This window comes from Sapajus apella, unplaced genomic scaffold, assembly GCF_009761245.1.
Source record: "Sapajus apella isolate SASKATOON/1434 unplaced genomic scaffold, GSC_monkey_1.0 scaffold32, whole genome shotgun sequence".
NCBI lineage: Eukaryota > Metazoa > Chordata > Mammalia > Primates > Cebidae > Sapajus > Sapajus apella.
The window spans coordinates 18538175-18610263 of NW_022436972.1; positions in this window are offsets into that span (position 1 = coordinate 18538175).

The following is a 72089-nucleotide window of genomic DNA, read 5'->3' on the forward strand; positions in this document are numbered from 1 at the left end:
TCACATAAACCCATATTTCTTGGAGGCTTTGTTCATTTCTTTTCACACTTCTTTCTCTAATCTTGCCTTCTCTCTTTATTTCATAGAGTTGATCTTCAATCGCTGATATGCTTATTTTTTGCTTGGTCAATTCAGCTATTGAAACTTGTGTATGTTTCGCAAAGTTCAAGTGCTGTGTTTTTCAGCTCCATCAATTTATTTATATTCCTCTATAAGCTGCTTATTCTCATTAGCATTTCGTCAAACATTTTTTCAAGGTTCTTAATTTCTTTGCATTGGGTTAGAACATGATCTTGTAGCTCAGAGAAATTTGTTATTACCCACCTTCTGAAGCCTGTTTCTGTTAATTTATCAGACTCATTCTCCATCCAGCCATGTTCCCTTGCTGGTGAGGAGCTGTGATCCCTTGGAGGAGGAGAGGTGTTCTGGTTTGGGGTATTTTCATCCTTTTTGTGCTGGTTTCTTCCCATCTTTGTGGATTTATCTACCTGTGGTCTTTTGTGGTTGGTGACTTTCAGATGGGGTCTCTGAGTGGATGTCCTTTTTGTTGCTGATGAAGATATTTCTGTTTCTTAGTTTCCCTTCTAAGTCAGACCCCCCCTGCTATAGGACTGCTGGAGGTTCACTCCAGACCCTGCTTGCCTGGGGATCACCTGTAGCGGCTACAGAAGAGTAAGAGTTGCTGCCAGTTTCTTCTTCTGTTATCTTTGTTCCAGAAGGATACCTGCCAGATATCAGCGTAAGCATTCCTTTATGAGGAGTCTCTTTGGTTATATGGGGGTTGGGGAGCTGCTTGAGGAGACAGTCTGTCCCTTATAGGATCTCAGGTGTTGACCTGTTAGCTCCCTTGTTCTGTTGAGAGCTGCTGGGCAGGTACGTTCAAGTCTGCTGCAGCGGAACTCATAACTGCCTTTTTTTCTCCAGGTACTCTGTCCTGGGAAGGTGGATCTTTATTAGTTCCTGTCATTCTGCCTTTTTTCAGAGATATTCTGCCCATTGGGGAGGTGGCCTAGTCACAGTCTGCCAGCAGAGGTGTTGTCGAGCTGCTGTGGGCTCTGCTCAGCTGCTGTGTGAACTTTCTTGCAGTTTTGTTTATAGGGGTATAGTTAGAACTGCCTTGGTGGTGGTGGACTGCCTCAGTGGTGCCCGACTGCCTCGGTGGTGTCAGACGCCCTTACTCCCACAGAGCTGGACTGTCCCTCGTCCAGCTGTGCTTGCTGTGAAACTCTCAAGCCAGAGTGTTTAAGATTGCTGGTCTTTGTTGGGGTGGGACCAGCCAAGCCAGATCACCTGGCTCCCTGTTTCAGTTCCCTGTTTTTCAGCTGAACAGGTGACTCTGTCTCCCAGGCGTTCCAGTCGCCAGTTGAAACGGTGCCCGAATTTGTGTGAGTTTTTGTGTGGAGACCCACTGCGCCGGCTGAAACAGCTGTGCTGGAAACTTCTGGTGCTTTTCTGCCTGGGAATCTCCTGGTGTGTGGGCAGTAAAAATTGACTTGGAAATGCAGTGATCACTCACCCTCTATGTTTTCACTGGGAACTGCAATACAGAGCTCTTCCTATTCAGCCATCTTGGATCCTCTCCGAAACTTTTTTTTATAAAGGGAGGGGATATAATTTTTTTAAGAATTATAAACTTGACACAGTATTTAAAAAGTCACCGACTTCAATTATAATCAAATAACTGGCAATTTTTTTCCTTTTTTTTTTTTTCAAAAATAGTATGCTAAACAATATTTAAATTGATCATCATTCTTGGATCTTTATGAAATTCCGGATCAATGTATTGACAACACTGGCCTAACTTTTGCCCCTTATGGGTACACTTCTTCAAAACAGATGCATATATTTTATTAAAATTCTGTTAAGCTTCAAACGATGAGTTTCTTAAAATACAGAAATTCTGATGACTGCTTTGTTGTAGGCCAGATTTATTTAATTTTATTTTTTTTTTTGCTTTATAAAATCTGATCCTTCCTTCTAGTCTTTGACTGGGGAATGTGTATGAATATTGAAGATACCTTGAACAGAGTGTGGTCCTTAACAGCAGCCAGTCTCCACCTACAGGGTTGACCCCCCACTCCCAGTGGCCTAGGAGTAGAGCTAATCAAGTGGCATGGCAGCCAAGGCATCCCCAGCTTCTCCACATGACAGATGCTGCTTACCAGAGAACTGTATTGCTCCACCCACACCAGTCCTCTTTGTGATCCTCAGGGAAGCAGTTTGGTTGTTGGGTGACCCTAGGACTGCTGCTTGAGTCAACTCCAGTGCCATCTACCAACTTCCAGACTTGCTCCAATCTTTGTGTCCTCTGCTGTATTCAGTCATGACCTAAGTAAGGGCAAAGCTTGCTCTCTGACCCTGGTGGGGAATCTCGCGTTGTGTCACTGTCTGGATGGGCTCCTGCTGAGAAAAGTCTCTGTCATACTCCCTATGGTCTCCCTGGACAAACTGCAGAGGCTGGCTCAGGGGGAGAGAGAGAGATGACAGATCACTGGATAGATTGATCAATAGGTAGGCAGGCAGCTAGACAGACAGTACATAAGTAGATAGATCAACAGAAGATAGGTGGACAGATAGACAGGTAGAGGTAGATAGATACTATATCGGTGCAAAAGCAATTGTGGTTTTTGCTATTACCTTCAATCCATGTGTGATCCCCAACCTCAAAACCTCATTACCTTCAGTGGCAAAAACTACAGTTGCTTTCACACCAACCTGTTAGTGGAATAGTTGATAAATATATAGGTAGGTAGGTAGAAAATTAGGAGAAGAAAGCTGCTAAGTGATGGACTTCTTACCACAATAAGAATAAGGTGAGCCAGGACCCAGTGAGCAGCACACTGAAGAGTGTGAGCAGAGTAAATGCTGCAGTTGCAGTGGCACCACTCCCTGGGCCCATATCACAGGGAAATGGCATTAGAATGAGAAAAACCACAGGCAGATGGAGGAGGCAGTCATCTAGGGCAGAGCATCATAACATGTTGCTGGCTCCATTTTGGCAAAGTCTTGAGGAGGGTTTATGCTACAGTAAAGGAGGTAGCATCAGTCAGGATGGCCTGGATGACATAGCCCCAGCTTCCACATCTCTGTGGTTAAAAACAGTAAAGATGTATTTCTTGTTTATGCTCCATGTCCTTTGCACACATACAGTAAGTTCTAATCTTACTTGTTTCTCAGCCACTGTCGTGGAAATTGCTGTCCACTGAGGCATGGGGAAGAGAGCCATGGAGGGCCTCTTGTTGCTGATTAAGAGCTCTGGCCAGGAGGTGTCACCCAGCATTTCCTCTCACAACTTTATCTGTCAGGGCCAGTCATGCAGCCCTATCCAACCACAGAGAGGCAGAGAATGCAACTCTACCAAGTGTCTAGATGAGGAAGAAACAGAAATCTTTGATGAATATTAGTGATGACAACCACTGCCTGCCCCTTTTGTTCAACAATATTCCATTTACCTTTCATCCCACACACAAAATAGGCTCATCCCTACTCTGTGTGAGACAACCAAACTTTGATCTTGCTGTCCAGCTTCAAGTCTAGAAAGCTGAGAATCCATGTGTGACACCCAGCCCCAAAACCTCAGTGCCTGGCCCCATGCTTCACTGCTGCTGACTCCCCAGCTCAGAAGGAAGAGGAGCCTGAGCACTTTTTCTTCTCCCAAAGTATTTGCAGAGACTATAGCTCCCAGTACACCCTGGCTCTTCTGCTTTGACTTGCCTGGGTCTGCTGCTTTTAGCCCTTGTGGCTGAATAACCTGTTGAAGACCCCACCTCCTAATACCACTGCCTCCTAATACCACCACAGTGGTAACACCTAAAGTTTGGAGGGTTCACATTCAAAGCACAGACGAAATTGAACATCAGCTTCAAAATCAAGTATATATCTAACCTCACCTTAACATTGGTGAATAGTAACATGTAATTTTTTTGGGGGGAGGGTAAATATTTTGTATTTGAAGCTCTCTACACATTGTATAAAGATAGTTTTGAACCACTGTAATTATGGATCCTGAAAATGCTATTATGTTGGTGCAAAAGTGATGGTGGTTTTGCCATTACTTTCAATGCCAAAGACTGGAGTTACTTTTGCACCAACCTATATAAAATTGAGGTCACTGGTGGCCGAGTGATCTTTCTGATCCAGCCCTTTTGAAGATTCTTTCTGATTCAAAAGGGTTGGATCTGAGGAGAGTTCTGGCTTCAAGTGCAACTTTATATGTATGTGCTTGGGGTGAAGAGGAGTGAGGGTGAGGAAACTGGCCAGAATGTGGTGATGCTGCCCAGAAAATGGGCTGTTGAGAGGCAGTTAGAAGCTGCATGTCATCTTCACAGCGTTTCCAGCTAGACATTAGGGCTATGAAGGTGAATGGAACAGTTTTTGCTTTAAGGAGATCAGTTTTGGAAAAAGAAAGAGACACACATAATCATAATACAGAGTAAATGTTAACAAAACATAAAAAGAAAAAATGTTGCATTAAATAATGACTCGATCCTTGTAGCTGTATAGATTCAGTAGCAAAATGTTTTTTATTTTGGCTTTCCTGTCTTCTTTATGGAGGAAGAGAGAGAGTGAGAGAGAGAGAGAGAGAGAGAGAGAGAGAGAGAGAGAGAGAGTGAGAGTGTGTGTGTGTGTGTGTGTGTGTGTGTGTGTGTTTAGCATCAGGCACTCAACCTGATCAAAGACTCTTACTAGACCTTCTACTTTATTTTTTGTTAATTATCTTTTCACCCTAAGTCCATTAGAAACAGCGTTTTCAAAACATGAAAGAAAAAAGATGTTTATCTCTCACAAATCTGATTCATTGTTACCGAATCATCTTGTTTAGATGTATAAACAATCATCTTGTTTAGATCTTATATTATTGTGCCATATTTAATGACTACTGTCTGTTCCTTGAAAAAAAGGAAACTAAAGGCATATGAAATAAATCCAAATCTACAAATAAATGTTCTTAATAACCTATCTCTAGCACAAACATAATATGGAAGAAGTTTTTATTGAATATGGAATTGATACTTCTTATTTTAAAAATAATTAAATGATAATATCTGTCTATAATGCCATGACCCAGGCTATTCTAATTTTTTTCATGGATATGTATACATGATTATTTTAGAAAATTGGGATTATACCATAAATTTCTATATCCTGTTTATATATTAAGACCATTTCCATGGTATTGATATTTTGAAGGTGTACAGCAGCTATCTTCATATGTGTGTATATATAAATATGTACTTTGAACAAAGAAGCTCCTTAAAATTGATTATCAAATGAACAGGAGAGAAGTAAACTGGTTTGCTTATCAACAACAGACACACATTTCTCCCAGTTCTGGAGGCTGGAAGTCTGAGATCGGGGAGTCAGCACAGTCGGATTCTGAGGAAGCCCATTTCTGGGTTGCATATTGTGAACTTGTGGTTGTATTCTCACATGGCAGAAAGACACCTCACTAGTTCTCTCGTCTCTTAGAAGGGCACAACTTCATTCGTGAGGGCCTCACGCTCATGACCTAATTATCTCCCAAAGACCTCACCACCAAATATCATATTGAGATTAGTGTTTCAACATGTGAATTCTGAGGGGACACAATGCTCAGCCAATAGCACCTCCTCACTCCTGGAACTTTGGCATTGGTGTCTGCAGATCAACTTGTGGGATGTTGAGATTTGGGGTAGTTAGGCCCTCTCTGCTTCTCCACTTCTAAAGCTTTCCTTAGTGAACCTTATTCTGTAACTGTGGTGTATGTGCTAGTGGGTCAGATTCACAACTCTTGCAGGACAATTTCATATTTTGACATAAGGAAACCTGTTATATATAAATCATTTTTGGTCACTGTAAGTTGACTGGAGTTGTGTTTCTGTTATTAGTAAGTTAAATGGTGATAACTATACATAACCATGGCTTATTTGAAAAATAGTTTCAACAATACTAAGATAAATGTAAAACTTTTGTTACACAAAACATATTCACTAAATTAAGCTAAATTCTTGAGGAATCAATATAAAAATACATGAATGAAACACTTTGGAAACAAACTACTTTCTACTGCTATGCATTTAGATTTAGTAACTGGACAGTTTTAGTGTTCTATATCAATTTACAAAATTTCACTCTTTGTTTTTAATTTTGTTATATGTGATCTTTTTTTATTATTTATCTTCATTTGTTTTCATTCTTAACTGATTTCTTATTGTCTATTGCTGTATCTTTGTGATACCTAACAAAGAAAAAATTCATTTTACTAACCCTCACAGTTCCTTATTTTCCTTCTAATTTTACAGGCTTTTATACAGGTAGGATGTTTTTGGCAGCAAGTAACAACCACCCCCTCCACTCCCCACCAGCCACTCAGTGGCTAAAACAACACACAAATCTATTTTGTATAAAATGAAGTCTGTAGGTACGACGAGGCTATTGCTGATTAAGTTAGAATCCAAACAAGATGCCAGGGACCCAAATTCTTTCCACCTTTCTATCTGCATTAGCCTGTTGACTTTCTGCTGAAGCTGTGGCCTCTTATGATGTGGGTGGCTGCCAGCTGTTCCAGTGTCCGTGTTATGAGAGCATCCAGTGAAAAAGTAAGCCTTCCCTCCATTTGTGTCTTTCTATAATTTGTGTCTAGAAGCCCCCAGAGACTTAACGTTTCAGTAGCAAGAATTGCATGACATAACAAATCTCAAACCAACCGTTAGCAAGGGGAATAGGATTCATGTCACTGGCTTCAGAAATGAAGCTCATTCTGTATGTGAAGGAAAAGCAACCTGTCCATGCTGGGACTCCTTTGGCAATGCAGCAGATGAGACAGGCATGAAAGGAAGCACAAAAGCTTAATCATCTGCAAGCGGGGATGTTGCCCCATACAAGGCAACACATGCTCACAACCCTCAGTTTTGCTCCTCATGTTCTTACACGATTGTGTGAGTCTTTTGGCTTAGTTTTACATCCCAGTTCTGCCAATTATTGCTTTGTGATATGGCCAATTAAGTCAATTTTCTTATCTGGAAATAGGGATAATAGCACATAATTCATAGGGCTGTTTTGAATTTTAATAAAAGCATTTAGGATGGTGCCTGGCATGTAGGAAGTAGTGAATTTTTTGCACACTCACACACATTTATTCATATTTATATAAATGGAACTCAAAAGGAATCAAGATGTTGTCAAAATATGATACATTCATATTGAATTCTCATTTCTGTCTCCTTTTGTGTTAGGTCAAGTTACTAGAATACACACTGAGATTTGCTTGCAGGTGGTTTACTTGGAAAGTGCTCTCAGAAGTGAGCCCTGTCACGGTCATGGGAGTGAAGAGTTGGGCTATAATGCAGTTGCCTTAGAGGCTCATCCGACCACATGAAGAGCTCTACAGCTGGGACAGCTATTCTGAGTTGTCCCTGATTGAGGCCAGGGGACTGAGCCTTTATATGCCTGACATTGTGTAACCATTCATGCAGACTGCAGAAAGTGGGTGCGATTTTGGGTAAGGCAGCCTGCTTTGGTGAGGGCAGTTCCTGGAGAAGCCTGCAGCTGTGAATCCTAGGCCCTGGGCATTCAAAGAGCATGTCAGTTTTGAGGGGTCAGGGATCTGGGTAGCTCTCCACAGCATCTACTCTGGTTTCTCTGCTGTCAACTCTGGAAAATAATTGCTATCACTCTATGTGGTTAGAATGAAAACCCACAATACAAAGCTAATGGCATAGGGTGAATTGCCCATGGCTTCTAATGCTAAGATTTCCAGCTGCAGTGAAAAATCAGCCGCAGGTCAGTGCAGTCTTCATTGAGGATGAGACCAGAAACAGCTGATCTGATATCTTGCTGGGGAGACTATAAGATGCCACCTGCCTGTTACACATGGCCCAGGATAAGAAATCTTAGCTGGGTATGGTGGCTCATACCTGTAATTCCAGCACTTTGGGAGGCCGAGGTGGGTGGATCACCTGAGGTCAGGAGTTCAAGGCCAGCCTGACCAATATGGTGAAACCCTGTCTCTACTAAAAATACAAAAATCAGCTGGGTGTGGTGACAGGTGCCTGTAGTCCCAGCTATTCCGGAGGCTGAGACAGGAGAATTGCTTGAACCTGGAAGGCAAAGGTTGCAGTGGGCGAAGATTACACCACTGCACTTTAGCCTGGGTGACAGAGTAAGACTTCCTCTCAAAAAAAAAAATCTTGACAGAATGCTTTGGTCTGGAGGAAAGAAAGCCTTAATATTCTCAGAAAGCTTTAGAACCACAAGAGACTGTGAATGAACAGATATCAGAACATAATCTTCAAAATTCAAAATTCGAATAATTACATTGTGGCTAATTTTTGAGATTCAGTCTTGCATTGTACCTTGAATGTTAGTGTCCAGTCCACGCCTCAAATACCCTTCTCAATTCAAATTCCTGCCTCCTTCTTAGCTCTCTAAGAACCTAGATTTTGTGCATGATAAAAGCATTATGTGTGCAAGAATAATTGAAATCACAAGGGCCTATTTTGAGTTGATTAATATACGAAATTTAGTGCTTGTGCAACAGATGGCCTTCATTAAGTGGGTAATATTTTTCTATATTGACGTGGTTGGAAAGCAGTAACTTTCTGCTTCTTGTGTCACATAGCTGATAACAGAGTTATTTAGAAAATAGCTCTAACACATAAAACATAAGCAAAAGTCAAGGCTGGTATTGTGCTTGAAATTTCCATTCATGTTCTATGACTTTCTATTTTTAAGTTTTGAAAAATACCGAGTGGAGTAGTCGAAGAGAATTAATCTTATTGAAGTAAAATTAATGAGTTGAAAGAACAAAATATTGATTATCAGAGAGGTGGAACAAAGAAGGCAAGGCGATAGATGCTCACACTTTTCTTAGAACTCGACACACATTTGGAGAAGGGGCGCAGGCAGAAAGAATGCCATACATGGATAGAAGACTTGGATCCTGAATGAGTTCTTTCACTTACCAGCTGTGTATACTTGGGTAAATCATGGCATCATTCGAAACCACCGATTTGTCAGCCGACAAATTGAAGTGACTAGGGTAAGGTAGGATGTGTGGTCACAAAGATTCTTTCCTGTTCACATTTACATGTGCACATTTTTTACACTTTCTAAAGTTCTAGTGAGAACATCAAATAGTCCTCTCCTATTAGCTCAATTATCCCATAGAACTGAACCTTGAGAAACTTACATTTGTGGTAGTTGAGTTCCTTTCTCAGGAAGCCTACCACCAGGCCTCCAGGGAACTGTGGCTTTTGAGATCGCTTCACCCACAGTGAGATGCACCTGCTGCCTGTGACTAACTCCTTCTGCCTGTCCTGTTTTTCTTCCCTGCTATGTAAACGCCTAACTTTAATCTGTTAAAGAAAGGTGGACTTAGGCTGACACCACCTGCAGTAAAGCTTTTTTTCCTGGGCAATACTGAGTGACTAGCTTTCTGGGTGGCAAGCTGCTAGACTTGGGCCAGACCTCTGGTGTTTGGAACCAGATTTCCAATTCGAGTCAAAGTTGAATCCATTGATGGAGGTAAATATGTTTGAGTCTCCTTGAATACTGAAAGGTAGTGTGGGTTTTCTAAGGAAATATTTTTGCATAAGAGATCAAGTTGCTTCCTGTGAGGGATCTGAAAATTTGTGAAAGAGAAGCAGTCATGGTCAGGTTTGTCCAGTAACTGAAAAGTTAGAAGGATGGAGATTTTCTGAATACAGACTCTGCAATTTAAGTCACTGAGATTTCACAGTGTGTCTGGTATGACAGCCGCAGTGACATACCTAACTATAATACCAACTGTTTGTGGATATTTCTTTCTTTCCTTCTTTATTTATATTTTATATGTATGTAATTGTTTTTAGTTTTAGGGAGTGCCCCAAAATGAAACTTTTAAGATTATAAGATAGTGACTGATAGCTTGGATTAGGCCACAGACATTTGTGTTGTTGTTCATGTTTAGGCTGTGCAGTAATTAAGTATTGTTTGGATTCATGGTCAACACACATGACACAAACACATACACACCTGGCTTCTCTGGAAAAAAAAAGAATATTTCCTAACACCTGATATGTATCTGAACAAAAGCTCAGGTGTAAGGTCCTCAAAGGGATTGAAAAGAAATGCAGCAGGAAAGCTCCCCTGTGAACATTCTAGAGAGACTAAAAGCCCTCTAAGAGGGGACCAGGGCTGAGGCTTCATGAGTTTAAGGTGTCAGGAGGAGTGCCTATACTGTGCCCAGGAGTACAGGCAATGCTTGGCTTGGCTGAGCAGAGGCTGTGCTTGTTGGTGGAGGAAGTCTGTGTTCTCCAGTTGCCTTCGAATCTACCTCTCTGAATTGTCATGGCCAGCCCACCTGTCTTATTTATATTCTCCACCATGCCTCTGGAGCCCTAAGGACTTGTTAGCCATTTACTTCAGTAAACAGTGCTTATGCTTTCCAAGAGGTATTTGCTGTTACTTTGTTTCTCCCAGTGAAGCTTCAAATGCCATTCTGAGCTCTAGAGGGCAGGATGGCTTACTCCTTTTGATTATTTTTTAGCATCTGCTGTACTCCTGGGCACAGTAGAGGCACTCTGCCTGACCCCTTAAACCTGTGAAGCCTCTGCCCTGGTGTTCTGCTTGGAGGGCTTTTAGTTTCTCGAGAATGTCCAAAATGGAGCTTTCCTGCGGCATTTCTTTTGAATCCATTTGAAACCCTCATACCTGAGGTCTTGTTTAGTTACAGTGCACGGGGGTGGTGTGCGTCAAAATAATGGCGCCGCCAAGAATGGCAACCCATCCCTCACCTGGGGATGTGAAACTCTCAATTATTGCAGATCCCCCACCCCCATCCTCACCCCCGACTAACAGGAAACTGCCATAATGAAGCCTCCAGGAGAAACTGAAGGGAAAAACACCCTATCCTTAGCTCTTCACACAGACAGAGAAGAGTGGGAAGTGCAAACTGAAGCGTGGATAAAGCTTTTCTTTAAGGATAACTAGGGTGGTGAAAAGCGTTTTTTAAACGTCTTTTGGGGAAAGTAAAGCTTGTCTTAAAAAGAAGCAGTTGAAATGCTTAAATTTGGGGTTACATAAGTCATATGTCTAAGGCAACAACTCATGGAACAGCGTAATATCCTTTATGGCCTAAGAAATCTGAGAAAATGGTTTTAATTCTTATTATTTTTGTTGACTTTTCATTGTTTATCGCTTTTGTTTGACTTTAGAGACGTTTTGTCATGGCTTTCTCTTCTTGACCTTACTCAAATCTGTTTCTTCTGAGTCTCAATGAATAAATCCAGCCTATGTTAAGTTAGGATCAGTGAAAGAAATGGGCACTATTTAATGAAAGTAATTTCAACTTCGAGCAAACTTCTGCTTTAGTTTTTCCCTTTTCCATCTAGCATGCTACTCCCCATGTCGCTTCTGAGGCAGCCTCTGCCCTTATGACCACGCTTCTCCCTCTCAGGGTAAGGGGTTGTGCCCTCAACCATGTTTTCGGACTGGATCTCTCCTCTGTCACCCTCCTGGCTTACGTACTTTTCTATGAGCAAATCATGGTTCACATTTCTTTTTCTTTCAGACTAGCTGTGAAATTCAAGTTTGATTTTCCATTTTTGGATATATAAAGGCAAGCCTACAGATCGATTTCAGCTATTCGGTCTTAGGTGAGGCCAATTTTTGAGCAGGCTATTTGCAGACTGGTTCCCGGAGCTCCAGCCTGCTCTACCAGCCGGGCTCTACTTTGCAGGTGGAATTTGTTCAGGCAAAGTGATTCTTAGAGCATACAACAGATATCAGGGGGTCAGTGTCGGTGACTTGAGATTGTTTTCAGTATCAACTGGGCACTGATAGGAACTTCTAATGAGTCTCTAAAGTTTCCAATTTGGTAAATCTCAAATATTAAACCATTTCCAACACATTCCAATCTTCACTTTCTAATTATGTGTAGAAATAGATGTGCTTATTCCACAAGCCCTGTAAAGTGAACAGGAAGAGATTAGATGACTCTCAGTACCGGAACTACGTGATACTTTTTCTATTGCTAGACGTAATAAGTAACAGGATAAAGAAAAAGAAAGCAACTCTGACTATGTTTCTTGTTTTTGGTAATATGAAAATGTGAGATTTGGATACAAGCAAATATATTTATATTGGCGCACATGTTTCTTTCTGTGCATGTTATGTAGAATCTGCCTCTTATTTTGTCCTCACAGCTAATATACATAACCATGGCACAGAGTCTTCTACAATGGATTGATAGCAAGTGAAATCCTGCATATCACAAATGAAGCTGATGTTCCATCCATTGTTTGCCTATGGTCACCTACAGAACCCTGTCTGTGAAATTTGAATTGTGTATATTTTGTTCTAAGTTTGGTAAAAAAAAAAAAAAAACCAAAAAATATATATATAATACATTATAGGTAAAAATATATAATATATCAATATATATTATATAATACATTTAATATATATTAAATATAATATACAGTATATATTATTTATAATAAATACTATCTATAATATATAATATAAAACATATATATTATAATATATAAATAATAATGCATAATATATAATACATACTATAATATATATAATGTATGCTGTATATAATACATATTATATATAATGTTATATATGGTATATATGGTGTATATTGTATATATTATATATTATGTTTATTATATATACTGTATATTTCCTCATTTTAAGCATGTTTCTTCAAAGTTATCTTTCTTCATCTGCATTCCTGATAACTAGTTGAAATTGAGGTACTTGAAAATAATTTCTAGAATGTTTGTAATTCTTATAAGGAAGGATAGAAAGTATCTAGGAAACAAGTTTCTGAGTAATATGATAATTAAGGAAAATCCACCGCATTCTGGCTTCTATAAATGATATAAACATCAGTGGTCATATAAACAGCCAGGGAGTTGAAACCACAGTTGCAAAGAGGTTTTACTCCTCTTCATTGGAACCCAGATAGATTTAGTAGCGGCTGTGGTCCCCTCCAAATTCATATGTTGAAATCTAATCACTAATGAGGTGGCATTAGGAAGTGTGGGGTCTTTGGGAGGTAATTTAATCTTTAGGGAGGAGCCCTCATGAATGAAATTAGTACCCGTTTAAAGGAGGACCCAGTGGATGCAGCAAAAAGCCTCTATCTAAAATCAGGAAATGAGACCTCACCAGTTACTGAACTTGCCAATGCCTTAATCTGGAACTTTCCAGCCTTGAGAACTGTGAGAAATAAATTTCTGCTGTTTGTAAGTCACCAAATTTATGGTAGTTTGTTACAGTAGCCCCAACAAACTAAGACAATAACTATATTTTTAAAAGTAATAGGATCATAAAACATGTTGATTCGAATATTCCATAAGGATCTTAGTAGAAAAATATGTCATGTTTATAGTACAGAAATTTAAAATCAGATCTCAGAAAAATTAAGTTGTATTCTTATTTTGAATTTCACTCAGGTACCACTCTAGACTACTTGAGAGACATGAAAGTACAGTCTCATTAATAACTTAATTTTAGTAATGAAAGAGCTCTGATGGGCACCTTCATGTCCTAGGTAAAATGTTCTTTTGTTTGTTTTGCATTACTCTTCTAGACTTAGTTTCTTTATTTTCACTGTTTTTCCAGAGAAAGAATAATGGTAAGAACTTTAAGCCTGTTAGGAGAGAAGGCTTTATACCAGGGATGAATAGAAAACCATATTAGAGAAAGGAGGCTTCAAGAACTCACAAGCATACTTCCTGCTTAGGTTGGTAAGGAATTAAAACACCCAATTAAAGTCATTGGGTGGTCATTCTTCAGCTACTGATGCATCTAAAAATGGCTCCTGTTCCTGGTATATGCACTCCACCTGACACCTTAAACTCATGAAGCCTCTGCTCTACTCTTCTGCTTGAGGGGCTTTAGTCTCTTTAGAATGTCCACAGGGGAACTATCCTGCTGTGTTTCTTTCGAATCCGTTTGAAACCCTTAAACCTGAGCTCTTGTTCAGATACAGAGCATGAGGGTGGTGTACATCAAAATGATGGAACCACCCAGAATTGTGACCCATCACTTACCTGGAGATATGAAGCTATCAGTTACTGCAGGCTCCAGTGTCTAGTGGGAAGCAGCCATAATGAAGCCCTGAGGAGAAACTGAAGGAAAAAACACCCATCATTAGCTCTTCACCCATACACGTAAAGGTGGGAAGGACAAACTGGAGGTGGATAAAGCAATACATGGTATTTATAAAAAGCATTTTTCAGCGAAGGCTAACTAATAATTATAACAGTAATAGTAAATACCACTTATTAAATGCTAACCATGTGCCAGACACTGCTAATTACTCCCTCTGGACTGTCTCATTTAGTCCTTACAACATCCATGCAAGGTAGCTACTCTTTTCCTATTTTACAAGGAAACAGAACTTTAGAGAGGTTATTCTATTGTTTGATTATTATTATTTTTTGAGACAGAGTTTCTGTCACCCAGGCTGGAGTGCAGTGGCGCAATCTTGGCTCACTGCAATTTCCTCCTTCTGGGTTCAAGGAATTCTGCTGCCTCAGCCTCCCGAGTAGCTGGATTACAGGCAGGTACCAGCACACCTGGCTAATTTTTGTATTTTTAGTAGTCAGGCTAGTCTCAAACTCCTGACCTCGTGATCCACCCAGCTTAGCCTCCCAAATTGTTGGGATTACAGGCATGAGCCACTGCTCCCAGCCTATTGTTTGACTTTTTTTTTTTTTTTAAGGCAGACTCTTTTAAAAATATTTTAATAGGTATCACACTGCATCTGAAAAATGACGTAGCCTTACATTTACTCCAGCCAGCTAGAGTCACTTCTGTTCAGGCAGAAACATTAAGAGGGGCCGGACAGCCTGCAGAATGTGTACCAAGGATTTAGAAGAAAATCCCAGGGGCAGTGGTAAGGCTTTAATCCTCAACAGGCAAATGGGTGTGAGGATGGTGAGAGATATGGTATATTAGAGTTTTTAGCATCATTTTCAAATTTAGAATTAAAAGTTGGCTAACTCCACATAACTGTAAAGTCAGCACATCTGGCTTGAGATTTCCTTATAAAACACGGCACTACTCTTGCTCTGGATGGACACTGACAAGATGTAGAAAAACTAGATGTCCAGTGATTCAGAAGAGTCAAACTGTGTGTGTGAACAAGTTTTAGAAACATATTAATTTCCTTCACACTTATTTTCCTTTTAGCATACACAAGTGACCTATCATAAAAACCCATGGCTAATAACATAGACTCTTTCTAAAATAAAATGTTCAACAGATAAAAGGCATTATGTCGTAATCTGTAATCACTAGTGTTTTCAATATAATCAGTGATGTCTTCAATTTATTAGGTAAATGCTTAGTATCAGATAGAGATAAATGTTTGTCTGCCTCTAGAGACCAAGTTGTGAATGTTAAGCCATTGTGTGTTCACTAACCCAAACACTGTGTTAAAAATTCCTTTGCTGCAGACTAGCATGGCAAGACCACTACCTCTCCTTCGCTACTACATCTGACACAGAAAAGTAATAATAAAAATGTCATGTTAAATTTTTGTTGCACTTCAGTTTGCACAGATTTTATTAACTTGTTGACTCTTTTCAACCATGCTTTGAGTTGGAAATTGTTGTTATCCCCCATTACATGTCAAAATGGAATGCTAGATGAGTCCTCACCCATGTTGGCTGAGTTATGGTATATTTCCTAGGAAAAGTTCTTGCACAAACATTTCCAGCTTACAGAAGTTTCTTGGTGAATGATCTCAGGAACAACACCCTTTGGGGCTAGATGAGAATAGAATTGGACAGAGGATCGAGTCGAAGGCAATGCAGTTACCACAGAGTCCTCTGGTGATCCCATGGAGAGCTCTGAGTTGGGATGGTCATTCAGACTTGCCTTCAATTGAGGGCAAGCGTTGTTCTTCTGTACCAACTAGCCATGAGATGTGGACTTGCCCCAGAAAGGGTTTAATCTTTTTTTTTTTTTTTTTTTTTTTTTGAGATGGAGTCTTGCTCCGTCACCCAGGCTGGAGTACAGTGGCGTGATCTCAGTTCACTGCAATCTCCGCTTCCTGGGTTCAAGTGATTTCTGCCTCAGCCTCCCGAGTAGCCGGGACTACAGGCGTGTGCCACCATGCCTGGCTAATTCTTTGTGTTTTTAGTAGAGACAGGGTTTAACCATGTTGGCCAGGATAGGGTCGATCTCCTGACCTCGTGATCTGCCTGCCTCGGCCTCCCAAAGTGCTGGGATTACATGCATGAGCCACTCTGCCCCATCAGGTTTAATCTTAAGTGAGGCAACTCCCTTCACTTGATAGCAATTCTTGAGGAGTGGCTCAGCTGTCAACACTTAGGACAGCTGACAATCTGAGCATTGGTTCTGAAGGGGGTATCTGGGTGACATATCACAGCATCTCCTGAAGCTTTCTTCTTGTGCTGGTTGGACCCACTTGCTTTATATAAGGTCATCCCATCTGGGAATGGCTTCCTTATGATTCTTGTTGTTTTTTTTTCCTGGGAAAACTGAGGAGGCAAGTCAGATGAACCCAACGCCCTATTTCTGCAGTGAGTTTCTGGCAGCACCAGTATTCTTCACCTCTTATGCCTCCTACCCAAACCCCTCAACCTTGGCTAGGACCTCTTCTGGTCCGGTTGTTTACCTTTATTCCTGAGCTCCTGAGCTCCTGGGCTCCTGGGCATCATGCCTGTCTCTGGTCATTGTTGCTGTACTTGTCCGTTCACTATCAATGCTGGGCAAAAAAGTACTAGGTTATACCCCAATGGGTCACTTGGGTGTCAAACACCTGCCCCCAGCGTGTAGTAGCAGTTCTACCTCCTTTTGATGATCATGGTGAAGGAAAGTGACTCCTCCAGGTTGGTGACTTCTTTCTGTGCCTGCTGCTTTCTTGGCTAGAGGTGTACAAAGTGACTGGCTGGTAGACACAACTAAGACTTTAATGGGACCCTTACTGTGTCCCTTGGTGGGAGTATGCCTCTTCTAGCAGCCAGCATGTAAACCCAAAGGCTCCAGAAGTTTGGAGCTGGCCAACAAAAATTGTCCAAATGAAATACTGAGAGTGATAGAAAGCAAGAACAGTCTTGATTTCATCCCCCTACCTTTTTTTTCCCCTGTAACAGAATCTCCTATCATCCACCCTAGTATGTAGAGGACAGCATCTCAGCTTCTCAGTGATGCTGGTACACCTAGTACCAAGATTTCATATTCTTGCCAGGTGGGACTCAGTGGCTGCTGTAGAACTGAATGATGAGCTCTAAAATCTCTCTAAGTGCGGAATTCATGAAAAATTTCTTTATATAGAAGGGGTGGAGGTGTTTTGACAGCTCCAAATATTGGGAAATTTTTAATATATAAATTACTTTTTTGGTGTTACTTTTTACAAGTTTAAATTACTTTATTTAGTTCAAGGGTCTGGAAACTATGTGCTGCAGACCAAATCCAGCCCATTATCTGTTTGTGAAAATTAAGTTACACTGGAACTGAGGTACGCCCATTTGTTTACATAAGTCCATGGCTGCTTTCATGTTGTAACAGCAGAATTGAGTAAAGTAGAGACAGAATGGCCCACAAAGCCTAAAATATTTACTCTTTGGCCCTTTTCAGGAGGAGTTCCCTCCCCCTTGGTTTATCTAGCTAAATTGTGATTAACAATTTGTTTTAGTAGAAGTAACAAGTTTGGTATATTTAGAAAGGAAGTTATAAATAAGAGCTTTTATTTGAATAGCACATACATAAGCTTTTCAGAAAAAAATTCTTCCAAATATTTTGTGACAGGCTTCTAGTTTTCTTTTGGATTTCTGGGATTTTCCTCACTTTCTTATTTCTTTCCAGTGGCTTGTGTGGTTTCGGTGTTTCTTCTGTAGCTTAAGCTCATGTCACACTTCCTCTAGTCAGGGTTTACTGAACTTTGAGACTTCTGAATTCTTGTAGCTTTTTGACTTATTTTGGTTTGTAATCTTTTCCTTTTAAACATAGTCAGCAGCTTACTCCCCATGTTCTATGTCTATAACACTTGAATGCAGGGCTCTGGGGGGACTTGGTTTTCTCATTTGCTAGGAACATTTCACAACAACAATATGAATATAAAAATTGCATCTGGCTTCATGCCAGGGTTATTTTTCTCCTACAGGTGCCAGTGAGGTTGTGGGGCCATGTTTGATGACTTTCTGCTGTTGCCTGGTGAGGAACTTCCAGAAATAAACCCTGTGGTTGGAGCCACTGCTCTTGTCTGCTGCCCCAGCTAAGTTAAGCAAAGACACAAATGTCCAAATAGCACTTGAGAGCTTTACTGTGCTTTCAGGAGAACTCCCTGTTGAGAAAACTAACATCAGAACAGCCCCATTCTCCTTCCAAGTGAGAATTCAACAACACAGTCATTGTGTCATTCCTCATAATGAGTATGCTATGGTTGGTTTTCATATTAGAGATGAATTTGGATTCTTTTTCTAATCGTGGGGGAGGTTAGAAAAGGTCAGAAGAGGGAGGATGGGGAGAAAAGTACTGTCTGTTCTTGCATTACATAAGTGTCTATTTGAAGAAGGGATTTCTTGGGCTCTCCCTGAACTCACCTAGTTATAAGTGAGTGTGAGATCCTTTTACATTGCTTTTCATCAGTGCCCTTTGGGGTAGGGAGGTTGAACTTCTGGGTTGGGGAAGAAGGGTTTGGGTGTTGGAATTAGAACAGGGAGTGAAAAAGCAAAGTGCTTGTAGATCCTACCTTAGTCACCTCCAGTTCCTCTGGGCTATCAAAATCCCACATTTCTGCTGAAAGCCGCCTCTAGAGCCAAGAGACACTGTAGCAGCATCCCCACAGCAAGTCTGGTGTTGGGCTACAGCTGAGCAATGCGTCTCTGTTGCCAAAGCCTCTAACTGAAGGAAACCACTCTAGAAAACAAGTCTTGCTCAAGGGCAACTTATCACCAGTGGCAATCCAATTTTACTTTGAATAGACTTTTCTGTCACATGCTTGGCAACTAAAAATTATAAAGAATCCAACTTTTAAAAATTCTATTCAGGATAAGAAATTCTAACATCCAGATGTAGTAGGCACTTCATAAGTGTCTACTTAATTGTGCCAAGGTTTCCTACCCATATCCTGAGGAGATTGTACATTATGCCATTATTTTTTCTTTATACTTTGCTGAAGGTTGGCCAATGACCACATCATTACAAAGATTCTGAAAGTTGGAAAGTCGAAGAATGCTTAACATTTCTGCAGAGAGAAGAGTGTGCTCAGGGATTGTTAAATTCCCCCCGCCCTTGGCTCGAGTTGGGGGGAACAAGTCCAAAATCCTCTATCCCCATCTTTTGCCAGAGAGATGAAAGGCATAAATCAATTGAGCAAATTGAATGGTAGAGCAATAAGATAATTGATAGAAAAAGGAAATTTTTGCAGATACTCAAGCAGGTGTGGAAAAACACAAAGAGGCTTCTGGGCAGCCTGGACAAGCAAGGATGGTGTTCTGAGTAGGGATGGGGCACATTTGGGAGGTAGGAAGTCTCCTAGGACTTGCATCAGGCAGCCATGCTTATTTGAGAGGACAAATATTTCCTGAACTCCTATCATCTATGTGCCAATCTGTAGAGAGACAGACAGTGTATGAGACCAAGTCCTTGGCCTCAGGAGTTTATAACCTAGAGAAGAATCCTTCAAACTGAATCATATATATTGTGGCTCTTTATGGGATTAAATAAGATGAAATTGGTTTTGCAAAATTTTGGATTTATGTGCTGAATGATACATAGGATTTGTAAGCATTCATCCTAGGTCAGATATATGGGAAGTCTATTTTGTAATGCTGGGACAGATCATAGCAGACAAGTTGAGAAAGCTAATCGTACTCCCTGGTGCCTAAAGACACAGCTCCAGTCCTGGGGACCAGCCCTGGGGACATGTAGCTCTGCTTCTGACTGCACAGTGCTAATTCCAAGGCCTGCCATTCCCCGTTGAGATCTCTCTGCTTCTTAGTGAGTACATATGTGTCTTTGGAACACTGAGCATGAATTTAGAACACCTCTCCTGGGATGGAAATTCTGAATTACAGATGAGAGAAATATCACTTACTAGGAAAATGTTTCTGTTCCAAAATTGGAGACTGAAGTATCTAGGCATTAAGCACTGCCAGATCTTTGTTTGAGCACACATATTTGTTAGAAAATTTAAAAAGATGGATGTATGAAAATAAGTTCTCATAAAAGTTGTGTAAAATGCTTCTTGATGTCATATATCAACTGAACCTGACATTTGATGCCATTAGAATTGACATTTTATACCATTATTATAAAAATCTTTATTCTAAAAGGAAGGGTGACATAAAGAATATTTGCACTTGATATCTGTTCTCATCAGGATTGAGGTGAAATTTTGTGGTCTGTTTGCTGGACAAACTGGAAAAGGACAGTAAAAAAGTCATACGAACTTAAGTATGGCTTATGAAAACTGTAATAGTCCCTGAAAGCTTTAGCAGTTGTAAAATACATTTTCCTTTCATTTAAGCTAATGATTTAAAGTCTAAATAAAAAATCCCTGAAGGTCATTTAAGAAGAATACATGTAGTCTGGTGCAAGGTATGATGGCAAAGGTTCCTGAAGATCAGGGCAGTTCACTCTATAATGTCCAGGGCTGTTTGGGATGGTGGCAGCTATGACAGAGGCAAAGGTAAACAGTTGTGCAGAAGCCCAGCCACAAAAGGGCAAGTGGTGTTCCATTGCAAGTTATAGGGAGCATTTCCCAAGTGACCTCATTTTGCTTTCCAGGAGGTTTGGCCACTGTGGCAATTATTCTCGTGTACAGTGTTTGTCTTCCTATCTAAAATACTCACCAATTATGTGTACTATAAATTCCCTATTTTTTTCTGCTTAAGAAGACAGAAGACCTTGAAAAAGTTAGCTTCTTAGAGAGGACAAAAAATTTCCTAGACAGGATGTAAGACATTATTTAAGAAGGAAACTGAGAAGAGAGAATTGGTACTGTGATGGAAAGAAGAACATTACTTTTATACATGAGAGAATACTACAAAGGCAAGAATATTGTCCAGAAGTGAAAGAAAGAAATTCTGATAGTATAAGGAGTATATAAGCTGTCCAAATTTGAGGACTCTCGGTCTTCACCACGGGAAGAGTTGCTGCTGAGTGTGGCTCTCACTTGGTGATGCATGGGGTGGGCTGTTTTTCTGGACTGAGTACCTGAGATGTGCTTGGTGTCCTTGGACTGTTTATGCTGCTTATAACTGCTAACTCATTGCTGTTCTTTTTTTTTAATTTATTTTATTGCATTTTAGGTTTTGAGGTACATATGAAGGACATGCAAGATTGTTGCATAGGTACACATGTGGCAGTGTGATTTGCTGCCTTCCTCTCCATCACCCACATCTGGCATTTCTCCCCATGCTCTCTCTCCCCAACTCCCCGCCCCCCATTGACCCTCCCCTATTTCACCCCAGCAGACCCAAGTGTGTAGTGTTCCCCTTCCTGTGTCCATGTGTTCTCATTGTTCAACACCCACCTATGAGTGAGAACATGCGGTGTTTGATCTTCTGCTCTTGTGTCATTCCTAATTCATGTGAGCAAATGGTGCCAACAGAGGAACTCCAGAATGAATCATTGTGTTGTGGATTGATGGATTTAAGGAAATTTATAGTATTTTACCTCTTCAAGTTAAAAGTTGGATCTTTAGAAAATGACAGAAAGCTTAGGAAATTAATTGGTGGCTTCATGGGTGGACTATGGCTTTTTTTAAATACACACATACATTTATTGATAAGTAGTCAATTCACCAACATTCATGGAGCATCTACCTTATACTGGGTGTGAAAAATATAAAACTAAATAAGAAATAGTTCTTTTCAAAAAAATGGATCTTTGTCTAATAGGAAACATAGAAAATATAATAACACAGAGTGATAAAGGATACAATAGTACTATGCCCAGGGAACTTTGAGGACATAGAGGAATCATTAATTCAAATTGGGGGCTCAAAGTTTTCCCAAAAAAATGTGTCTTGAGCTGAGTTGCTGTGATGTGGGGAAGGACACTCAAGCCTGAGTGAATACTTGATATAAAGCACAACAATTATTGTATTCCTGGAACATCAAATATTTTGCCATGGGTGGAGCCCTGAGAGTGTTTGGAGACTGGAAGGAAAGGAGGTGGCAGACGGATGGGGGCGAATCCATCTTGGGGGTTAAGCCATAGATTTGAACTTTAAAAGCCTGTGGAGAATTACTAAGTATTTTTAAGTAGGGGAATAATTTGCACTACATTTATGTTTCTGAAAAGTCACTCTGGGATGTGTAGAGAATGATTGGGAGTTTGTTCCCATCAGAGCCCAGTGGATGTGAACACTAGACTCTCAAAAGGAAGGGAGTTCTGAGGAGTCTTAGAATAAATATTAGGTTCAGTTAGAGGCTTTTTGATCAAGAATGCTATAAAGTTTGAGAGGCAGAAAAACACTCTGGTAGACCTAGAAAGCAGAATACAATGGAGTACAACAAATGTATTATGAGAAGAAGAATTACAGGGGAGATCCTCAGATAAAAAGTAAGAGCAGCAATTCACCTATTTTTTTGGACAACCAAACTAGGGGTTCTTTTTCATTCTGCATTCCCCCACTCCTCACATATATACATCAGCAAGTTCTATTAGCTACTCTGCAAAAACATGTCCAGAATCTGTCAATTTCTACATATTTTCACTGTTTTTCCCTCAAGTCCAAAACACCATCACCTTTTATTTACACATACAAAGAGTTTTCAGTCTTGCCCACCTGCAATCCATCTTCCACATAGGGTTCATTTTATGATATAAATCAAATTCTATCACCTCTATTCTTAAAATCCTCATTGCCATCCCATTCTACTTCAAACAATCCAAACTTCTTACACGGCTGATGGGACCCTAGATGATTGACTGCCCCATCCCCTTCCAGCCTCCTGCTCAGCCAAACTGATTTTTCTTCAAACAGGTCAAATTCCTATGCCTTTTAACTTGGTCATCTTTGTGCCTGGAAGTCTCCTCTTGTAGACCTTCCAGGTTATGGTGCTGTTTTTCTCTTGTCAGGTCAGGAGTCAGCCCAGATGTTTCCCCTTAGCCCTTCCTGATGCAGTTTGAATCCTCCTCACTGCCTGCCATTCTTCATTTCATAACACAGTATGTTTCCTTCAAAACAGTTTCCATAGTCTGAAGTTTTCTTACCTGTTTTCTTGCTTGCTATCTGTCTTCCTCACTAGACAGAAAGCTCCAGGAGAGCAGGGGCCTTTCTTGATTGATTGCTGCTCTGTTAAATTACCAATATCTAAAATAGTGACTGGTCCATAGCAAGTAACAGTGGAGTTATGAGTGAACCGTTCCCAGTGTCTGGATCTATTTATTTCCAATAGCTAGGGCTCCTCCGTCTCTTCCCGTAGCTTCAGTCCTACCCAAGTCTCTGAAACCCAGGAGGGATTTGTGGCCATTAGCTTGGATTCACCTTTGTTTCACATCCAACTCTGACTGCAAGCCCCAGTCCTGACAAGATGCCTTTGCTTCACATTTGAGATCTTATTCCATTTTGTTTGACTGTTCTGGTAACTGGCTTTTTTTTTCTGCGTCTTTTTCAAATGTTAGGTGCATCTTTATAATGTATTGTCTTAGCAAATTACAGTTATAAGCCACTGAAACTTAAGTAACTCTTAAAAAATAAAGCCTTATTTGTTTCATAGATTGGTGAGACATGAGAAAATTTGATTTATGGTTAGAAATAAAGCCAAAATATTTTAATTATATGAAACCTTAAAGATTTTGTTTTAGTACACATCAATAAAGGATGTATGCCATGCCTCTGAATTGTATGAAATAGCCAGAAGAATAAAGAAATAAACTATATCTTGACCAACTCTTGAAAGAATAGAACTTGCCTGATACCCCCTAATAAAAGGTTCGTGGTCACAGAGGCCTTATTTTTGCAGTACTTACCAGTTTTGTAGTACTAATAGGAGAGTATGTCTCAGGACTAATAAGGAGTGAGAACTGTAAAAAAGTTAATTAGGGGAGAGGGTGATGGTGGAGTGAATCAGTGAGCCGGAACTGAATCAGTGAACTGGAACTGGTGTGTCTTTCTAAGGACTGATAATAGTGGCCCTTTGGGAGTTCCACAAAACAAGAACATGTGGCTATCTTTAGCTTGTTATCTGTGTATACCTGATGGAACACCGACCTGACAAGGAGCTGGCCTTCAAGTCTGGCTACATTATAGTGCTGTGAGGGGTTTTACATCCTTGAACATAATGTTTATGGTAACAGAGCCAAGGTCACCCTGTACTGGAACATGAGACATGAAGAGGCCTTCCTCCTCAGAGGCCTCCTGTGGACTTCCGCAGTTCGTTGTTCCTTGTTTATATGTTACTCATAACCAATTTATGTAGACACTCTGTAAGTCCTTTTTCTTTTGCTGCTTTTCCCTACAATTTTTCCACAATTGTAGTATCATACACAGTATTTTCACTGCCCTAAAAATACTCTGTGGCTGCAAATTTATACCCTGCTCACTGCCAAACCACTGACAACTATTGATCATTTTACTGTCTCCATGATTTTGCCTTTCCCATAATCTAATAGTTGGAATCATATAACCATTTCAGATTGCCTTCTTACATTCGGTAATGTACATTTAAGGCTCCTCTGTATCTTTTCAGGTTTGATAGCTGATTTCTTTTCAGCCCTGAATAATATTCCATTGTCTGAATGTACCATAGTTTATGCCTAATGAAGGACATCTTAGTTGCTTCCAAGTTTTGGCAGTTATTAATTAACCTATTTATACCAGAGGTTGTAGTTTTTTGAATTGCAGACATTTGTGAAAAATCAGACCTTGGTGATGACCTTGAGCAGTGGGATATAAATAACGCCCACATGCTTACCATTCCAATAATGAAACACTAGGCATAAATGTGTTAAGCTGCTATAAATATCCACATGCAGGTTTTTGTGTGAACTTAAGTTTTCAACTTATTTGGGTAAATACCAAGAAGCATGCTTACTAGATTATGTAGTAAAAGTATGTATAGTTTTATAAGAAACCAGACTTTCTTCTAAAATATTTCAACTGGCAATGAATGAGAGTTATTGTTGCTCTCATTGAATGAGAATGTAGAACACTGCTCAATAAATTCTCACCAGTATTTGGATTTTTTGCCATTCTAATAGGTGTATAGTAATATTTCATTGCTTTTTAAATTTGCCTTTCCCTGATGACATGATATGGAGAATTTTTTTTCATACACTGATTTGCCATCTGTATGTCTTCTATGATGAGATCTCTATTAAGGTCTTTGAATCATTTTTCAATCTTTTTTTTGTCTTTTTATTACCAAGTTTTAAGAGTTCATTGTGTATCTTGGACACTACAAGTTCTTTATCAGATGCTTTTTACTAATATTTTTTCCCTGCCTATGGCTTGTCTTAACATTGTCTTGACATTGTCTTTTGCAGAGCAGAAGTTTTCAATTTTAATGAAGTCCAGCTTATCAATTATTTTTTTCCATGGATCATGGATTTGTTGCTGTAGCTAAGAATTGGCACGTTGTACCCAAGGCCATTTAGGTCTTCTTGTATGTTATCTTCTATGACTTTTAGAGTTTTGCATTTTACACTTAGGTCAATGATGCATTTTGAGCTAATTTTTGTGAGGGGTTTAAGGTCTGTGTCTAGATTCATTTTTTGGCATTATCCAAATACTATATATAATCAAAGCTATAAATTCTCTAAGCACTGCTTTCACTACATCCCACAAATTTTGATAAATTATGTTTTCATTTTTATTTAGTTCAAATTATTTTTAAATTTAGGAATTTAAAAATATTCAGTTCAAAGTATTTTTAAATCCAGGAATTGGGAATTTCCCAGCTGTCTTTCTGTAATTGGTGTCTAGTTTAATTTCGTTGTGGTTTGAGAGCAGACATTGTATAATTTCTGTTCTTTTAAATTTATTAACATTGGTTTTATGGCCCAGAATGTGGCCTATCCTGGTGAATGTTCCATGTAAACTTGAGAAGAATGGATATTCTGCTATTGTTGATGAAGTAGTCTACAGATTGCCACTTATATCCAGTTGGTGGTGGTATTGTTGAGTTCAACTTCATCCTTAGTGATGCCTTCTATATCTGTCCATTTCTGATAGAAGGGCATTAAATTCTCCAACTATGATTGTGGATATATCTATTTCTTCATGCAGTTCCAGGCTACATGTATACACATTAAGACATTAAGTATTTTTGTGTTTTCTTGCAGAATTGGCCCTTTAAGATGATAAAATGCCCTTCTTTATCCCTGATAACTCTTCTTACTTTGAAATTTGTTCTGTCTGAAATTAATGTAGCAACTCCTGCTTTATTTTGATTAATGTTAGCATGGTATATTTTTCAACCATTTACTTCTAATCCATATATGCCTTTATATTTAAAATGGGTTTCTTGTAGACAACACTCTTGACTCTTGTTTTTTCATTCATTCTGAGAAAGTGTCTTTTCATTAGTGCTTTTAGATCACTGATGTTCAAGGTCATTATTGTTATAGTTGGATTAATAGCTGCCATATTTGTTGTCGTTTTTCTTTTTTTGTCATCTTTTTCTGCCGTTTTTGGTTTTTAATTTATTATTTAAATAGGTTTTTTGGGGGAATAGGTGGTGGTTGGTGGCATGGATAAATTCTTTAGTGATGATATCTAAGATCTGCATGCACACATCACCCAAGCAGAGTGTACTCTACCCAATGTGAAGTCTCTTATTTCTCACCCCCCTCCCACCCTTCTCCCTGATTTGCCAGAGTCCATCATATCATTCTTATGCCTTTGCATCCTCATAGCTTAGCTCCCACTTATAAGTGAGAATATACAATGTTTGGTTTTTCCATTCTAGAGTTACTTCACTTAGAATAATGGTCTCCAACTCCATCCAGGTTGCTGTGAATGCCAGTATTCCATTACTTTTTTTCCTTATATCTGAGTATTATTCTATGGTTGTGTGTGTGTGTGTGTGTGTGTGTGTGTGTGTGTAATATTTATCCACTCGTTAGTTGGGCATTTAGGCTGTTTCTTTTTAAATTATTATTATTTTTAAATTATACTTTAAGTTCTGGGATACACGTGCAGAATGTGTAGGTTAGTTACAAAGGTATACACGTGCCATGGTGGTTTGCTGCACCCATCAACTGGTCATATACTTTAGGTATTTCTCCTAATGCTATCCCTCCCCTAGTTTTCCACCCCCTGGCAGGTCCCTGTATGTGATGTTTCCCTCCCTGTGTCTATGTGTTCTCATTGCTCAACTCCCACTTAAGAGTGAGAACATGCAGTGTTTGGTTTTCTGTTTCAGTGTTAGTTTGCTGAGAATGATGGTTTCCAGCTTCATCCATGTTCCTGCAAAGGACATGAACTCATCATTTTTTATGGCTGCATAGTATTCTTCCATGGTGTATATGTGCCACATTTTCTTTATCCAGTGTATCATTGATGGGCATTTGGGTTGGTTCCAACTCTTTGCTATTGTGAATAGTGCTGTAATAAAATTGTCACACTGTCAGTGTGAACTGATTTGCCCTCCCACCAACAGTGTAAAAGCATTTCTGTATCTCCATATTCTCTCCAGCAGCTGTTGTTTCCTGACTTTTTAATGATCATCATGCTAACTGACATGACATGGTATCTCACTGTGGTTTTGATTTGCATTTCTGTACTGACCAGAGATGGTGAGCTTTTTAAAACAGGTTTGTTGGCTGCATAAATGTCCTTCACCTACTTTTTGATGGAGTGGTTTCTTTTTTTCTTAAAAATTTAAGTTTCTTTTAGATTTTGGATACTAGCCCTTTGTCAGATGGATAGCTTGCAAAGAATTTCACCCATTCTATAGGTTTCCTGTTCATTCTGATGATAGTTTCTTTTGCTTGTACAGAAGCTCTTTAGTTTAACTAGATCCATTTGTCAATTCTGGCTTCTATTGCCATTGGTTTTGGTGTTTTAGTCATAAAGTCTTTGCCCATGCCTATGTCCTGAATGGTATTGCCTAGGTTTTCTTCTAGGGTTTTTATGGTTTTAGGTCATACTTAAGTCTTTAATCGATATTGAGTTAATTTTTGCATAAGATGTAAGGAAAAGGTCTACTTTGTTTTTTGCATATGGCTAGCCAGTTTTCCCAACACCATTTATTAAATAGGGAATCCTTTCCCCATTGCTTGTTTTTGTCAGGTTTGTCAAAGATCAGATGGTTGTAGATGTGTGGCATTATTTGTGAGGCCTCTGTTCTTTTCCATTGGTCTACATAACTGTTTTGTTACCCGTACTACGTTATTTTGCTTACTGTGGCCTTGTAGTATCATTTGAAGTCAAATAGCATGAAGCCTCCAGCTTTGCTCTTTTCCTTATTTTCTTGGCTATATAGGATCTGTTTTGGTTCCATATGAAATTTAAAGGCGTTTTCTCTAATTCTGTGAAGAAAATCAATGGTAGCTTGATGGGGGTAGTGTTGAATCTGTAAATTACTTTGGGCAGTATGGCCATTTTCACAATATTGATTCTTCCTATCCTTGAGTATGGAATGTTTTTCCATTTGTGTCCTCTTATTTCCTCGAGCAGTTGTTTGAAGTTCTCCTTAAACAGGTTCTTCACATTCCTTGTAAATTGTATTCCTATGTATTTTATTCTCTTTGTAGCAATTGTGAATGGGAGTTCACTCATGATTTGGCTCTATTATTTGTGGATAGAAATGTTTGTGATTCTTGCACATTGATTTTGTATCCTGAAACTTTGCTGAAGTTTCTTATCAGCTTAAGGAGTTTTGGGTTGAGATGATGGGTTTTCTGAACAGAGAATCATGTTGTCAGCAGAGACAAATTGACTTCCTCTTTTCCTGTCTGAATATCCTTGATTTCTTTCTCTTGCCTGGTTGCCCTGGCCAGAACTTCCAATACTTTGTTGAATCGGAGTGGTGAGAGGGCATCCTTGTCTTTTCCTGGCTTTCAAAGGAAATGCTTCTAGCTTTTTCCCATTCAGTATGACATTAGCTGTGGGTTTGTCATAAATTGCTCTTATTATTTTGAGATATGGTCCATCAATATCTAGTTTATTGAGAGTTTTTAGCATGAAGTGATGTTGAATTTTATCAAATCCCTTTTCTGCATCTATTGAGATAATCATGTGGTTTTTATTACTGGTTCTGTTTATGTGGTGGATTACACTTATTGATTTATGTATGTTGAACCAGCCTTGCATCCCAGGGATGAAGCTGACTTCATTGTGGTGGATAAGCCAATGTTGAGAGATTTTGTCACCTCCAGGCCTGCCTTAGAGGAGCTCCTTAACGAAGCACTAAATATGGGAAGGAAAATTCAGTATCAGCCACTGCAAAACCATACCAAATTGTAAAGACTATCTACACTATGAAGAAATTGCATCAACTAATAGGCAAAATAACCAGCTAGCATCATAATGGCTGGATGAAATTCACTCATAACAGTATTAACCTTAAATGTAAACAGGCTAAATGCCTGAATTAGAAGACACAGACTGGCAAATTGTATACAGAGCCAAGACCCATTCATGTACTGTATTCAGGAGACACATCTCACATGCAAAGATATACATAGGCTCAAAATAAATGAATGGAGGAATATTTACCAAGCAAATGGAAAGCCAGAAAAAGCAGAGGTAGCAATAATAGTCTCTGATAAAACAGACTTTAAACTAACAAAGATCAAATAAGACAAAGAAGGGCATTACATAATGGTAAAGGGATCAATGCAAGAAGAAGAGTGAACTGTCCTAAATATATGTGCACCCAATACAGGAGCACCCAGATTCATAAAGTAAGTTTTTAGAGGCCTACAAAGAGACTTAGACTCCTACGCAATATTAGTGGGAGACTTTAGCACCCCACAGTCAATATTAGACAGATCATTGAGACAGAAAATTAACAAGGCTATTCAGGACTTGAACGTAGCTCTGGACTAAGTGGACCTAAAGACATCTCCAGAACTCTCCACCCAGATCAATAGAATATACGTTTTTCTCAGCACCATATCACACTTATTCTAAAATTGACCACATAATTAGAAGTAAAATATTCCTCAGCAAATGCAAAAGAATGGAAATCATAACAAACAGTCTCTCTGGCCACAGTGCAATCAAATTAGAACTTGGGATTAAGAAACTCGCCCAAAAACCATACAACTACATGGAAACTGAACAACCTGCTCTTGAATGACTATTGGGTAAATAACAAAATGAGGGCAGAAATAAATAAGTTCTTTAAAACCAATGAGAAAAAAGATACAAAGTACCAGAATCTGTGCAACACAGCTAAAGCAGCATTAAGAGGGAAATTTACAGCACTAAATGCCCACAGGAGAAAGCAGGAAAGATCTAAAATCAGCACCTTAACATCACAGTTAAAAGAACTAGAGAAGCAAGAGAAAACAAATTCAAAAGCTAGCAGAAGACAAGAAAGAACTAAGATCAGAGCAGAACTGAAGGAGATGGAGACACACAAACTCTTCAAAAAAAAAAAAAAAATCAATAAACCTAAGCTGGTTTTATATTTTTTCGATTGTGAATTGTGCTGCAATAAACATGCAGGTACAAGTGTGTTTTTCATATGATGGCCTCTTTTCCTCTGGGTAAATACCCAGTAGTGAGATTGCTGGATCAAATGGTAGTTCTACTTTTAGTACTTTAAGGAGTCTTCACACTGTTTTCCATGGTGACTGTAAAAGTTTACATTCCGACCAACAGGGTAAAAGTGTCCTCTTTCACCATATCCATGCCAACATCTATTATGTTTAGATTTCCTAATTATTGTCATTCTTGCAGGAGTAAGGTGGTATTGCATTATGGTTTTGATTTACATCCCATGTTAGTGATATTGAGCATTTCTTCATATATTTATTGGCCATTTGTGTGTATTTTTTGAGAATTGCATATTTATGTTCTTAGCCCACTTTTTGATGGGATTGTTTTTTATTTGCTGATTTATTTGGGTTCCTTGTAGAATCTGGATTTTAGTTCTTTGTTGGATGCATAGTTTGCAAATATTTTATCCCACTCTGTGGCTTGTCCGTTTGCTCTGCTAATTATTTCTTTTGCGGTGCAGAAGGTTCTAGAAGAATTTTTCTCATGTTATCTTCTAGAATTGTTATGATTTGAGGTCTTAGATTTAAGTCTTTGATCCATCTTGAGTTGATTTTTGTATAAGGTGAGAGATGACAATCCAACTTAATTCTTCTACATATGGCTTGCCAATTTTCCCAGCATCATTTGTTGAATAAGGTGTCCTTTCCCCAGGTTATGTTTTTGCTTGCTTTGTCAGCGATCAGTTGGGTATATTTGGCTTTACTGTGGGGCTCTCTATTCTCTTCTATTGGACTATGAGCCTATTTGTATACAAGTGTCATGCTCTTTTGGTAACTTTAGCCTTGTAGAATAATTTGAAGTCGAGTAATGTGATGCCTCTGTGTGTGTGTGTGTGGGGGGGGGGGGGGGGGGGGGGCTGTTGTTGTTTTTGCTTAGTCTTGCTTTGGCTATGCAGGCTTTTTTTTTGGTTCCATAAGAATTTAAAGATAGTATTTTCTAGTTCTGTGAAGAATGATGATGGTATTTTGATAGCAATTGTATTGCATATGTGGATTGCTTTTGGCAGTATGGTCATCTTCACAGTGTTGATTCAACCCGTCTATGAGCATGGGATGTGTTTTCATTTGTTTGTATCATCTATGATTTCTTTCTGCAGTGTTTTATAGTTTTCCTTGTAGAGATCTTTCACCTCCTTGGTTAAGTATATTCCTAAGTAATTTTTATTTTCTTGCAGCTGTTGTGAAAGGATTTGAGTTCTTGATTTCTCAGCTTGGTAGCTGTTAGTGTGTAGCAATGCTACTGATTTGTGTACATTGATTTTGTATCTGAAACTTTACTGAATTCATTTATCAGATGTAAGAGTTTTTTGGATGAAACTTTAGGGTTTTCTAGGTTATATAATCAGTGAACAGTGACAGTTTGACTTCCTCTTTACCGATTTGGATGCCCTTTATTCCTTTCTTTTGTCTGATTGCTCTGGCTAGGGTTTCCAGTATTATGTTGACTAGAAGTGGTAAAAGTGGGCATCCTTGTCTTTTTCCAGTTTTCGGGGGAAAGTTTTCAACTTTTTCCCATTCAGTGTTATGTTGGCTGTTGGTTTGTCATAGACGGTTTTTGTTACCTTAAGTTATGTTCCTTCCATGCCAATTTTACTGAGAGTTTTAATCACAAAAACAAGCTGGATTTTGTGAAACACCTTTTCTGCATCTATTGAGATGATCATGTTTTTTATTTTTTAATTTTCTTTATGTGGTGTATCACATTTGTTGACTTGCATGTGTTAAACCATCACTATATCTCTGATATAAAACCCACTTGATTATGATGTATTATCTTTTTGATTTGGTGTCAGATTCAGTTATTTAGTATTTTGCTGAGGAATTTTGCATCTGTGTTCATCAGGGATATTGGTCTGTCACTTTATTTTTTGTTATGTCCTTTCCTGGTTTTGTTTTATGGGTGTTACTGGCTTCATAGAATGATTTAGGGAGGATTCCCTTTTTCTCTGTTTGTTGGAATAATTTCAGTAGGATTGGTACCAGTTCTTCTTTAAATGTCTGACAGAATTCAACTGTGAATCCATCTGGTATTGGACTTTTTTTGTGTTGGCAATTTTTTAAATTACTGTTTCCATCTCACTGCTTGTTACTGGCTTGTTCAGAGTTTCTAGTTATTTCTGGTTTACTCTTGGAGGGTTGCATATTTCCAAGAATTTATCCATCTCCTTTAGGTTTTCTAATTTGTGTGAATGAAGGCTTTCATAGTAGTCTTGAATGATCTTTTGTATTTCTGTGGTATTGGTTGTAACGTCTCCCATTTCATTTCTAATGGAGCTTATTTGGATCTTCTTTGTTTTTTTCTTGGTTAATCTCACTAATGGTGTATCAATTTTCTTTGTTTTCAAAGAACCAGCGTTTTGTTTCATTTATCTTTTTTTAATTTCAATTTCACTTGGTTCTGCTATGATCTTTGTTACTTATTTTCTTCTGCTGGGTCTGGGGTTGGTTTGTTCTTGTTTCTCTAGCACATTGACTGAGGTGTGAGCTTAGTGTCTATTTGTGCTCTTTCAGACTTTTATATTTTACTTTAAGTTCTGGGATACATCTGTAGAATGTGCAGGTTTGTTACATAGGTGTACATGTGCCCTGGTGGTTTGCTTAAAACCTGGTGGTTTTAAGTCCTACACGCATTAGGTATGTGTCCTAAAGCTCTTGCCCCCCAACCCCTGATAGGCCCCAGTGTGTGATGTTCCTCTCTGTGTCCGTGTGTTCTCATTGTTCAACTCCCACTCATGAGTGAGAACATGCGATGTTTGTTTTTCTGTTTGCTGAGAATGATGGTTTCCAGCATCATCCATGTCCCTGCAAAGGACATGAACTCATCCTTTTTATGGCTGCATAATATTCCAATAGCATTCCATGGTGTCTATGTTCCACATTTTTTTAATTCAGTCTGTTATTGATGGGTATTTGAGTTGATTCCATGACTTTGTTATTGTAAATAGTGCATGCATGTGTCTTTATAGTAGAATGATTTTTAATCCTATGGGTCAGTAATGGGATTGCTGGGTCAAATGGTGTTTCTGGTTCTAGATCCTTGAGGAATCACCACACTGTGGTTGAACTAATTTACACTCCCACCAACAGTGTGAAAGCATTTCTATTTCTCCACTGCCTCGCTAGCATCTGTTGTTTCCTAAATTTTTAATGATTGCCATTGTAACTGGTATGAGATGATATCTCATTGTGGTTTTGATTTGCATTTCTCTAATGACCAATGATGAGCAATGCAGGCATTTCATGCCGTGAACTTCCCTTGTAGCATGACTTCGCCATGTGTCAGAGAATTTGATAGGTTGTTTCACTGTTGTTGAGTTCAAATAAATTTTTTAAATTTCCATCTTGATTTTATTACTGAACCAAAGATCATTCAAGAGACTATTTAATTTCCACATATTTGTAGAGTTTTGAGAGTTCCTTTTGGAGTTAATTTTCAGTTTTATTACACTGTGGTCTGAGAGAGTACTTGATATAATTTCAGTTTTCTTAAGTTTTTTTCAGACTTGCTTTGTGACCTGTCATATGGTCTATCTTGAAGAATGTTCCATTTGCTGATAAAAAGAAGGTATATTTTGTAGTTGTTGGGTAGAATTTTCGGTAAATATCTGTATAATTCATTTCTTGTTCTACAGTATAATTTAAGTCCATTGTTTCTTTGTTGCCTTTCTGTGTTGATAACCTGTCTGGTGTTGTCATTGGAGTATTGAGGTCCCCCATTATTATTATGTCACTGTCTAACTCATTTCTCAGGTGTAGTAGTAATTGTTTTATAAATTTGGGAGCTCTTGTTTTAGGTGCATATATATTTAGGATTGAGATATTTTCCTGCTGGAATAATCCTTTTATCATTATATAATGTCTCCTTATTTTTTTAAACTGTTGTTGCTTTAAAGTCAGCTTTGTCTCATATAAGAATAGCTACTCCAATAGTTACTTGGTTTCCATTTCCATGGAAGATCTTTATCCACCCCTTTACCTTAAGTTTATATGAGTTGTTATGTGTTGGGTGAGTCACTTGAAGACATCAGATACTAGGTAGATTTTTATTCATTCTGTCATTCTGTATCTTTTAAGTTGAGCATTTAGGCCATTTACATTCAATGTTAGTATTGAGATGTGAAGTACTTTTCATTGCACTGCTTGTTGCCTGAATACTTTAAGTTGTACTGCACCGATCTCTGGCACCTCCTTGAGTAGCTTAATAGTCAACCTTCTGAATTATTTTTCTGTGAATACAGAGATTTCTTTTTGGTTTGGATTTATTGTTAGAAAGCTAGTGTGATCTTTTGTGGGTGTTACAGTTCCTTGTTTTTGTTACATTACCAGAATTCCTTTACTAGTTCCTTCTCGTTTGGGTAGACTATTTTGGTGGAAAGATATGGAACTCAAAGGTGACTGTTCAGGTTCCTTCATTCCACAGGGTGATCCCTTAATGTGGTGCTCTCCCCCTTCCCATAGGGATGGGGTTTCCTGAGAGCCAGACTGTAGTAATTATTATTGCCTTTCTGGGTCTAGTCACCCAGGAGGGCTACAGGCTCTGGGCTGATGCTGGGAAATGCTTGCAGAGTCCTGTGATGTGATATGTCTTCAGGTCTCCCAGCCATGATCACTGGCACCTGCTCTGGTGAAGGTGGCAGGCAATAAAATAGACTGAGGGTGTCCTTGATTGTAGTTTTGTTTAATGCTCTGCCCGTGTTGCTGGCTGCAGCTTTTGCACTTGTCTCTGCACTTCCCTTTCGCTCCCCAGATTCTGAGGAAAATTTGTGCTCAGTTGACATTATTACAAAGTTCAGCTATAAGCTTCCTTCCCCTGTGGCCCCCCTGCAGTTCTGCTGGCTGCCTTCCCCAAGGATTCCTGTTAGATAAAGCCAGGGATGGTTTCCCTGGGTTCAAGCTGGGGACTGGAAGTGCCCAAAGGGCTCTTTCTGCTGCTGCTTCTACTTAGACATTTTGCTCATCTCCCTAAATCCATTTCAGTTTTAGGTAACGTTAAATTGTACTCCAATGATCTGGATTTTTGGGTCCCCCAGTGAGGATGTCTTTTGGAAGTAGACTTTTCCACTCCTTACTCTTTGGGAACTCCCAGTGCTTTGGCTGTCTCACAGAGTTTGCAGCAGCAAGTTACATTCTCTCAAAGGGTCTGTGAAATTTTATTTGTCTTGGTATGTTCCTACAGTTATGCTTGTAACAAAAGCTCATGATGTGAGTTTCCACACAGTGTTCTGTCTCTCCAAGTAGGAGCTCCACATTAGTCTTGTCTCTTATCTGCCATTTTCCTCCTGTATTTTATCATTTTATGGTTTTAACTGAGCATTGTATATATTCTCTTCTCAACATATCAGTTATATTTCTCCTTTTTAAAATTATTTTTAGTGGTTTCCCCAGATTTTGAAATATACATTTATAACTTATGCATATCCACTTTTGTTTTTGGAAATATAGTTTCAGTCTGTCACCCAGATTGGAGTGTAGTGGCACAATTGCAGATCATTGCAACCTCTGCCTCCCAGGTTCAAGCAATGCTCATGCCTCAACTCCCGACCTCAAGTGATATGCCTGCCTTGGCCTCCCAACGTCCTGGGATTATAGGTGCTACCTTTAAATAATACTATATACTTTCATGGGTAGTGTGATTATTTTATAATAACAAATAATTTTAATTAATCTCTCTTGTTTCTTAGATCTTTACTATTATCCACTTTACTTATATATGAATAGCAAGTCTGCTGACAATGAATTCTTTCAATTCTTATTTAAGAAAATCTTTATTTCTCTTTTACGTTTGAAGGCTAATTTCGCAGGGTACAAAATTCTATGTTGCTCTTTTCTTTCAACATTTTCAATTTTTTAATTTCAAATATTTCACTCCACTCTCTTCATACTTGCATGGTTTCTGAAGAGAAAGTCAAATGTAACTCTTACCTTCTCTCCTCTATAGTGAGGTCTTTTTTTTTCCCCCTATGACTTCCTTCACACTTTGTGTGTATCTTTGATTTTCTGTAGTTTGGAAATGATATACCCAGTTGTAGTTTTGTTTTGTTTTGGCATTTATCCTGCTTGGTAGTCTCTGAGCTTTCTGAACTTGAGGCTTGGTGTCCGAAATTAATTTTGGAAAATTTTCAGTCACTAATGTTTCAGGCATTTCTACTGTTCCTGTCTCTCTTTCTTCTCCTTCTGGTATTCCCAGTACACACATGTTAAGCCTTTCGTAGTAGTCCCACAGTCCTTGGATATTCTGGTTTTGGTTTTGGTTTTTTTTTTTTTCCCAGTCTTTAATCTCTTTACTTTTCTGTTTTGGAGATTCATATTGAGATATCAAGCTCAGAGATTCTTTCCTTAGCTGTGTCTAATCTGCAAACTAATCTAGCCTATCAAATGCATTCTTTATTTCTTTTACAGTGTTTTTGATCTCTAGTATTTTCATTGGTTCTAACAGAAGATTTTTATTTTTCTACTTCCATTGCCTGTCCTTGCATGTTCTTTTTTTCATCCATGAGAACCCTTGGCATGTTAATTATAATTATTTTAAATTATGGCCTAGTAATTTCAACATCCCTGCCATGTCTAGTTCTGATACTTGCTCTATCTGTTCAAATCGTGGTTTTTGGCTGCGCATGGTGGCTCACACCTATAATCCCAGTACTTTGAGAAGCTGAGGGAGGAAGATAACTTGGGCCAGGAGTTTGGACTAGCCTAGACAACATAGTGAGGCCTCCCTCTCTACAAAAAAAACAAAACATAAAAAATTAGCGGTGGCATATGCCTATATAGTCCCAGCTACTCAGGAGGCTGAAGCACTCAGAGTTTGAGGTCACAGTGAGCTATGATCACGCCACTTTTTCCAGTCTGAACAACACAGCAAGACTCTATCTAAAAATAAATAAATATGGGTTTTGCCTTTTAGTATCCATTTTACTTTTTTTTTTTTTTTTGAGACAGAGTCTCAGTCTGTCACTCAGGATGGATGGAGTTCAGTGGTAGGATCTTGGCTCACTGCAACCTCTGCCTCCCAGGTTCAAGTGATTGTCCTGCCTTAGCCTCCCAGGTAGCTGTGATTACAGGTGCCCACCACCACATTTGGCTAATTTTTGTATTTTAGTAGAGATGGGGTTTCACCATGTTGGTCAGGCTGGTCTCGAACTCCTGATTGCAGGTGATCTGCCTGCCTTGGCCTCCCAAAGTGCTGGGATTATAGGTGTGAACCACCATGCCTGGCCTGCATTGTAATTTTTTGATAATCAAGCATACATGTATTGAGCAAAATTAACTGGTATAAATAGTCCTTCAGTAATGTGATGGTAAGAAGAGAGGACAAGGAAGTCTTCTAAAGGCCCATGACTAGGTCTCAGCCTTTTAGTAAGCCTGTGCCTCTGGTCTGTGAACTTCACAAGTACTTATCCATATTTTCCTCCCCTTAGGTGGGATAGAATGGCTAGAACTGACTGATACTTTTTCTGATATTTATAGTGAGAAAGGTCTAGCTCCTGGAAATAGACCTCATAAAACCGTGGGGGCTTCCTATGACCAAGTTACGCTGCAGTTATTTTTATAACTCTATAGTTGTCCAGCAATTTGTCAATTACAGGGCAGGCTTTCCCACAGCAGTACTGGTTCTTGCACACTTTCCACTTCTAAGTCTCTATTCTGGTTAAGTTTTAACTCCCTGTAATCACCTATCTGTTTCTCCAATCTTGGGGGCAGCTGTTTGTTTACTTTTTTCCCTGTGCCCTGATCTCTCTTACGGATTCTAGAACAGTTTGATTTTTTTCAGTTGGTTCAGCTTTTTACTTGTTAAAATTGAGTGGTGACTTCCAGACTCTTACACACAGGAATAGAAACTGGCTCTTCCCTTATTTTTAACAAAGAGGATTAAGACTTTGATTTTTAATTTTTATTTTTCCTTAGATTAACAAGTTGAACCTCTGTTCTCAGATTTTTAAGTTCTGAAATCAGCAACACAACAAACAAGAGGAGCAGAGGAGTTCCTTGAACACCAACTCCTGTAATTAAAGCAGAAAAAAAACACTTCCTACTCTGATTGTGATCTATTCAGGGATTAGGCCATATCTCATTTACTGCTGAGAGTTTCTGTTATGTTACCAATTAATTGTTCTAGTTAAGAGAGAAAAAAATAAATCATCCCTTCACTTTAAAGACAGGTAGCTTCTCCGCAGCAATTTATCTTTGTTTCCTAAAGATGCAGTCTTTTTAGTTACTACTCTAGGTAAGAGATAGAAAATGTTTTGCCTGCGAATCAGAGTGATCCTTTGACAATATGCTTTCTCTGGAACAGGGTAGAGATGAACTGGGGGATCTGAGGGACCTAGGCTTTTATATTTTACAGAATGGGAGACCGGTGACACTGGAAGCATATTTAATGGTTTTCACCAAGGATGCATAAAACCATCGTGTTTGCCTGATTTATATTCATTGAAAATTTAGACTTGAAAATTCTTCAGAAAATTGCCAATTAGTTTTTGTTAATCAAAGTAGTCTGGCCCTAAGATACCTTCTCCCCTCCTTAGTCTACACGTTTTTGCCTGAGTCAAATCTCCAAATATTCTGGGTGATTGGAGAGAATAAAAGGATTCTGGAAAAAAAGTTTAGGTTTAGAACCAAATATTTGCTTATATATTGCCCAAAAGAAGCTCAAAGTCACTTGTAGAGACTAAATCCATTTTATTTGGCTCCAGGATTGAGTTTATATGAGGATCTCCAGATTAGTAGTGAAGTAAACCTAAACACTTAGAACCCATCGTGGTAAGACATATTTCTGGGGATTGCTCCATTTATAAAGTTGGCCTTTTAGGGTGTCTTTGATCCTGTTACTGCTTTTTAGGGTTACAGATCAGGCTGTTTAACTTGTGTAAGAATAAAGTTCTAGGAGTGAAAACATCTGGAATCGTATAAATTCTTCCAGTGTTACTGAAATATTGACCTTGCATCACCATACCCCTACACCCCACATCCTAAATAAAAGCAACACGTGTTACAACTTTTGAAGTATCTTTGTTTAGCTCAGTGGAGTTGAAAGACCTTTTCTTTTAAAGCCCAGGTGTACCTTTTAAAATAATCTTTCTAATATTCTATATTTCTACTGGGATCCCCAATATAAATGTCACCTCAGCAGAGGTTAAATTTGCAGTTTGTATTTTAGGCTACATTCTACCTAGCATGGAAAACAGAGAGAAGTAAAATGTTTATGATCATTGGCTTCATCTACTCTGATATAATTTATAGGAGTTTAGTATAAAAAATGAATTTAATCATATAAGCACATGGTTAGTAGATGAATGGACTAATTTGATTATCTAGATTTTAATAAAGCACTTTGCTACTGCGCCTCATGAAGCCAACTTAGAAAATTAAGTCACATTAGCTCAGATGTGAATATTGTCACAGGGCTCAATTTTGGTCAAATTCTCATTAAAAAAGAATAATGATGGTCATTAATGTATTAAAACCACAGGAAGATGCCCAGAGCAGTGCCTCAGGAAATGGGCATGAAACTGACTTCAGATAAAGTTTCCATTAATAATATAAATATTATAGTGGAGGAGAGGCAGAAAGACAGTTTCTCAATGAGTTTGATAAAATGTCATTCTGCATAAATGAATTTTTCATTTTTTAACTGTACCTTAACATATTGAACATAAGGTATAATCAATAGTCACCCAGAAAACTCTCGGCCATTTTAAATACTCTTAGGTCCTTTTTGTGAAAGTAATTTCATATTTAAGTTAAAAATAAGTTGCATTAACTTTTTAAATGTATTCCCTCCAGAATGTGTAAACCAGTTTATGTTAACTATTTTGCACCATCATGTGTGAGATAGCACAACAGGACGAAAATAGCTTCTCCAAGATGTGAGAGGGAGCTGCTGCACAGCATTTTGAAGCATTGGCAAAGCACCTACATTCAAGTCCTTTCCTGAGAAGATTGTTAAAGATTGGAATCAGCCACTTTAAATATTTAGAAAGTTTTTTTTTAAGGAAAAGTTGTTATTGGTATTAGTACGTACAATCCTGGAGGCAGAGGGTGAACTAGATGATGTTTAAAAATTATAAATACACAAGAAGGTAACTTATTGTTTGTGAAATTTAGGGAATGTGTATTGAGTTCAAATTAGTCTACTATAATGCTCATGCTCTTGATATCTTCACGACCATTCATTTGGAGAGTCACATAAACTTGCAACATAGCCATGGTTCAAACCCCTAGCCAATTTAAACCAGGCTCACTGAATACTTTCTTGAGATCTTAGTGGTAAGGGCCTCCATCTTTCTAGTGATGAGCCAGTAGGCTCAACCTCCACAGCATCTCACCTGACCACACACAGATGCAGCCTCATCCTCACCAAGAGCATAAGCATTGTAGTAGACTAAATTCTTCATCATTTTGGGGCCTAATGTTTTTGAAATTAACTAGAAAGTGGCACCTTAAGAGCTCAGGTTTCTTTTTTTTTCTTCTTTCTATCCTAGCTAAAGCAGAGCCCAAACAGTATGTTTTACGATTACCTAACAGGTAACCTATATGAACTCATAAGCTATTTTCACTTTGTGGTTTTTGCTCCTGTCATTTGTAAAGTATTTGATTTTAAAAACCAGGTGCTCTCATTCAACACTACGCTGGTTTCTGGGGCAGAGGTGAGGCTGCGTCTGTGTGTGGTCAGGTGAGATGCTATGGAGGTTGAGCCTACTGGCTCACCACTGGAAAGATGGGAGCCCTTACCACTAAGATCTCGAGAAAGTATTCAGTGAGCCTGGTTTAAATTGGCTAGGGGTTTGAACCATGGCTATGTTGCAAGTTTATGTGACTCTCCAAATGAATGGTCATGAAGATATCAAGAGCAAGATCACTATAGCAGACTAAATAATGGTACGCCAAATGCCCATGCCCTATCCCCCAGAACCTGTATAAATGTTACCTTAGAGACTACACAGACGTGATTAAGAATCTTGAGTTGGAGAGATTATTATGGATTATCTGTGTGGGCCTTCAATGTTGTTGTGAGAATCCTTAGAGAGGCAGGGTGAGATTTGACTAGCAGCAGAGCAAAAGATGGGATGACAACAAAAGCAGAGAATGCAGTGAAGTGCTTTGTGGATGGAGAAATGGGCCACAACCCAAAGATGAGGAGGCAGCACTAGAAGCTGAAAAGAGGCAAAAAAAAAAAAAAAAAAAAAAAAAACCTCGCCTCAGAAACTTCAGGAGAAATAAGACCTGCTGGCACCTTGATTTAAGCCCAGTGAAAAACATTTCCGTATTCTGACTTCAAGAACTCAGAAAATAAATTTGTGTTGTTTTAAACCACTGAGTTTCTGTTAATTTGCTACTGCAGCAATAGAAAATGAATGTAGGAATTATTCACAAGGAATGTCCCACAAGTGTTACTAAGGCATACGCATGTGAGGATCAATATTGTTACACGTAATGCTAAGGACACAGTTGTAAACAAACAGATTCAAAGACAAGATATTGGGCAAGATAATACCACGCACATGAACGTCATTAGAGCTTCTAAGGTCTAATATCAGTATTTAAAATGCATGAAGGAAAATTATCAGAATGACCAAAATAAAGAGAATACACCAACTTGGATTTGAATAAAGCCCTGTTATATCCAGGGAAACATTATATTGGAAATCATGACAAAGATCTTGGGCTGCTGGGACAAAACCCCTAAAACTTCAGCATATAAAAGATTTATAACAAGTCTTTCAAGCAGATTGGTAGTTTCCTCTACTATCTAGTGGCCTGACCTCAGGTTAGCTTTCCTGGGAGCAGACAATCATTCTGTAAAACCTACTATAGAACTGAACCTCTTAGATCCTGGTTAAGCTGAGTTTCATAAAAGATGATATGTCCTTGGGGCTGACAGCAGGATTTCACTTTTTTTGGTTGGATTTTTTTTTTTTTTTTTAAAGCACAGTTCACATGATTAGAATTAAAGAGGAGAACAAAGGATGGGAAGAGGTAAGGTTCCCAGGCTAGGTCACACTCAGGACAACTCTTTGCTGCATGGTGCTGAAAATGGGTAGATTGTTTTCTTGCCGATAGTTGGCTGAGGTATATCAAACCTCAAAACTGCCCAATTGTATGGAACAAAAGATCACACAATCCTAAGGGAATCAATAAAGTGCTGGCAGTAGAATTTCTTCCAGTGAAATAAGCACATTGAATTTCTCAGGAATTGATTTCAATTTCTAGAGAAAACTGCATTCAGCTTTTCGATTATTCTACAATTCATCTCAGGGGTTTTTCACTCTCTTTGGAGTAGTGTGTGCTTTCCAGAGAAAGCAACAAACCATTAATTAAAATTGCTTCAGAGAAGTAAAATAGTAGACAAAATCAAACTGGTATGAAATATGTAGACTCTGCTGATTAGAGATATTTCTAAAAAAATGCATCTTGGAAAAAGGTATTTTGGTTAAGAAACTCAGCCATGAATAGAAAAATATAGAAAACAATATTTTCTGACTTTAGCAAAAACGATACGTTATATTGCTCTGAGAGTCCAGAGCAAGTAGGGTGCTAATGGCCATGTGAAACATTTTTGCCTTCATCTATGGGAAAATAAAAAGCTTTTGAAGGGTTCTATGTGGGATGGGTGTGTAACATAACTAGATTTGGATTTTGAAAAGGTGGTTCTGGTGCCATGTGGAGAATGGATTGGAATGGGGCAAGGATAGATATGAGAAGCTGGTTAGGAGAATGCTGCAGTAAACCAGGCTAGAGATAATGGCGTATTTGGGGCTTGGGGGACGATAATGGAAGCAGAAAAAAGTGGAAAAAAAAAATCCAGAGAGACTTGGGAAAGAATACAAAATAACTTATTAATGACTTGAATATGAAAGGAGGTATTTAGAACTCCTAAATTATCAGTGCTTTGTGCAACAAGGTTATATAGCTTTTAAACATTTAGTCTCCATTGATTTGGTTCATTGATTGGCAGGCTCTAGCGATTGATTGACAGGCTCCAGCTAGGCTGCCCAGGCTGGAATGCAGTGTTGGAATCACAGCTCACTACAGTCTCCATCTTCCGGGCTCAAGCAGTCCTCCCTCCTCAGCTTCCTAAGTAGCTGTGACCCACAGATGCACACCACTATGCCTGGCTGATTTTTTTTTTTTTTTTAATTTTTTGTAGACATGGGGTCTCCATATGTTGCCTAGATTGGCCTTGAATTTCTAGGCTTGAGTGATCCTTCCTCCTTGGCCTCCCAAGTGTTGGAATTACAGCAGTGAGCCACCATGCCCAGACCCTTTTCAATCTTTAAACTGTGTTTTAGATGCAAATGCTCCCAACTGACACTTTGTAAAAATTATAAATTGTGCTAAAATGTGGAGATTTGGGGAAGAAATCTGTACTGGGAAAGCTTACACATTAAAAATCAGTATTGAAATATACTTTTATTTATAAAACTTAGTATAAAATTTAGTTCTCCAAGATCCTGCCAGTAGTCCACTTCATCTTCAACATTTAATCACAGTTTAATGAAGGAATTGGATGATTTCTTGAGGATTTTGAAATAAAAAATTACCCTGAATAAGAAAAGTTAGTTTCTTTCTGGTATTTGAAAGTATCAGAATTTATAAAATACACTTACCTTGAGATCTTCTTGGTCAAAGTTTCATAGTATAAGTTCTGGTAAAGCTGATGTGTCACAACTCTTCTTGTCTTGGAGTCCGTGCCACCTCTGATGTCTATTTCTGTTTGCTATGGCTATGAGAAATGGGTATTCCAGAAATAGGATGACCTACATTGTTGTTTACTTATGTTATCTTGGCTCTACTTTTTAATAAGCATTGCTGTTACTATAAAAAATAACTCAGTTTGGTGGCTAACTTAAATAGACATCTAACCACAAGATCAACAAGGAATTTCAGCATGAAGGAAAGTTACTGGTCTGCAAGTAATCATGGCTTTCCATAGGCAACATAGTTCCTGGTAGTTACCTCATTTGTTTCATGTTTAACATCATAAAGATGGCGAAATTTCATCACCAAACATCAATTACAATAGCTTCATGATTTCATTAGGCAAAACAGTACACACTAGTTAGTGTTCCATGGTGGCTAGAGAGATTCTGTGGTTAACTACAACTGAAAACTTAATCTCTTTTGGAAAGGATAGAAAATTTTTCCTAGGGAACTAAGCCTGACTGTTGATGGGAACTATGTGAAGAGTCAGGAGGAAGCCTAGAGGTGTTTGCTAAATTAGCTAAATGAGAGGGGCAGGAGAGTAACAGAGTATAACAGAAGTCTTAGAATGGCTCACTTTGCTTTTTGCTTACTCTGTCCTGGGAGTGCTCTTTAAGGTTTTTTTTCTGAAGGCTAAGGAGAAACAAAAAGAACAATCCTATGGGGTTCATTGAGCAGTTCACCTGGTTATGCACAAGGGAGAGGACAAGGGTTACAGGATTCTAAACAAGCCCATCTGTGAATTTTAAAGGAAAACCAAAGCAATGGAGGAAACTGAATCTTGAAATGCCGTCTAGTTATTTCAGTTTATAATTAAATACAGTAAACAGTAGAAATGGAAAAACTTCTGTAAACCTTTAGGAAATAATGATCTCTTGAGTAATAATGGAAGATAATGGGAGTCTAACAACTGATGCCAGAGGGATTTGATTGCTGTTTAGATTGTAATAAGCTGCCCTGGATAATTGACTCCATTTTAGCTGTAAACTCCAACCTTGCTTCTGCCTCCTTACCATAGCCCCTTTGGGTGCATAACTGGGGCATGCTGCACTTAGAAGCATTGAAGCTACTGTTCTTAACATTTGTAACCATTGTAACCACGTTCTGCTTGGCATACCTCCCGCCTGCTATTGTAAGAAAAAAGTTTCCCTTTGATCATTGTGTAGAAGGAGCCTGATTGCCACCGCCACCACCCCCCCCACACCTTCTTGGTAATTGTGTGGAAACCGTCTATGCCATTAGCCCCTTCCTCTAACCTGCTTTTCTGCTTCTGCAAAATTCGGATTCAGCTAGGTATTCCCTTCCCCTACTTAAATCAAGGTATAAAAGATAATCAGGCCCTTTTTTCAGGCTGAGAGAATTTTGAGTGTTCGCTGTCCCTCGGTCGCTGGCTAATAAAGGACTCAATTTGGAACTCAGAGCTTGGCACTTTCCTTCTAACTCGCTCGGTTACAACAAGATGGAACCGTAGAATTAATTTAACGGAAGTGCTGTAGAGACAGTATCCCTTGCTTTTTGGTGAAGCACACAGAAGAGTGTCTTGTAAAATTTTTACACACAAAATTAAATGTGGATCAAACAGGGACTGAGTCAAATGAATTGAAAACTTGTGAAAGAGAATTGCTGAAATGGATTGACCTAGACAGGCACCCACTTTAGTGTTAAGCCTTTTTTTTTTTTTTTTTTTTTAACTATTATTGAGTTAGGAGAAGATAGTATTGTAATCATTTTTTAAAGATATTAATTAAATGGACTGTGTTGCACATACCAAATAATCTGGTTGATTCGTGGCATCAGTTGACAGTCTGGTCTGTAGCAGAAGAAATCAAATGAGAATGGAGTGTGAAAATCCACAGGGACTTCTCAAATTAAAAAAATGAATAATTATAGAAGTAATATAATGATTGTACTGATGTTGGAAAATGTAGAAGTTTCAAAAAAACTAAAATTACCCAAATCCACTTTCAGTCCTTTCTGTTTAAGAAATTCAGTCTAGCTACCAAAACTAATTTTAAATAGCTAAATTCTTACTAAGTTCCCCTTTATTTTTCTCTCTTCTTACATCACACATTTCAGTTGCCACTTCATAATACTCCCTACCCCATTATAGACATTATTAGTTTGGTGCAAAACTAATTGCAGTTCTTAGCATTAGATATATGTATCTGAAATTGCAATTATTCATTTATTTGGCAAACACATGTTGAGTACCACAGCAGGTGCTGGGCATAATTTAGACACAGATTTGTATTCTAGCTTTTCCATTGAATATTGTATCACAAACCGTTTTTAATATACTCACTTTTCAAACATGTGCTTTTAATATTTGCCTATTTCATTATATGGCTATATCTTATTTCTACCCCTCACCCATTATTGTTCAACTTTTACTATTTTCAATAATTCTGTAATAAATATCTTGAACCATGTATTTCTTCATACCTCTGATTTACTTCCTCAGGTTAGAGTCCTCAAGACTCCAGAACAACATTACTACATTACAAGATTACCGGAATGAAGGTAAGGCTCTTGTTACGTATTGCTAAACAGCTTTCTGGAAATATTTCCAGAAGTCTTTATGAACTTTCCTTCCCACAATCAGTGCTATCTTAATTCAGCTTTGCCAGTGTTTAGTATCTCACACATTTTAGTTGCCCCGTTTTGATTAAATTTTGTTTAAAAATATGCTTCTTATTCTTTTAATATGTATTTCTTTGATTACTAGTGAGGTGAGAAAAACCTTTTTTTCTTTTGATATTTGTCTGAAAAAAGATACATACTTATGTCTTACAGTATATATATGTATGTATATATACACAAACATAAACACGTGCACACACACACACATATATATATATATTACTTTAAACCAGTGGTTCTCAAACAGGGGGTTACCTTGTCTCCGAGGGGACATTTGGCAATGTCTGAACACATTTTTGGCTGACACAACCAGAGACAGAGGACAGGAGAGGTAGGTGTGGGGATTTCTGCTGATATCTGCTAGGCGCTACCCACCCCCAAGAATTATGTGGTCCTAATGTCAGTAACACTGAGGTCAAGAAATCCTGCATTAAACTATTCACAATTCTTTTTGGCATTTGTGATAAGTTTGAATAATTCTCCAAGTAAGTGTGTATGTGTCTCTTTTATGCACATATTTCTTGGCTATTTATTCTATTCCACTTCTGCAGAAATTGAATTTTGTGTGACTACCATATGGCTTTAATTATTATTGTGTTTAAAAATGTATTAATAGTTTATTGGGCCAACCTGTTAACCAATAAATTATTTTGGAAGATTTAATGTCAATATATTCAATGTCTTCTATCACATTTGTAGAATATCTGTGTATTTATTTCAAGTGTCTTTGTAAATTCCCAAATCATGTTTCATAGTTTTATCGTATAGCTGTACCCATTTCTTGTCTATAGTTTTGAAGTATTTCCTCTAAGTATTGTACATGTGCTTTTTTTGGACCACTTTCTAAATTTATTTATTTTTTATTATAAGTTACACAGTATATGTGCAGAACATGCAGGTTTGTTGCATAGGTGTACAGGTCCCATGGTGGTTTGATGTACCCATCAACCTATCATCTACATTACGTACTTCTAACGCTGTCCCTCCCCTAACCCCCTATTTCCCAACAGGCCTTCGTGTGTGATGTTCCCCTCCCTATGTCCATAAGTTCTCATTGTTCAACTCCCACTTATAAGTGAGAACATGTGGTGAGCATTTTTCTGTTCTTGTGTCAGTTTGCTGAGAATGATGGTTTCCAGATTCACCCATGTCCCTGCAAAGGATATGAACTCATCCTTTTTTTGTGGCTGCATAGTATTCCATGGTGTATATGTGCCCCTTTTTCTTTATCCAGTCTATCCTTGATGGTCATTTGGGTTGGTTCCCAGTCTTTGCTATTATGAATAGTGCTGCAATAAACATATGTGTGCATGTGTCTTTGTAGTAGAATGATTTATAATCCTTTGGGTACATACCTAGTAATGGTATTGCTGGGTCAAATGATATTTCTGGTTCTAGTTCCTTGAGGAATTGCCACACTGTCTTCCACAATGGTTGAATTAATTTACACTCCCACCAACAGTGTAAAAGCATTCTTTCTTCTCTACATCCTTTCCAATATCTGTTGTTTCCTGACTTTGTAATGATCACCATTCTAACTGGTATAAGATGGTATCTCATTGTGGTTTTGATTTGCGTTTCTCTAATCACAGTGATGATGAGCTTTTTTTCCCATACATTTGTTGGCTGCATAAATGTCTTCTTTTGAGAAGCGTTTGTTCATATCCTTCACCTACTTTTTGATGGGGTTGTTTTTTTCTAGTAAATTTAAGTTCTTTGTAGATTCTGGATATTAGCCTTTTGTCAGATGTATAGATTGCAAAAATTTTCTCCCACTCTGTAGATCGGTTGCCTGTTACTCTGATGATAGTTTCTTCTGCTGTGCAGAAGTACTTTGATTTAATTAGATCCCATTTGTCACTTTTGGCTTTTGTTGCAATTTGTCAATTTTGGCTTATAGAGTTTTACTCATGAAGTCTTTGCCCATGCCTATGTCCTGAATGATATTGTCTAGGTTTTCTTCTAGGATTTTTATGGTTTTAGGTCTTAGATTTAAGTCTTTAATCCATCTGGAGTTAATTTTTGTATCAGGTGCAAGGAAGGGGTCCAGTTTCAGTTTTCTGCATATGGCTAGCCAGATTTCCCAAAAACATTTATTAAATTGGGAATCCTTTCCCCATTGCTTGTTTTTGTCATGTTTGTCAAAGATCAGATGGTTGTAGATGTGTGGTGTTATTTCTGAGGCCTCTATTCTGTTCCATACGTATCTGTTTTGATAACAGTGCCATGCTGTTTTGATTACTGTAGCCTTGTAGCATAGTTTGAAGTCAGGTAGTGTGATGCCTCCAGCTTTGTTCTTTTTGCTTAGGATTGTCTTGGCTATGTGGGATCTTTTTGGTTCCATATGAAATTTAAGGTAGTTTTTTTTTTTTTTTTTTTTTTTTAATTCTGTGAAGAAAGTCAATGGTAGCTTGTTGGAGATAGCACTGAATCTATAAATTACTTTGGGTGTTATGGCCATTTTCACAATACTGATTTTTCCTATCCATGAGCATGGAATATTTGTCCATTTGTTTGCCTTCTCTCTTACTTCCTTGAGCAGTCCAATTAAAAGACACAGGCTGACAAATTGGATAAAGAGTCAAGATTCATTGGTGTGATGTATTCAGGAGACCCATCTCACATATGGACCTTTTTTAAATAACAGAAATATATTCTAAGATGTAATATATTTTTGTAATATGATATATTAAAAATTATTGTGATTTTATTTTATATATCTATTTTTAACATTGTTATCTAAAGAATGATATAAAAATCCCCATGTGCTTACAAAATCAAACAATGTAAGTTTAAATCAAGTAAAATGTGTACATTGTTTTTCCTATCCACTCCTAATCCCATTCCTCACTGAAGAGGGGCGTTTATATTTAACTAAGGACTGAGTCTTCCTGCTTTTGTTGCATATTTGCAAACATCACATTAAATGTAGACATAAGAAATATTTTTACACAGGTAAATTTATATGCTATATATTTAAAAGCCCATTGTTTCTTAGTGTCTCTTAATCATTTTACATATGCATATATGAATATACATTCATCTGCAGAAGGCAGAATAGTCTCCTTCCCCAGAGGTGTCCAAAGTTCTAATCTCTGGAGCCTATGTTTCCTTTATGGCCAAATGGGCTTTGAATATATGACTAAGGTTGAGATGGGAAGAATATCTTGGATTTTCTAGGTGAGCCCAATCTAATCACACCAGTCCTTAAAAGTAGAAAATAGAGGCAGAAAAGTAGGAATGAAGTAATATGAAAAGGATTTGCCCTTCTCTTTGATTTTGAACGTGGAGGAAGAAGCCAAGGAATGAAGGTAGCCTTCCAAAAGACCAGGCAACATTTTCCCCTCCAGCCTCCAGAAAGGAACATTGCCCTGTCAACACCTTGATCTTAGTCCAGTGAGACCTGTGTTGGACTTCTGATCCACAGAACTTCTGATCTACAGAACTGTAGGAAATTATGGTGAAGCCAAGGCTGGCTTAGTGGAAGAGGCTGCTGGGATTAGAAACGTCTGAAATAAATGCAGGACTGGAGGAGTGGCAGGACACCACATTCTCTCATGCTAGGCAAACCTCACTTCCTGAAGTTCACTACACATAGAGTAATTGTGAGAGGCAAGTGGAAAGTAGAGGTTATTGGTCCGTCAATGTCTTTTTTGATGCAGGCTGTAGCAACAAAGCCTTGAGTTGGAAGCATGAATGCTTAGCTGGTCATAGAGCCAGCTCTAGGGATCTCAAATAGTGAGTCATCCATCAAAATCTTAGAGGTCAGCCTTGTCCAGCAAACAGTGCTACAATTTCTCCAAATTGAGAAGCTACCTGAAGAAGTGAAGTAAAATAAATGGCTCAGAATTTTCAGTAGAGTCCGAGTAGTAGGTAGGAGGCTAGGAAGAAGTTAATAAATAATACCATGTTTTTGAAAGCTGCTAGTGGTGATCAATAAAAATGTTTTCAGTTGTTTGAGCACTTAAAAAATTTATTCATAAATATTTTAAAGGAGAGAAAGATTGTTGGGATAAATCAGTATCCTTGAAGCTTAGAAGCCAAATGTCAAATCATGTAACTAGAAAATATAAAAAAAAGTTCAGTCTGAAAAATTGTATGTAACAGATAAATCAAGTGAATATATTAAATATATTCTATATATGTCAAGTGAATATTGATATATATGTCCTATATTTATATTAAGTAAATATATATATATATACACATATATCTTAACAATTCAGAACCATAATATAGGAGGCACTAAAGATTCACAGAAGGCTTACAATGGATTGCATACATCATATTATGACATAGCAAATAAATACAGCAAACCATAGAATGGGTTTAGTTACACACTTTGAATCAGAAGTGGAAAAGGTTCTGGTTCAAATTGCTGAGTATATCTACATGTGCTTCTCGGTAAGTCTAAAAAGCATGACAAATTTCAAAGTCTGAAATATGTGAGAAATTGTATAATATCATTATATGCTTTGAGTTATTTAAGTTTGGGAGAGAAATTTTGAATAAATATGTACTTTAATGCATTTCTGAAGAGACAATTATAGTATAGTTTAATGAAAAGGGTTTGGAAATTGGAATCCAATGGCCTAGGTTTGAGCTTTGCTTTGTCACTTAACTTGCAGTGTGACCTTTGACAGGTCGTTAAATACTTAGCCTTCAATTTTATTACTGATACAATAAAGAAGAGGGAGAGATTTAGCTGTGCTATGGTAACCAGTGAGTATTTATGGTTACTTTCCCTGACTGGCTGGTCTTGCTTAGCAGGCAACTGTTCCTTTTTCCTAACAATGCAAACTCATCTGTAATGGCACAAAACAGACCAACAGTCACCTGGGTAGAAGGTAGGATGTGGGAGAGGATTACAAAGGTCTGATGCATATGTTCATTATATTGATTGTAATGATGGTTACACAGGCGTATACATATGTCCAGATTTACTCAGTTTGCTGAGTGTCAGTTATACTTTAATTTTTTTACATTGTCTGAAGGACTTTTTTGGGGGGGATTTCTCACAGCATGGGTCTGCTGATGATTCTTTCAGCTTTTGAGTGTCTGAAAACATATCTTCATTTAAGAAGATATTTTCATTGGGTATAAAATTCTACATTGAAAGTTTTATTATTTTACTACTTTAAAGATGTTGCTTCAATGTCTTCTCACTTGGAGTGTTTTGATGAGAATTACATCATTGTTCTTATTTATGTTCCACTTTACGTAACATGTCTCCATTTTTCTTTCTGCTTTTAAGGTTTTTCTTTTTATAATTGATTAGGTGCCATTTCATTATGGTTATGATATGCCTTGGAATAATATTTTTGATGTTTCCTGTGCTTGGAGTTTCAGTTCTTACTGTGAGTTTACAGATTTTTCATCAAATACAAGAAAACTTTTCTCCATTATTTCTTCAAATATTTTTTTCTATCCCCCTTGTCATCTTTGGGTATTTCAACTTAATGTATATTATTCTACTTAAAGCTTTCTTACAGTTCACTGATACTTGTGTCTTTTTCTTATTTTTATCTGCAGGTTAGTAAATATGAAGATAAATAAATAAAATTAACACAGTTTTTATTTCTTTATCTTAATGTTTAGTAACATTCTGCAAGATCTGATTTTTTATGAATCTCATCCATTGATTTTCTCTTAGTTGTAATTTTCCTCTCTAGAATTACTAATTGATTTTTTCATGGTACTGCTAAACTTTTGAACATCTTAAAGTTTTAACTGTTTTAATGTATTTTCTGCTAATTTTAACATTTAACATGTGCCAGTTTTGGACCAAGTTAGATTGGTTTACTTTTCTTCTCATTATAGCTGTATTTTCCTACTTCTTTGTGTGCCTCATGATCTTTGATTTTTGTATTCCCATAAATATTCTTGAGCTATTTTTATGTGTATTTAAAGTAGTTGGAAACTGGTGTGTGTGTGTGTGTGTGTGTGTGTGTGTGTGTGTGTGTGTCTGTGTCTGTGTCTGTGTGTGTAGGAAAGGTTGCTTGTATGATTGAAGTGGAACCAGAGCAGCATTTATGGCTAAATCTTCCCTTCTAGTAACACAGACCCTTCTGAGTAATCTACCCAATATGCTGTGAATTATACATTTTCTAATTTGTCTGGTGGGGCATGTAGATCCTTTGTTCCTTTCTTCCTCTTGTTGTCTTTGTGATTAGACAGTTTTCTTTAGGTGTGCTTTGACTTCTTATCTTTTATGTATCTTACATATGTTTTTGCGGTGATTATCATAAGGCTTACATGTAACATAACTATCATCTATTTTAAGCTGATAACAATTTAGTGTTGACTGCATATAAAACTCTATACTTTTACTCCTGACATTTTGTATTTCACATCTTTTAATGTTGTATGCCCATTAAGTTATTGTACCTATAGTTCTTTTTAATATCTTGGTCTTTTCACCTTTATACCAGAGTTATAAATGATGTACACATCACAATTACAGCATTTGAGTATTCTGAATTTGCACATATGTTTATCCTTCCCAGTATGTTTTATACCTTTATATATTCTTTTTTTTTTTTTGAAGTATACTTTAGGTTCTGGAGTACATGTGCAGATCATGCAGGATTGTTGCATAGGTACATATGGCAATGGAGTTTGCTGCTTCCATACCCCCGTCACCTATATCTGGCATTTCTCCCCATGTTATCCCTACGTAACCTCCCCACCCACTGCTGTCCCTTCTTAGCCCCACCAACAGACCCCAGTAAGTTAAGCTCCCCTCCATGTGTTCTCATGGTTCAACACCCGCCTATGAGTGAGAACATGCAGTGTTTGATCTTCTGCTCTTCTGTCAGCTTGCTGAGAATGACGGTTTCCAGGTTCATCCATGTCCCTACAAAGGACACAAACTCATCATTTTTGATGGTTGCATAATATTCCATGCTGTATATGTGCCACATTTTCCCTGTCCAGTGTATCATTGATGGGCATTTGGGTTGGTTCCAGGTCTTTGCTATTGTAAGCAGTGCTGCAATGAACATTTGTGTGCACGTGTCCTTATAATAGAATGATTTATAATCCTTTGGATATATACCCAGTAATGGGATTGCTGGGTCAAATGGAATTTCTATTTCTAGGTCCTTGAGGAATCGCCACACTGTCTTCCACAATGGCTGAACTAATTTACACTCCCACCAACAGTGTAAAAGTGTTGCTATTTCTCCACATCCTCTCCAGCATCTGTTGTCTCCAGATTTTTTAATGATCGCCATTCTAACTAATTTGAGGTGGTATCTGAGTGTGGTTTTGATTTGCATTTCTGTAATGACCAGTGATGATGAGTATTTTTTCATATGTTTCTTGGCCTCATATATTTCTTTTGTAAAGTGTCTGTTCATGTCCTTTGCCCACTTTCAAATGGGTTTGTTTTTTTCTTGTAAATATGTTTTAGTTCTTTGCAGATTCTGGATACCAGCCCTTTGTCAGATGGGTAGATTGCAAAAATTTTTTCCCATTCTGTTGGTTGCTGGTTCACTCTAATGACTGTTTCTTTTGCTGTACAGAAGCTCTGGAGTTTAATTAGATCCCATTTGTCTATTTTGGCTTTTGTTGCAAGTGCTTTTGGTGTTCGAGTCATGAAGTCCTTGCCTATGCCTATGTCCTGAATGGTTTTGCCTAGGTTTTCTTCCAGGGTTTTTATGGTGTTAAGTCTTATGTTTAAGTCGTTAATCCATCTGGAGTTAATTTTTGTGTAAGGTGTCAGGAAGGGGTCCAGTTTTAGCTTTCTGCACATGGCTAGCCAGTTTTCCCAACACCATTTATTAAACAGGAAATCCTTTCCTCATTGCTTGTTTTTGTCAGGTTTGTCAAAAATCAGATTGTTGTAGATGTGTGGCAATGCCTCCAAGGCCTCTGTTCTGTTCCATTGGTCTATATCTCTGTTTAGGTACCAGAACCATGCTGTTTTGATTACTGTAGCCTTGTAGTATGGTTTGAAGTCAGGTAACGTGATGCCTGCAGCTTTGTTCTTTTTGCTTAGAATCGACTTGGCTATGTGGGCTCTCTTTTGGTTCCATATGAAGTTTAAGGTGGTTTTTTTCGAGTTCTGTGAAGAGGGTCATTAGTAGTTAGATGGGGATAGCGTTGAATCTACGAATTACTTTGGGCAGTATGGCCATTTTCACAATATTGATTCTTCCTAACTATGAGCATGGAGTGTTTTTCCATCAGTTTGTGTCCTCTCCTATTTCATTCAGCAGCGGTTTATAGTTCTCCTTTAAGAGGTCCTTTACATTCTCTGTTAGTTGTATTCCTAGGTATTTATTCTCTTTGTAGCAATTGTGAATGACAGTTTGCTGTTGATTTGGCTCTGTTAGTCTGTTATTGGTGTATATACATGCTTGTGATTTCTGCACATTGATTTTGTATCCTGTGACTTTGCTGAAGTTGCTTCAGTTTCAGGTGATTTGGGGCTGAGACAATGGGGTCTTCTAAACATACAATCATGTTGTCTGCAAATAGACAATTTGACTTTGTTCTTTTCTAACTGAATTCCCTTTATTTCTTTTTCTTGCCTGCTTTCTCTGGCTAGAACTTCCCGTACTATATTGAATAGGAGTAGTGAGAGAGGGCCTTATTGAGTGCCTGATTTCAAAGATGTTCTTCAAGACCAAAGAGAATGAAGACACAACTTACCAGAATCTTGGACACATTTAAAGCAGTGTCTAGAGGGAAATTTATAGCATTAAATGCCACATGAGAAGCAAGGAAATATTTAAAATTGACACCCTATGATCAAAATTGAAAGAGCTAGAGGACCAAGATCAAGAAAACTCAAATGCTAGCAGAAGACAAGAAATAAGATCAGAGCAGAACTGAAGGAGATAGAGACACAAAAAACCATTCAAAAAATCAATAAATTCAGGGGCTGGTGTTTTTTGAAAAGATCAGCAAAATAGACTGCTAGCCAGATTAATAAAAAACAAAAGAGATAAGAATCAAATAGATACAATAAAAAAATCATAAAGGGATATCACCACCGATTCCACAGAAATACAAACTACCTTCAGAGATTACTACACACAGCTCTATGCACAGAAATCAGTAAATCTGGAAGAAATTGATAAATTCCTGGACACTTGCACTCTCCCAAGACTAGGAAGAAGTTGAAACCCTGAATAGACCAATAACAAGGGCTGAAGTTGAGGCAGCAATCAATAGCCTACCAACCAAAAAAAGGCCAGGGTCCAGATGGATTCACAGTCAAATTCTCCCAGACATACAAAGAGGAGCGGGGACCATTCCTCCTGAAACTATTCCAAACAATACAAAAAGAGGGAATCCTTCTTAACTCATTTTATGAAACCAAATCATCCTGATACCAAAACCTGGCAGAGACTCACCTAAAAAAGAAAACTTCAGGCCAATATCTATGATGAACATTGATGCAAAAATCTTCAATAAAATACTGGCAAACTGAATGCAATAGCACATTAAAAAGCTTATTCATCATGATCAACTAGGCTTCATCCCAGGAATGCAAGGCTAGTTCAACATACACAAGTTCATAAACATAATCCATCACATAAACAGAACCAAAGACAAAAACCACGATTATCTCAATAGATGCAGAGAAGGCCTTCAACAAAATTCAACAGCCCTTCATGCTAAAAACTCTCAATAAACTTGGTATCAATGGAATGTATCTCAAAATAATAAAAGCTATTTGTGACAAACCCATAGCCAATATCATGCTGAATGGGCAAAAGCTGGAAGCATTCCCTTTGAAGTTCACTTCTACTTTTTAGGTTATACTAGTTTTCTTTTAAAAATATTTAATGATCAAAGATACCTTTAAATTTTCTTTTTAGATATATGTTAGAATAACAACATTCAGAAGTGATTGGAGTTCCATAGGAATCTCATAGAAGCTTATCAACATTTGATATTGGTCAGTGACATAGTATTTTTTGAATAAAATCCAATGGAGCAAATGCTGGACTGATATCCCAATCCACTGCTGGAGTTATTTCTTCGATGTGTACCTGTTCTTGGAGCAACTGTGCAAAATGTGTAGTGAGCACTAGCCATATATGGCTTTGAGTATTAGAACGTAGCTTATTTGAATTGAGATGTGCTGAAAGTGTAGGTTACGCATTGGATTTTGCAGACTTAGTATGAAATAAAAGTAAAATAAATCATTAATATTTTTAATATTGATGACTGTATAAATGATACTTAAGAAATGTAGTCATCCTTTGTTATATGTGAGACATTGGTTCCAGAATCTCCAACCCTCTGCATTTATGAAAATCTGTGTATACTCAAGCCCTGAAGTCAGTCTTTCAGAATCTGTGTATATGAAAACTTGGCCCTCTTTGTACATGGGTTTTGCATCCTACACATATTATAGTTTCAGTCTCTGTTTGGTTGAAAAAAAATCCCCTTATTAGCAGACCTGCACAGTCCAATCTTATGTTGTTCAAGGGTCAACTGGATTTGATTTCTAAAAACATCATTATTAAAATGACTTTTATCGATTTCTTTTTATGTTTTCTTAATGTGGTCATTAGAAAATTTAACATTACAATGTGGCTTGCAGTCTATTTCTGTTGAGCAGTTATGCAGTCTTAGAGTCTGAGGAAGGTTTTCTTTAGGTAGTATAATAAGATAATTTAATAAAACTAAATAAATCCTGAACAAGGATATAAACAAATGCAAGAAGCATGGTTGATTATCCCAGGCTGAGCCATAGTAAATGTTTAATCATATGTATACAGTGATTCCTAGTGTATGCCTTACTCCAGTGCAGAAAACAATAACATTTTATGCCTCAGAGCAGGAATAGAATAGGATTCTGGAGTAAGCAAATGCAGGGAAGGGATGGGTACACTGAAACTCATTGAACTGGCTTAAACAGGCCGAAAGGGTAATTGTGTGTTTGATCATCAGCCTATAGTGTGCATGTGTGTGTACATTGTTGTTTAGATCTGCAGTAAAAAGCTTCCTGGGGAAATGCTGGAAATGTTGGGATCTTCCATGCATGATCATAATCTATGTAAGTTGTCTCATCCTAGCATCTGCTAGCTGTGTGAGATTAGGCTAGTTACTCTCACAATTTCAAAATGTTATCATTAAATAAAAACTAACCTCATAGCAGGGGTGCTGTAAGAATTAGAAACAATCATTTCTAGCATTGTGCCTGGCACACACTGAATATTCCTTAAGTCATACATTACAGTGAGTCAGCTTGTGTTTAGGGTTTCTGAGGAGGGCAGAAGGGGGACACAAAATCCATGCCAGGCTCAAACTGACATCCTCTCTGCCTCATATGTGACCTTTGACAAGTCAGTAGTGCGCTCTCATCCTTGATGTCCAAATGCATAAAACTGGGCCAATGACACCTTACCAGAAGAGGCAGGAGTGACAGAAACAGGAGTGTGTGCCCAGAGATGTCAGTTACCTAAGGCATTGTAAGTAGCTTACAGTGACACTAGAATTAGTTCCTTGCCAAAATACATAGACATCAAATCATTAAGCAGAGATTTAAATTTTATTTCTATATGGTCATCACAATCCTTGAATCTGGCAAGATTCTCTTTACTGTTGCTAAAAGCTGACCCATAGTACATGTCTGTACATTTCACATTTTTCCACTGAGTGTCCCAATTTACTTAATGTTTCCTTTGGAAGAGGTAAAATGAACTCTGATCTTGCTATAGAATTAGTCATTGTAAAAAGCCATTTATTAAAAAGCTAAACTTTAACTATTTTATATCATGTATGCCAACTGATAAAGGGGATTACTTTATCAAGGATAGTCAAAATGCTTGACTCTGTGCCTTTGACCGTAGTCCAGGAAGGGCCAAGGGCAACATCAGGGACTTTCTAGAGCAGGTTCCTGAGGTGTTCTCAGGTGGGAAGGAGCCAGCCTGCCTGTGGTGTTATGATAGCCTTTATGGGATGAGGACTTTTACTCTGCAGAGTGACATGTAAATTTTTTCTTTCTTTTTCATTTTTTGAGTATTTATTCCCTTTATTTTTCCTTTTTACTGGGTCAGTTTCTTTTTGAGAATGCCAACCTGTCTTCTTTCACTTAAAAGAGTCTAAAAAGAAGTTTCTTCCTTTTTGTCTAGTGAAATTAAGGTAAATCAAAATTTATTATTTTTAAAAAATATGTAACTAATACATGTTCATTGTAGAAAATTAGAAATCACAGGAAGATAAATAAGAAAATGTAAATGCATATTCCATCACCCTGATGTAACTATTGTTAACATCAGGTTGTGTTTCTCCATAAATATTTTTATGGCTATGGAGACACACACACACACACACACACACACACGTAATTTTTAGAAAGTTGTCTAAATATGGATGTTTTCTATATGCAAAACAGATCACAAAATGATTATACAGAACAATTCCTGGAAGATAGTAGGCATGTAATAAATATTGGAAGGATAAATATATTCTTTATATCTTTTAAAACGTATTTTCTCATATATATTTTATTGCATTAAATATTTGTTGAAAAATATAATTTTAAAATGGTTGCCAAATATATATTTAAGTTATAAGCATGATTTATTTAATCAACTCCTTACTATTAGTCACTTTGTTTTAAGTTTCTCATTTCTGAAATGAAAATCTCTTACACATAGTAATTATTGTGTACTGCCCCAAATTCCTTAGAATAAATTCCTAAAGTGAAATTTTGGAGGGAAAGAATATGAACATTTTAAACCTTTTTATAACAGGTTGTCCAATCGTGTTCCAGAGACTTTTGTTTAAAAATTACTAATTTTCTGCAGTTAGACCAGTAAGGGAGCATTGTAATGCAATTTAACAAGAGAAACATTCTCATTATCTTAATTTTTACTTCTGTAATTACTAACATGTTTGAATAATTTTTTCATTTTTTGTTTGTAGAGACAGGGTCTTACTATGTTGCCTAGGCTTCAATAAATTTTTCTTTCTTCTTTTAAAATTTTTTGGGTAAATTTTCTGTCCTCTTTGTTTGTTTAGCTATTGGCTTCCTAATCTACTTCTTTGATTTATTAAGACCTCTTTATCCCTAAGTGGTTCTATTATTATTTTTTTTTTGGCAATACAATGATGCTTTTTAATTTTTATGGAATCAGGACTGTCATTCTTTTTCTTTATGAATTTTACCTTTTCCTTTTGTGGTCTAAAATAGCTTTCTGTGCCATGAGATCCATTTGTCGTTCAATTATTAAATTTTTTTCACACGCAAGTTTTCAATCCACTTCAGTCTCATTTTGGCATAGACAAGGGCTAACACTTTTCCTCTAGTAGTTAATTTATCTCCGTATGATTCATTGAATAATCCATCCTTAATAGGTTAAGTGTCACCTTTATCATAATAAACATTTGTAGGAAGGAATTGAGGTGCTTAGTCTTTCTGTTCAGTTCTGTTGATCTGCCTGTTCTTTTTTTTTTTTTTTTTTTTTGAGACAGAGTTTTTCTCTTGTTGCCCAGGCTGGAGTGCAATGGCCTGATCTTGGCTCACCGCAACCTTTGCCTCCCAGGTTCAAGCAATTCTCATGCCTCAGCCTCCCACGTAGTTGGGATTACAGGCATGCATCACCATGCCCAGCTAATTTTTTGTATTTTTAGTAGAGAGGGGATCTCTCCATGTTGGTCAGGCTAGTCTCGAACTCCTGACCTCAGGTGATCTGCCCACCTCGGCCTCCCAAAGTGCTGGGATTACAGGCGTAAGCCACCTCGCCCTGCCGGCTGTTAATTCTTAAGCTAGTACAAAACTATTTAGGTGTTTAGTTCAAGTCATTTCTCTTTCTTTAAAAAAAAGGCTGCTTTTTGGCAAATCATATTGCCTTGACTTCTTTCCTCCCTCTTTCTCACAGAGTCCCTCCTCACTAATCACAAGTCCTGACAAGCCTACCTTTGAGTCTTTCACCTCTTTTATCTTACCATTGCTTATGATTACTCAGGCCACCAACACTTCTCAACTGTAAAGCTTACCCCATCTGTTTTCTACCCGACAGCCAGTGATCTTTCTAAAATGTAGTCTAATCATATGTCTTATTTTCTCAAAATCGTGTATGAATTCTCATTGGCATTATGCTAAAGTTGAAACTTCTTCAAGTTATAGTCCAACCAGTTAGTGTTTTATTGGCAAAAAGCTGTTTCCTGCTCTTCACCTAACAATAACCATGGCTATTCTGACTTGGCAGAGTAAGGGTGAGCTTAGGCAGGTGCGTGACTTTTACTTCTGTCTGTCTTGGTGATATCGTATGGTTCTGACACTGGGGAATGTGCTAACTGAAGTATGGTAACTGGAGGCATGAACACATGCTGCGCTTCTCTGCTACGGTGATTTTCAAACTTTTCTGTGCATGTGCGTTGCCTGGGGATTGAAGTTAATATGCAGGTTCTGATTCAGTACGTTTAGGGTGTAGACTGAGATTTTGCATTTCTAACAAGCTCCCAGATGATGATAATGCTGCTGGCCCAGGACACGCTTTGAATATGAAGGCATCCAGCAGGCGATCGGTAAATGTTTCCATTTTTTTTTTCTTGCTTCTAGAGGATGCAATAACACAGTATTTTAAAATATGTTCGTCTTTTTAGAAAATTAAATTTAGAGACTGTAAGATTTATTTTATGCTTTGTTGTTATAAGTAATACTGTAAATTTGAACCTCTGGCCTATCTCATAGGGTCCCTGAGAAGGAGAAATTTCATGTAAATAAAGAAATGAGAATGCACTGTTAAGCTTTTGGATGGCTGTGATTTAATGGAGATATGAAAATGCATTTTTAATACCTGATAAAGAAATTTGGACTGGAGTTTACATTTTGATAAATAGGAAACAATCTTATGCCCAAAAGAAATGAAGATATTTTGGAAAGAAGGAAGGAAGCAGTGAAGGGAAGCGGATATGGAAATGTGTATTGGTGACTTCTAAAGTCATGGTTTATATTTTAGAGGAAGTACAGAGCAATGGTTAAGAGAGAAGGGTCTTTTGGAGTTAGAATTCCAGCACAGCTACCTAGCTGTGACTATGGGCCTCGTACATCCCTTTCTTCTTCCTTAGTTTTGACATCTGTAAAATGGAAATTATAGGAATTATGAGAAAATATTTCTTACAGGGTTGCAACAATTAAATGAGATGTTGAAAAACACTTAAAATAGGTCTATTAAGTGCTCAACAAATGGTAGTTAGTATAAGAAATGAATATGATGCCACCCCAGAGAATACTGCATTTCAGCCCCTGGAAGCAACCGGTCCTTTGGTTCTTGCAACATTTTAGTCTTGCAAACTCATACAACACTTATAATCCATATTTGCAAATCATCATGTCATTAATTTGAATTTGAAACTACCTGTTCCAAATGGAAGTAGCCACCTGACTGCTAAGAGGGAAGAGACATACACATTTATGTTGTATTTTTACTGGACAAGGGACAAGAGACTATCTCAAAACACCCACATTGAGGTAGATGACACCCCAGGATAAGGTTGCCCTATTATGGAGTTATAGCACTTTAAAATTCATTGCTTGTTAAGATAAATCTAGAGCATGTCGTTATGTTTTCCTATCAATGATTGACAGTGCCGAGGTTGTTAAAATGCCTGTACATCTTTATTAGGTATGTGAAGGTAATTTAAATATTATTCTGGATGCGTTTTTTTAAGTCAGAAGAAAATGTTTGCAGACTCATTTGAGACAATCTGTAATACATGAAATTATGAGCCATATAAACTCAATGTGCATATTTATTTTGTGAACATCTGCTTGAATACAAAATATGTGGCTTAAGCAAAGCTAACATGAAAAATACTGCAATCAAAACTAAAAGCATTTAAAAAGTACACTTTCTTGAAAGCAATGGATTTTATTTGCAGATAGTTGATAAGGTTATAAAACAATGTATAATAAGTAGCAAAAGACAAAAATGATTTGCTGAAATAGAAAATACTAATGAGAACTATATAAAGAATAGCACATCTTTTCCTTCATAGTACATCAATCAACACTTAAGACAAAGATATTTGAGTAAAAACTTAGACTAATAAAATTTTAGTTAAATAATTTTAAATTTTATTCTTTTAAAAATACTCTTTGAAGAAAAATTTTAAAATACAGAAAAGTATAAAAAAGAAACCAGTTTATGTCACTCTTCCATAATGGTATTATACATTACACTATGAGAGTTTTCTTATGTAGTCCACTGAATATATGATTTTTAATGTGTGTGTGGCCTTACAATGATTTTAATTCTTTTTGTCCAGGAGGAAATAGCAGTTGAGCAAAAATGAGTCTAATTGCCTTATCTGCAAGAAAATTCTGGATTAGTGAGACTCTAGAGTTTAACCTTCTTTTCTGGGAATCCACAGAATGTTGGAGTTTGTTGGAGAGCGTGAGGTTGTTTTGTCCTATCAACTGCCTAACGTTTACACTAGAGATAGAATTGTAGTATCATGGCCAGAAATATTTAAAGGTCTGGAAACACACTACTGAAGTTTAGCATCACACTGAAAATGTCAGTAAAGGTAGAGTTCTTTATCAAAACTGAGCAGTTTTACCCACAGAAGCAACTATATGTGTCTTGCTGTGGTTTAAAGAAGTAACTGGTGAACTCACCAATAGCAAACGTATTAGACTGTAAGGCAGGCAATGGTTATCAACTGGCCTTGCCTTCTGAGAACATCAGCAACTTACTAGGCATCAAGTTCTAATTTAGATGCAGTGGACTTCTCCCATTTCACCTTTTTTTTCACTGCTCCCCACTCCTCACATTGTATGATGTTCAAACCCTGCATTTAGTCTGTACTGAAAAATAGCCTCTGGGATATTTTCTGTTGCACTTTTTACCAGACAGTCTTTTCCTATCTTAATTTCAAAAAAAAACCCAGACTTTCAAAAAATTGATTTTATGTCTTTTCTGGCAGTATGGACTGCCTCATCCACAACACTCACTGAGGATAAGTCAGCCAATAGTTCACCTACCCTGCCCTAATCATTGTTTTGGGTATTGAAGATACAGTGGCGAGACAGGGAGGTGAGGTTCCTGCTTCTTGGAGCTTGCATTCTGGTAGTGGAAACAGAAAACATGCAAATGCATGCATATATGCATATGAAAGACAATTGCCATTAGCCGTAGGTGCAGAAACACTGAACAGAGTGATATGATGGACAGTGGGCAGTGAGTGAGCTACTTTTCTCAGGATGGTCCTTCTCCGTGGTGAATTGGGTTTCATTGTTGCTGCTGCAGGGAGTGGTCCAACTTCATTTGCCTGAATGGAGAGGTCCATCCTGCCTGATCCTGGAGAAAGGGCTGCTCATGCTTTGAGGTCCAAAAAGACTCACTGGAGCCTTTGTTTACTTAGCCTTATTCTTCGTGTATGAGAGGTTTCATGTATCTTTACCTACTATATTTGTTATTTATGTTATTTAATGTCAGGAGCATTTTTGCTCTGATCTACGTGTACGATGATGAAGCACTGAGGTTGTGTCATATATCCCATTTTGGGCTGTGGGACTAACGTGATGAAAGGTGGATACATAGATTAGACATCCACAGGAACACAATGGTGGTTGTGACCTCCATTTTTTTGCTTCTTGCTTCCTTCATTTCTCTTGACTTTCTATGCATCTTGGAATTAGGTCCAGAATGCAAAAGCTTTGGCCCAATGCAGTGTCTCATGGCTGTAATCCCAGCACTTCGGGAGGCTGAAGCGGGAGGATTCCTTGAGCCTAGGAGATTGCCACCAGCCTGGGCAGTATAGAGAGATCTGGATCTCTTAAAGTAAAAAAAAAAAAAAAAAAAAAAAAAAAACAAAAAAAAACTAGCTGGGTCTGCTTCTGCATGGCCCTAGCCTCAGCTACTCAGGAGGCTGAGGTGGGAGGATCCCTTGGGCCTGGGACATCAAGGCTGCAGTGAGCTATGATCGTTCTCCTGTATCCCAGCCTGTGTGACAGAGGGAGACCCTGACCAAAATCAAACAAAATGCAAGAGGTCCAAATGATCTTCCATGTTGGCGCCATTAAATACCCTACCCTAAAAAGAAACAATTCCTGACTTTCTCCTCAGGGGACCATAGGGAAATGTTAGCAAATTAAGGCCTCAGTCTATCAGCTAGAATGCCTTTACACTAGAGTCTGCTTTTAAATCATCCCACGCATGATGTGAAAGCTCTATTTGATAACAGATTTTATTCCAGAAATATTCAGTGTGGATATTTTCCCTCTTTTATTTTAAAAATGTAGTATTAATAGTTTATCTAAAAATAAGAATTATTATTAATAAGATAAAATATTGTAGTATTTAAAAACCCATCTCGATGTGAAGGCTTCCTTGTCTCCAGCTCTTCTGTGAACCTTTCAAGGAATAATTGTCTTCCACTTGCCCATTCACCTTTCTTGATCTTATTGACTGGTCTGCCAGTGGGGTACAGAATCATAAAGCAAATGATAAATTTTTTTCAGAAACTCTAGATGCAAAAGGTATGAAACATTCTTGTTTTGATAGAGAACTTCAGTAGAATTAGTGTTTCCATTAGTTTTCTGGAATATTGAAGTTTTCTGATCAAACTTTAATCTCACATCAATATTTATAGTCTCATAGCAGGTACAATTGAATACATATTTTAAAATATTTAAAAACATATAACATGAAAGCTCTTATTCTGATAATTTCTTATGAACTTTTATAATGTGCTCTGGGTTCATGAAAATTAAATCATAAAGAATAAGTACAGATAATACATTTCATATACAGTTCCATATTCATTTTATAGTTGTATATACATTAAAATATTCATGCAATTTTCAAATGTTTTGGGAGATGGCCACAATGTTTTCACAAAGAGAAATATGGAATGTTAGGAAGTTGCATTTGCTGGAATACAAGTATTCATATTTTTTGGTTTGAATTATGATACTTTGCTCATACCACAGTTTTACACTGTATGATAGTTTCCATGGTGAAAATGAGATAAAACGCTTTTTCACCTTAAAGGATTAAAGGCCCAATTTACTGACAGATTTCTTTGTGATTCAGTTGCAATTATCAAGTAAGATTCCCCAGATATTGTACTATATGCTTTGTCACATTTTACTTTTTATTTAAAAATAAAAGTATGTAATAATCCTTTCAAAATTGCATCATACTGTGCTTTCATTAGAGTAGGGTGGTGGAGTTTTATTACCTCTACCTGTTCTGCCAAACTGGGAGGTAATGGCTTTATGCCAAACTATTTAAAAGCTAAAAAGTTTAATCCAACTCCCGACTGTGGGCATGTTGCCATTACAATTCTTTTTTTTTTTTCTCTTTATTGTCTTATCAACCAACCTGGAAGAGACACTAAAGACTACTTCTGACACACAGAGAATTCTTTTCTTAAAAAGCAGGGGAACATTTTGCTTGAAACCAAAATCTAAGAAAGAATCTCTCCTCAAATCAAGGAAATCACAACCGAAATGTTAGGTGTTAAAAAAACAACAAAAAAGGAAAACACACATCCCCACTGTTCCTCAAATTTCAGAAGATACTATGTCTGAAAAAGAGACAAGTTTGTGATAGTTTGTGAGTTCACTTACACCAGTTGTTTATTTTCCAAAGTCCGCTCATTTCTCTAGTGAATCCCAAACCAAATAATACATTAATTACATATACTATATTGGTGTTCTAAGTTTTCGTGATGCATTTCTATCTGAAGAAATGAAAAATTCTTTCATGATGAATTAGTATTATCTAAGAGAGGAAACAGAAAATGTGTGTGTCCACACAGAGATTGTCACAGGAACTTAACAGAGCTAGTCAATCAGCACAGGGGCACACACATTAACCATGAAATTTTCTGTTTCTAGTTTTGCAGTTTTAGTTATTCACATTTTGACACACAAAATATGTGACTTTAGAATATTAACCTCATCAGCTTGTATAAATCAAGAAGTTTATCATGGTGAAACATTTTTCTTTCAGGAAGCATAGATGAAATGCACATAGGTTTAAGTGGAGTTATTCAGAATTAGAACTTTAATGTGAAATAGTATGGACTTTGAGTTATACAGAACCCAAGATACACATTTTACTATTAAATGGGGTTTTTAGTTGCTCCTTAGGGGCAGTCAGGACTGTAGCTGCTGTCCTCTTTCTCTGCTCCTTGATCTTAGACACGAGGAACTTTGAGTGAGGCCATTCACTTGGGCACTCTAAGAGATCAGGGATAACAGGTTCTATTTTTGAATCGGTTATAGTCACTCACTGTGTCATGCCCAGCTTCTACCTTGGGGCCTGAACTCAGCTCCACATGGACAAAGAACTGGCATATTGACAGGGAGACTTAATGCCCAGTTGTCTGTGTCTATTAAGAATCAGAATCACTTTCACTTTTGACTGAGACCCTGATGATGGTCCCTCTCCTGTATGTCCTACTCTGCTTTTTTTTTTTTTTTTTGGAGGGAGACGGAGTTTCGCTCTTGTTACCCAGGCTGGAGTGCAATGGCGCGACCTCGGCTCACTGCAACCTCTGCCTCCTGGGTTCAGGCAATTCTCCTGCCTCAGCCTCCTGAGTAGCTGGGATTACAGGCACGCGCCACCATGCCCAGCTGAATTTTTGTATTTTTAGTAGAAACGGGGTTTCACCATGTTGACCAGGATGGTCTCGATCTCTTGATCTCGTGATCCACCCGCTTCGGCCTCCCAAAGTGCTTGGATTACAGGCGTGAGCCACCGCGCCCGGCCCCTACTCTGCTTTTTAAGAGGGTTTTCATAATTTTCCTTCAAGCCTCATTAACTGTGGTAAGCCTCATCCAGCTGATTTGGACAGCTCTTTCTCTACCTCTAGCATATTGTTTGGCTGGTAAATAAATTTCCCAGCCTAATTTAGTGTGACAGTCTCTTATTCAATAACTGGTCCCAGTTGGAGAATGGCTCTTAGAGTTTTCTTTTTCACTTTTCGGCTGCCAGCAATTCTTTTTAGGAGGTCAAGCTGTCATTTATGTACCTTTAGCATCAAGAAGGTCTGAAACGAACATTTACACTAATTATCTTCTTTTTTTTGGGAGGCCTTCTCATCTTCAGTGACCTTTCCTCTTCCCTCCTTTCCCCCACTCTCTGTTCCCTTTCCCTCCCCTCATTTCTCCTCCTCTTATGTTGTCTTTATCCTGGTCTGCTGTATTCTCATCTTTTGTATTTCTCCCCATTTTCTATCTCCCATCTTTATGTTGTTATCATCATTCCAACTCTGCATAGGATTTCTTTGTGAAGAGATTACTAAATCTGGTCTTGTAGTAAGAGAAGCGTATACTTACCTAGGTCTCAATCTTTTTTCAGAAAGGGCTCTACCCCCAGAACCAGGCTATTAAGAAACTTCTCTTTACCCATCAAATATGTTTCTCTAGGGTCTCTTTGGTTTTAAAACTTTGAGGAGTTTTGTCAGTGAAGTCTTGATGTTTAGGCTGAGACATGAATGAAAACATGTCAGCTGTGCACAGTCTGAGAGGCTAAGTACAGTAGGCCTAAAAGACTGGAAGGGCAAAGGTATGAGCCTGGAGTTTTAGAAGAAAAGCAGCAGACCATGGGATTGGAGTACAGTGAGTTAAAAGGAAGAAGAAATGTGTGATGAGGCTGGAGGAGGAGGCAAGGGACACATATTACAAAGAGAGGCCAATAGTGGAAGGAGTGTTTATTTTACTATTTGGCATGACAGAAAGTCATTGGAGAGCTTTAGACAAGAGAGATGCCATCACTGTGTTTTAAAAAGGCAATGAAGCAGAGTTGTATGGGGCATAGGCTGTAAGGATACAGGAGTGAAACAGTGAGATCATTTTAAGGTCACTGCCATGACCTTGGGGGGTGGGGGCTGGGGAGGTGATGCTAGGATTGGAGGGAGAGCAGTGGCAATGGGGAGAAATGGGTGGATTCGAGAGATACCTTGTGTTTAGAGCTGGCAGAACTTGCTGCTGGATTGATTTTGGGGTAAGAATCTAAGTTTTTGCCTTAAGCAAGGGTAGGACCATTTACTGAGACCCCAAGGATTCCCTAGGAACAGATCAGGAGGGGAGTGGGGCGTTTTGGACATATTTGAGATACCTTAGTTAACTGAATGGATGTGTGAATAGGGGTTGAGTGCACACGAGTGGCCAGCAGGAGGGATATTTGCACATTTGGCATTGCTGGCCTGCAGGATTTATTTAATGCCACAGGACGGGAGGAGAACACCTTCACAGTGACACAGAAGGGAAGACAGAATGAGAAGGGATCCCAAGACTTCACTTTGGAGCACTCTTTTCTTTATGACCATAGGAGGCAGGGGAGTGCAGCAGTTTGTAGCATAGTAGGGATTTTTTTTTTCTTTCTTTTTTTTTTTTTTTGAGACGGAGTTTCGCTCTTGTTACCCAGGCTGGAGTGCAATGGCGCGATCTCGGCTCACCACAACCTCCCCCTCCCGGGTTCAGGCAATTCTCCTGCCTCAGCCTCCTGAGTAGCTGGGATTACAGGCACATGCCACCATGCCCAGCTAATTTTTTGTATTTTTAGTAGAGACGGGGTTTCACCATGTTGACCAGGATGGTCTCGATCTCTTGACCTCGTGATCCACCCGCCTCGGCCTCCCAAAGTGCTGGGATTACAGGCGTGAGCCACTGCGCCCAGCAGTAGGGATATTTTTAATGTCGCAGAAGCCAAGAGAAGATTATTTTTTAAGAAAGAAGGAGTAGCTGGCTGTATGCTCTTTCTGGCTGCTGTGTCCAGGGAGCAGGAAGGAAACAGGGTTTACTGAGTGGCTGTCAGCTACCTCCCTAATTCCTGAAACAGTCACTACCTCCTAGGTGATCTACATTTCCTCTGGAATCAAGCAGTGCGTTCTTTCTTTTCCTAAAGGTTTTCCACATAAAACATCTTCAGTTAGAAGTAAACCTAACACTAGAGGCAGTTGTCTCATTGAAAGATGGCCCTATGTGCCCCTAATCTTCACCTAAAAATACATCTTTCCAGGTTTTATAAAGGGGACAAATGGCTGTGAACCTCCACATTTATGGTTCTGGTTGGCTCTGCAGTCATGTGAGGTTCGGCAAGAGTTGAAGCATCACTCCATAGATTGCCTGTTGGGTGAAGATACCTGGGGTAGTCACTTTGATTTGAATACTTAGTGATTTACAAGAATGTTAATTTTTTGGTTTCCAGAAGCTACCAAGTGTTACTAAAGTTGATTCCTGCTTTTGTTTCTTTCAGGATATGAACAGGTAACCAGTCTTTTAGGAGGACTCTCTTTCCTAATTAGCTACATCTCTCAATTTATAATCCTGAATCAGGAAGTTGCAGCATTTCCCTTAGGAAATAGTAGCCTAAAGGGACCAAAATGTTGTTGATCTATTTGTCTTATTTACCTCTAGAATAAGGAGAAAAGTTTTCATCACATCAGCTTGTGGAGACACCCAATCATGGTTTGTTGAATGTAGATCAGCCACACCATGGTCCACTAGTTTTGCATGAACAGATACTCTCAAGGTTTATAGAGTTCCTTTTATCCTTCTCCTTTTCAAATTTCTTCTTAAATTACTGTTTGAGTCACTACCCTAGTTGTTGCTATGATTCATTCTACTCTGACGTGAATGAATGAGGCAAGCTATGACTTCCACTTTATTTCTTTGCCTCTAACGTTTATAAACAGCTCAGTGCATATGTGTTTTATTGTTTTGCTGCTATATCTTCATTTTTATGTTTTCTGTCAGTATGCCTATTGTTTTCTTGCTGTTTCTTTACAAAAGAGCATTTTACCTAATATATGTGTGTATGTTCAGGGAAAGTGGAACGGACATTGATTGGAATGAAATTATCACCTTTTTTTCCAAAGGGAATGAAGTCTGACAGTCAAGCTTAGCTATAAACCTCCAATCACAGTAGGATGTGCAGTTCTTCACTCATTCCTCTTTCATTGCTGCTCAGGAGGAAAGCTGTGATTAAAGTCATAATGGCCATATGACTAGGAGGAAAACTGAGCAATGATGACATTTAAATATATGATTCACCCTCTGGTGTGAATGCAAGGGACTCCAGGTCATAGAGGACAGGACACTTCGTTCCAGTGCATACTCCTCTCAAGACATGCCGAATCCAGCGTCCTCTGTTCAGAAAAACCTGAGCAAGAATTCTCCTTCTCATAATGTTTCTAAAGTGGTCTTCTAAATATAACTGGAGGTATGAAATCACCTCGCTGTCCTTGAGATAGGAGAAAAGGTGCACAATTACTAAGAACTGCAGTTGATCCTTCAGCAGTAATTGCAAAGTGTTAGCAGGGTCTTTTTGTTAATAGGAGAAAAAGCTACTCCCTCTTTTTGGCTTAAGGTGCACATAACTCTTTAAGAAGAAACAGAGACAAACTCATTTACTTTGCTACATTTATCACCCCTTTCAAGACACTAAAAGATTTCTCAAAATAATTTTCCAGATGAGCCTATCCATGATGTTTGTGTGGTGAGAGAATGCTTTCAGTTCCTCTGCCTCTCCCATCAACCACCCTAATCCAGCTCTCTCCTCTCAACTGATTTCCTGGGCTCTGTCCTGCTGCCCCATACGCAGACAGCTTCCTTTTTCAGGGATATACTGTAGGCCGCACTAGTCAAGCCTAACTTACTCTCAATTTAGATGTCACATTGGCAATGAGGCTATTGACTCCCAGCACAAACCCATCTTCCTTACTCGGTTTTCCGGTGCTAGGGCTGGAGTCCTGTAAATCACCTTTCGTTTTTGCCATGTGGCTCCCCATTTGATTCTTCACTGGTGGAGGCTAAAAGGAGGAAAGGAGAAGGAATGCACTTCCTGCTTTGCCTCCTGTTGCTGTCAACATCGCCCCAGAATTAGCTTTTCACGCTGGGCGTGACAGTCTGTTCTACTTTACAGTTTCATCCACACTTTCAGAGGCAGCCTGGTTGCCACCTTCCGAGCAGCCAGCACCAGCCAGCAGTTTCCCCTCTTCACAGGTCTGGTTCCCACTTCTGGAGGACTTTTCCCCAGAGCTTTGAAATTCTAGTAATCCCCAAAGCGTGCATTGTTTCTCAGCCGTGGGGGTGGTAGCTGTGCTTCGCGCATCTACTTCCTCTGTGACAGTTCAGCATCTCCCTTTTGGCTTTGCTGTTCTCTATAATTGTCTAT